Genomic DNA, 72,089 nt, shown 5'->3' on the forward strand with positions numbered 1-72,089 from the left:
ACCAAGAGACCTCCCACCTGCTCTCAGACACAACATTGCTGTTACTGTGGAAACCAGACCCCTGGGGTGCCACATTCCCCCCTAGTGAAATTTAGTACTCCGGGACTAAACATATTTTTAAACATAACAAGGTATAAACAATAATAGTACAATAAGAAAAACATATAAAAATGGTCACGGCGTGTCCGCAACCGGGTGCAGTTTTTGAAGAAAAGCAAGGTGTCCATTTCACCAAAACAGGAAGACGTAACCAGGTAGGGGTCTGTCCTGCCCCGAGTCCTTAACAGTCTTTAGTCCATTCCTAGGTTACGCTCCAACCATGTACAAGGATTCCCGGTAAATCCACCAAGGACTCCTATAAATAACTAGAAACACATAATTATACACAAGCAACAAGAAAAACAGGTAACCACAAATAAAACAGTTTATACACTTCAAATCCTCCAACGTGCGGGTAACTGGCCTCTAGTGGCCCTAGTGGACCTACGGAGCTGACTGTCTAGCCCTGAACTACAGGGTGTAGGAGCTGTCAAGGGTAAACTGGGCAGCTGTCTACCGGCTCTTTGGCTCACTAGGGGTACGGCAGGCTCACTATAAGCAGAGGGTTGATCCTCCTGTTCTGCTTGTGTGGAGTCTTCTGCCTCCTGGACCGGCTGCTCTTCCAGCTCTACCTGTTGCTCCGTAGGCACTTGGGATGCTGGTTGGAGGAACGTGAGGACGGGTACCACAACTGCACCATTGACTTGAGTCCAGGACCGAGGGAAGTCTCCGAGCACAGTACTAACCATATCTTCCCTTTCCTCTACGGGTCGATGGTCTTCTTGTTCCTCTTCAGGGTTCCGTAGCTGTTCAGGACACTTCTTCAGGTGATCCCGGGATACAATGGCTATGGTCTCCCCTCCGTCTTTACTGATGGTACAGACTTTCGGGTTCTCGTGGCTTGAGGGCAGTACGGTGTACGGGTCCTTCTCCCACTGGTCGTCCAACTTGTGGAGCCGTCTTTTCCTCTTCAAGACCTGCTCTCCGGGTACCAGGGGAACAGCAGGAGCATACTGGTTGTAAGTTTTCTCTTGTCTTTCCCTAGCCTGACAGAGACTTCGCTCCACGCTCTCCTGTACTTTCCGGTACTGCCGCTGCCTCTCTGTGTCCCAGTCTGTTTCTGGTGAAGTGTCCTCGGGTGTCAGGACTCCCATTTCCAGGTCAACAGGTAACTTACCAGGTCTCGCCCTCATTAGGTAAGCCGGGGTACAGTTGGTGGAACCTACCGGGATGTGGTTGTATAGGTCCACTAGATCGGGCAGCTTCTCAGGCCACAGACTGCGTTCTTCCAGGGGCAACGTTTTCAGGAGATCCATTACCACCTGGTTCATTTTCTCACAAAGTCCATTAGTTTGCGGATGATAGGGTGTCGTCCTTATCTTCCGGCAGCCATACAGATTGCAGAATTCCTGGAAGACCTCCGCTTCAAAGGCAGGTCCCTGGTCCGTCAGCACTTGGTCCGGGTACCCGTGTGGACGGCAGAAGTGCTGCTGGAAGGCTCTAGCTGCTGTTTGAGCCGTTAAGTCCTTAACGGGGACGACAACCAAGAACCGGGAGTAATGATCCACCATGGTTAACGCGTAGACGTAGCCACTTCTGCTTGGGGTCAGTTTTACATGATCCAAGGCTACCAGTTCCAACGGCTGCCGGGTGATGATGGACTGCAGGGGAGTCTTCTGGCTGGCACGGTCCTTCCTTCTTAGGTTGCACGGGCCACAGTCTCTGCACCACCTCTCGATGGTTCCCCTCATGCCTACCCAGTGGAACCGCCCACGCAGCAGGAACTCCAGCTTCTTCCATCCGAAGTGTCCAGCCCCGTCGTGGTATGCCTCCATCACCATGGCTGCGTCTCTCCGTGGCACCACTACTTGCCAGATTAGTTCATGCGTCCGGGAGTTAACCATTCTGTGGCACAACTTCCCCTTGTAAAGGAACAGTCGACTCTTCTCAGCCCACAGTTGCTTGGCTTCCTCCGGAGCGTCTGGGTCAAGGCGAGCCTCTGGCCGAGTCAGCATCTCCTTTACCAGCCGGACGGCAGGGTCACTGTCTTGCGTTTCCTCCCAGTTGTAGTGAGGCAAGGGGTTAAACGTAGCGGCTTGCTTACTCCTTACCCGATGGGAATACTGGATAGTCCCATGACGGTGGAACGCGGGGAGTTCGACTTCTTCCAGTCCCTCTGGATCTTCTCCTACGTCCGGTAGGTTTGGCATCCTGGACAGGGCGTCCGCGTTGGTATTGGAGCGTCCTGCCCGTAGTTGGACAGACGGGCCATCCATCTCTGCTCTAGGGCACCGAGTCTTGTCGTGTCCAGGTGTGTCAACGGGTTGTTATCCGTGTACACGGTGAACCGGGAAAAAGCGAGGTAGTGCTTAAAGCGTTCGGTGACTGCCCACACCACTGCCAGGAACTCTAGCTTAAATGAGCTGTAATTCTCAGGGTTTCTTTCGGTGGATCGCAGTTTTCGGCTAGCGTAAGCGATTACTCGTTCTTTCCCCTGCTGGATCTGGGACAGTACGGCTCCTAGCCCGATGTTACTTGCGTCGGTGTAGAGGATAAAGGGCTGGCTGTAATCAGGGTACGCCAGGATTTCATCCCCCGTGAGGGCCATCTTCAGCTGGCGGAAGGACTCTTCTTCTAACTTCTCCCATTTGAAGGGCGGCTTCTGGTTCTTGGCCTTCCGGGACTGGCCTATCAGGAGGTCCTGCATAGGAGCTGCCTTTTTGGTGAAACCGGGGATGAATCTGCGGTAATAGCCTACCAACCCGAGGAACTGCCGCACTTCCTTTACACTGGAGGGACTTGGCCATTCCTTAATTGCGGTGATCTTATCAGGGTCGGGAGCCACTCCGTCAGCGCTCACCACGTGTCCCAGGTACTGCACCTTTGGTTTCAAGAGGTGACACTTGGAGGGTTTTACCTTTAAGCCGTAGCTTGCCAGAGCTTCGAACACTTCCGCCAGGTGTTTCAGGTGGTCCTCATAAGTCTTGGAATATACGATGACATCGTCCAGGTACAACAGGACCGTCTCGAAGTTTCTGTGGCCCAGACAGCACTCCATTAATCGTTGGAAGGTTCCCGGTGCGTTGCAGAGTCCGAACGGCATGCAGGTAAACTCGCTAAGTCCCATCGGGGTGGTGAATGCGGTCTTCTCCCGGTCCGCCTCTGCTACAGGAACCTGCCAGTACCCGCTATTGAGATCCAAGGTAGAGAAGAAGTTAGCAGATCTTAAAGCAGCCAAAGACTCCTCTATCCTTGGTAAGGGGTACGCATCCTTGTGTGTGATACGGTTAATTTTCTGGTAATCTACACACATCCTCATGGTGTTGTCTTTCTTTTTGACTAAGACTAGTGGAGCTGCCCAGGGGCTACAGCTATCCCTGATCACCCCAGCCTCCTTCATGTCTCTAAGCATCCCCTTGGCGTGTTGGTAGTGTGCAGGGGGTACGGGTCGATACCTCTCTTTTATGGGAAGATGGTCTCCCGTGGGGATGTGGTGTTCTACCCCCTTGACTCGCCCGAAGTCTAACGGGTGTTTACTAAACACTCTCTCGTACTCTTGAACCACCCGATAGACTCCCTGTTTCTGGTGTGAGGGAGTGGAGTCAGTACCCAAATGTAGTTGCTGACACCAGTCCTCCATTGTTTCTTTAGAGCCGTTACCTTCCTCCGGGGAAGATGGAGGCAAGGGTTCTACGGACTGTATGGAATTTTGATTGATGGTATACAATTTGGCTAGCGTGGCATACCGAGGCAGGTACACTTCCCTCTTCCCGATATTTATTATGCGAACGGGCACCCTCCCATGGCGTACATTGACCACCCCCCGTGCTGTCAAAATGGTGGGCCTACTGTCTGAGTAAACTGGTTCTACCATTGCCTGGTAATCTCTACCTCTCAGACCAATAGCTGCCCGGCACCAAATCATCATTTCACTTTTTGGGGGCATGGCAATAGGGAAAGGGTCACACATTCTTACGCTACCAATCTCACCACCGGAGAGTTCTATCTGTTGCCGTCGCATCAGTGCCCGGATCTCTTTCTGGAGCACTCGCTGCTGGCCGGAGCTGGCGTTCTTGGCAACCTGTTGTAAAAGGAAAATCACCTCTGCAAGACAATTTTCAATTACATTAGTTCCTAGAGTTATCTTTGGGTGACTCTCGTGTTTGTCAATGTCTACAATGATCAGTCCCTGTGCTGCCAGTTCGACTCTACCGATTTTAATGGTCACCTCTTTAAATCCAATCTGTGGCACGGGCTGACCATTGCTGGCGATGATACTCAAGTCGTCGTCAGGGTAGCGGGTGATATCCGAGTCATTCCAGTACTGCTTGAAGAGCACGTACGGGATAGTGGTAACCTGTGACCCGGTGTCCAGTAGGGCACTCATGGGGATGCCATCCAGTACCACGGGCAAGACTGGACGTCCTCCCACATATTTGTCGCGCCAGTTCGATGGGCCTGATGATCTTTTTCCTGGGGTTTGGCCCTCTACCCCAGGTTGTGCCAGTTTAAAGGACAGTACCTTGCCATATGTCCGGGTTGATTGCAGCGGCGGCAGATGGGTTGTCCGTCCTCGTTGTATCGGTCGCTGGGTCTTCCTCTGGCCGGTGGGGTCCTCCTTGGTCGACGCCACGGGATGTCCTCCGGTCCGGATGCCAGCTGGATCTTCCCTGGAGTGGAAACCTGTAAAGACTGCACAGTTCGGGTTAGCGCTGCAACGCTTTTAGCTAGCTCTTGGACCTGATGGTGCAGGTCTGGAGCCGGGTCATTGTTCAAAGCCTGCGCGTCAGCTCCCACAGGCCCTGCCGACAAGGGTGCCGCCTCCTGGTGGTAAGTGGTAGTGGGGCGTCTGTGGGTCACAACGCCACCTGGTGCCGGTTCTCGGAGCACCCGGATGGCTCTGTCCTTGAACTGTGCAAATCCCAGATGAGGGTCCTGTAAGGCCATTGCCCGCAACTGGGTTCGGTGGGCATTGCAATATAAACCCTCTATAAATTGTTCAGTCAACAGCCTGTCCTCGTCTCCCACGCCGTCAGGGTCGGTCTGCTTAATGGCTCTCAGGGCCTCTTGTAGGTTCAGGGCATAGTCCCTTATACTCTCATGTGCCCGCTGTTTGCACCCGTAGAATCTAAGCTTGATCTCGGCTGAGGTGCGGGTATCAAAGGTGTCCCTCAGCCGGGTTAGTATCTCTGCGACAGTCCTCCTCCCAGGTGGCCAGGACTTTACCTCCCTTTGGGCTGCCCCGGTTAATTGGACCACCAGGATGCTCACTTTTTGCTCCACTGTGAGGGGATACACCTGGAAGAGGCTATCCAGCTTTTCTCTAAAGTCATGCAGGGTATGTGACTCCCCTGAGTACTGGGGTAGCCAGGCTGCCCCCGGGATATAGGGCATGGTGAAAGGCATGACCGCAACAGCGGTGGCGCTGGCGGGGGTTGAAGCGGTGAAGCTCTCCTCCGTATCCGACATCCTTCTCCCCCCTAGTGGACCGTGGCCTACCTTGCGATGATCCTCTTCCGTAGGCCGCGGCTCCGCAGTGGATCGTCAGGGTTGAGGACCTTCCGTCGCGCTCCGGTGACGTCGGCGTCTGCTTGGCTCCTTCCATGACCTTACGCAACGTCCGGACGTGTGGCCGGGCTTCAGTTCTCGCGCGCTTTCGGAGTCCACGCCCCTCTTCTTCCCGCGCGGCGTCCTCAAGATGGCGTCCAATGGCGGGAAAACTCCACGGCTGGCGGGAAGAAGGCCGAAGATGGCGCCGAATGGCGGGAAAACTCCACCGATGGCGGGAAGGAAGCGGAAGATGGCGCCGGATGGCGGGAATCTTCACCACAGGTAAGTTTGAACAGTCTTTTTCAGGCACGCAGTACCCGGTGGTTGCGGGCACGAGATCCTGCCGACTACGCCAAAAGTTGACGCACCCCTGGGCCTGTGTCGCGCAGCGTTGCGCACGCGGGAGCTTACCCGGAGCCGGATCTGTTGATGGTTGTAGTCTCGTGGCGGTGACCCGGTCCGTGCCCAGGGAGTCAGACTAAGTGGCGCTGTATTAGCGGTAGATTTTGGACGACTACGCCACCCGTTGAATGCAGCGAAGGAGCTGCCGCTGCAGGGCAGACCGCTGAGGCCGGTGGTAGGATTGTGCAGCGTGATAGTATCACCCCCAACGGGAGGGGTATGGCCTCAGGGCAGCCGACGTGGATGATGGGGGTAGCAGGAATCACTCAGAGACGATGCGGTGTAATTCAGGGTCTTTACTGGTGATAAAGATAGACCCTCCCGGAGTACTGGCTAGCGATCGGGGCCTGGTCAGTCCTTGAGCAGATGGGATCTCCCCTGGCCAGGCGGAGTTGTAGGCCTCCCAAACTGACTGTACTCTTCTGGCTACCTTGCTAGAGGCGGGTATAAGTAGCCCACGTCCCTGAGTGTACCGTGTGGTGCTCACCCGTATGGCCGGTGACTCGGGGCCTTCTAGTGGCGTCCGCTCCACGACGGCGGTGCTGGTCCCACGCGTGTGACCGTGCCTTCGGGTTTCTTGGCCAGAGGACCTGAAATCCCCTGCCGGGCGGTTTCTGCTGCTGGGTAAAGATTAGTCCCCACAGCCTCGGACTCCGGGTCCGGTGATAGCTTCTCAGTCAGGGCGAGCTCTGCAGCTGCCAGCCCCTGACTCCTTATAGCACTGCTCCCACAGAGCTCCTGATGTTCTTTTCCTATATCTGCTTCTCTTCTCTGTCTCTACTTCTTCTCTACTCACTAACCCTGCCTCAGCCCTAGGTTTATATAGGGGAAGTCCTTCCCCTCCCAGGACTGGGCAGGAGGTGTGGCATGTATAGGATTCCTGACCAAGAGACCTCCCACCTGCTCTCAGACACAACATTGCTGTTACTGTGGAAACCAGACCCCTGGGGTGCCACATATGCATGGCATGGTGATGGAGGAGGTGGGGGGAGATATGGCATGGTAATGGGGGAGGTGGGGAGAGATATGACATGGTGGGGGAAGATATGGCATGGCAATGGGGGTGGTGGGGGGAGATATGACATGGTGGGGGAAGATATGGCATGGCAATGGGGGAGGTGGGGGGAGATATGACATGGTGGGGGATATATGGCATGGCAATGGGGGAGGTGGGGGGAGATATGCATGGCATGGTGATGGAGGAGGTAGGGGGAGATATGCATGGCATTAGTGATTGAGGAAGTGGGGGAGATATGGCAATGATGATGGAGCAGGTGGGGGGAGATATGGCAATGATGACGGAGCAGGTGGGGGTAGATATGGCAATGATGACGGAGCAGGTGGGGGGAGATATGGCAATGATGGAGGTGGTGGGGGGAGATATGGCAATGATGATGGAGGTGGTGGAGGGAGATATGGCAATGATGGAGGAGATATGACAATAATGGAGGAGGTGGGGGAGATATGACAATGATGGAGAGGGTGGGGGAGATATGACATTGTTGGAGAAGGTGGGGGAGAGCAATGATGGGGATGGGAGGGAGCAATGATGGAGGAGGTGGGGGGAGAGCAATTAAGGGGGTGGGGGAGAGCAATTATGGAGGTGGGGGAGAGAAATGATGGGGAATTATTTGGACGCTATATGCTGTTAATATCTGGTCTGGTCATGGTGTTGTGGTATTTCTCCCTTGTATGTGGTATTATTCAGTCACTATGTGGTGGTAATATGTGGTCTGGTCATAGCGTGGTGGTATTTCTCCCTTGTATGTAGTATTATTCAGTTACTATGGGGTGGTAATATCTGGTTTGTTCAAGGTGTGGTGGTATTTCTCCTTTGTATGTAGTATTATTCGGTCACTATGTGGTGGTAATATGTGGTCTGGTCATGGTGTGGTGGTATTTCTCCCTTGTATGTGGTATTATTTGGTCACTATGTGGTGTCAATATGTGGTCTTGTCATGGTGTGATGGTATTTCTCCCTTGTATGTAGTATTATTCGGTCACTATGTGGTTGTAAGATGTAGTCCAGTCATGGTGTGGCAGTATTTCTCCCTTGCATGTGGTACTATTTGTGTTGGTACAGTGGATTGTGTTGTGTATGGCGGTCATTTGTTCTCACTGATATTAATTAGGAGAACATTCTTTATTTCCATTAGTGATTAAATACTTGGAACAAGATGCACATACAGGGGCTCTCAGGGGAAAACAAGTAATCACATCTCCACAAGAAAAGTCATAAATTATTGATTAGTGGGGGTTTGACTGCTTGGGACCTGCACCGATTGGTAGAATGTGGAGCTTTTATCCCCATTAGACTGGAGCTCATGTGCGACTTGACCACTGATCCAATCATTCCCTCAATGGCTGTTCTTGTTTTTTTTCTGGAAACCCCAAAGAGAATTAATGGAGACGCGGTCAGACGTCCCACCTGTGGCCACAACATTTTAAAATGGGGATGTGTCCTGACAGGGATAAAACTTCCCCATTCTTCTGATCGGTGTGATTTGCAATGTTCGGACCCAAATGATCAGTAAGTGATCACCTATACTGGGGAGCACATGGATCGGTGATAACTTGTTTTAACCAAAGAACCCCTTTACTGGAAACTACCGTAATTGTACATCCCAGCTATAGCATGTGCACAGCATATGTGCAGGAGCCGCCTGTGATTTACAGCAGACGTTCCACAATAACGGGGATATCGGCTATCAGGTATTTGCATATAGCAGTAGTGTGGGCCCCGAGGATCAATTCCTCCTGTGGACCCCAGACACCCCAGTCCGACACTGGTGCAGGCTCTAGTGTAGGCTCAGGAGGGGGCGGGGCTGAAGTCACAGGACAGGGCAGAAGGAACACAGCAGGGAGAGACAGGAGGTTGTTATCTCCCAGCACAGCATAACAGGTCTGATATAGGAGGTGATAGAGTGCGTGTATATCATTGTGTATGAATATGAGTTCCCAGAGATGCTTAGCACTTGTTGGCCCTTTTGCCTTCACTCTGCGGTCCAGCTCACCCCAAACCATCTCAATTGGGTTCAGGTCTGGTGACTGTGGAGGCAAGGTCATCTGGCGTAGCACCCCATCACTCTCCTTCTTGGTCAAATAGCCCTTACACAGCCTGGAGGTGTGTTTGGGGTCATTGTCCTGTTGAAAAATAAATGATGGTCCAACTAAACGCAAACCAGATGGAATAGCATGCCGCTGCAAGATGCTGTGGTAGCCATGCTGGTTCAGTATGCCTTCAATTTTGAATAAATCCCCAACAGTGTCACCAGCAAAGCACCCCCCACACCATCACACCTCCTCCATGCTTCACGGTGGGAACCAGGCATGTAGAGTCCATCCGTTCACCTTTTCTGCGTCGCACAAAGACACGGTGGTTGGAACCAAAGATCTTAAATTTGGACTCATCAGACCAAAGCACAGATTTCCACTGGTCTAATGTCTATTCCTTGTGTTGTTTAGCCCAAACAAGTCTCTTCTGCTTGTTGCCTGTCCTTAGCAGTGGTTTCCTAGCAGCTTTTTTACCATGAAGGCCTGCTGCACAAAGTCTCCTCTTAACAGTTGTACAGATGTGTCTGCTTTCTAGAACTCTGTGTGGCATTGACCTGGTCTCTAATCTGAGCTGCTGTTAACCTGCAATTTCTGAGGCTGGTGACTCGGATAAACTTATCCCCACAAGCAGATGTAACTCTTGGTCTTCCTTTCCTGGGGCGGTCCTCATGTGAGCCAGTTTCTTTGTAGCGTTTGATGGTTTTTGCAACTGCACTTGGGGACACTTTCAAAGTTTTCCCAATTTTTCGGACTGACTGACCTTCATTTCTTAAAGTAATGATGGCCACTCGTTTTTCTTTACTTAGCTGCTTTTTTCTTTCCATAATACAAATTCTAACAGTCTGTTCAGTAGGACTATCAGTTGTGTATCCACCTGATTTCTGCACAACACAACTGATGGTCCAAACCCCATTTATAAGGCAAGAAATCCCACTTATTAAACCTGACAGGGCACACCTGTGAAGTGAAAACCATTTCCGGTGACTACCTCTTGAAGCTCATCAAGAGAATGCCAAGAGTGTGCAAAGCAGTCATCAAAGCAAAGGGTGGCTACTTTGAAGAACCTAGAATATAAGACCTATTTTCAGTTGTTTCACACTTTTTTTGTTAAGTATATAATTCCACATGTGTTAATTCATAGTTTTATTGCCTTCAGTGTGAATGTACAATTTTCATAGTCAGGAAAATACAGAAAAATCTTTAAATGAGAAGGTGTGTCCAAACTTTTGGTCTGGACTGTATATATATATATACAGGGTGGTCCAAAAGTAGGTGGACAGAAAATAATAACATTTATTTTGATTTATATATAAAATTATATTTACTAACACAAGCATAACATTGACAATTAAATTTTATTCTGAACAATAATACAAAAGCTCAAACTTTTTTCCATTACAATTTGCACAGCTTTGAAGTCTGCCTCTTACGCTTCGCTTCGACAAACTTTTTTGCACAAGTCTCTTTGGGTATTAATTTCTTGAAATGCATCTCTTATGTAATTTTTCAAATCACTGACACTTTTTGGTTTTCGACTATAGACTTTGTCCTTCAGTACTCCCCAAAAGAAAAAATCCATTGGGCTCAAGTCTGGTGAACGTGCCGGCCAATCAAGTGGGCCTCTTCGGCCAATCCATTTATTAGGAAATGTTTCATCAAGATACTCGCGGACTACTCTTGAATAATGTGGAGGGGCCCCATCTTGTTGCAACTAAAGGTCATTTGAATTAGGCTGTTGCTGTAACTGGGGACAACTTGATTCATTAGAATTTTGAGATACTTATCTCCTGTGACTGTTCCATCAAAAAATATTGGTCCTAAAACACCAAAACTTGAAATACCACCCCAAACATTGACACCAGGCTCATTTAGTTGTTGCTCTAATGTTAAATGCATGTTCTCATTACACCAGTAAATACAATTATGTCTGTTAATATGGCCGGATAATGCTTCATCACTCCACATAATGTTATCTAAAATTACTGGATTTTGTTTGATAAATCTCCCCCTTCATAACCTTATTACACTTTCTGTCCACCTACTTTTGGACCACCCTGTATATAAAATGGTATAAACGAAATCACCAAATTGGCCCGGAAAAAAACAAGCCCTAATGTGGCTCATTCAGCAAAAAAAAGAAAAAAAATTACAGCTCTCTAATGTGTAGAAATAGCAAAGCATAAAAAAACTATAAATCTGGAATCGCTGTAATTGCACTGACCCGAAGAATAAAGTAGCCTTATCACTTATACTGCATATATAGGGATCTGTAGGGGCCATCATAGAGTACTGTATATATGAGGCTGAGGGGGACATTATATAGGATATAGGGAGTTGTAGGGGCCATCATACCAGTTCTAGGGAGCTGTGGGGGGCTTCATACTGGATATAGGGAGCTGTGGGGACCATCATACAGTGCATAGGGAGCTGTGGGGACCATCATACAGTGCACAGGGAGCTGTGGGACTATCATACAGTATACAGGGGGGTGTGGGGGCACTCAGGACATTATTTCTTTTAAATGGTTGCATTATTAGTTTAACTTTGATTGTGGCTTTGAGGGGCATTATTACTTTTGGGGAGGAGCATTATTACTTAATGGGGATACTCAAGAGTATTTGGTTGGGAATAGATGAGGGCGGTGCTGGAAATGAGAGGTCAGATGGTCTTTGTACTGTGTGTTTTTTATGTAGAGGCAATGGTCATATTATGATATTATGTACTCGCTGTGTAGTGGTGATGGTAGAGGACATTGTGTAGCAGTATTATTTTTGCTTTGTATAGTAGTAATTTTGATAATATTGGTCTTTGCATTGTGTATTTTAGGTTAGCAACATTGTTATACTGTAATTATATATGTATAGGTCCTCTTTTAAGTGGCGTGGAGGTTGTATGGGGAAACACATACTTTGAGGCTTGGGCCCCTGATCTTTTAGGACCCTAGCAATGCCCCTGCCTCCAGCACTGTGTGACTTACTGGGCTGCTTGCTGTAGTTTTGGTAATCTCCTGCTGATGAAACAATGATTTTATCACTTGAGGACTAGTAAACCTGCTGTTATGTAGTCTTCCAAATTTATGAGCTATATAATGATGGCTGGACCATACATGATAAACATTTTTTACTTATCGTGTCTCCCCTATTTCCTTATGGATTGTAAAATGGCGAGCAGTCCCTTATTCCCCTGTAACTGTTGAACTTTTTGTTACCTTTTAATATTTTTATTGTTTGGCCATGGCCCCGCTGCCAATCAGCGATGTGGGTGTGGTGATATACAGGTCAGCATTCAGAGAACAGGTAGATCTTCAGCAGAGAAAACTGTGATTTTATCAAAATTACAGAAAGCAGCCCAGTAAGTGACACATCACTGGAATTAGGGTCTCTGCCCCTACATCATGCTGCTCTCAGATGAGGTATCAAAAACATTGTGGCAGATTAACTTTAATCAATTATGAATTGTTTTACACATACATACAACAGGGACTTATATACAGTGGGTACGGAAAGTATTCAGACCCCTTTAAATGTTTCACTCTTTGTTTCATTGCAGCCATTTGGTAAATTCTAAAAAGTTAATTTTTTTCTCATTAAAGTACACTCTGCACCCCATCTTGACTGAAAAAAACAGAAATGTTAAATTTTTTGCAAATTTATTATAAAAGAAAAACTGAAATATCAGATGGTCATAAGTGTTACGGATCCGGGTGGTGGAACCTCTGTGCTGGTGTAACACAGGTACTTTAGATGCAGAGACACATAAACACAGAGCAGCCAGTACAGGGTTAATAAACAAGGGGGATTTACTGTAACAGGGTCAATCTCCACGCAGGGAGTAACAGGGGAAATATGGGGAAATATGGGGACAACAAGGGGAGTAGCAGGTAACAGACTATAAACGACAATCCACAGTTTGACTAGATGTAGCAGAGTCGACACGGTTGTAATCGGCAGTTTTACACTTAGCTGACTCTTGTTCCCAACAAGGCAGATGCCGGCTGATGCCGGCTGATGCCGGTGTTTTCTTCTGACTTCCCCCACCTAAACAATGCTCCATCTTCTGGCAGCAGCGGGCGGTCTCCGGTTTGACCTGCTGAGCCCCTAGTCCATAACACTGCACCTCACCTGCTCAGCTCCACGGACCATGCGTCTCTTCTCCCTCTAGTCGGGCTTGACTCCCACTATCAACTCCCTGCTTTCCCGAGCAAAACTCCTTTTTCTCCCTCTTCCTAGACACGCCTCCAGCTCCCCGGCACCTGACCCCTGAGCTCTGGCTCTGGACACGCCCCCAGCTTCCCGGTCACCTGACTCCTGTGCTCGCAGTCTGTCTTCCCCCTGCAACCAGAGGCACGGCCCTGGCAGTTCCGGATCCCTTGTTCTGAAAGTACTTACACACCGGTCTTCCCCCTTTCACTGGGATGCAAGGAGGGACCAGAGGGGCGTAACTAAGTGCCTACTCGGAGTGACCCTGGTCGCATGGTGGCTTAGTCGACTCCGTGAACCAAGGAGGGACCGGGCAGGTGGTCCAGGTGCCACTCTGGGACTGACCTTGTGTGAGAGCAGGCGACTCCCACTGCTCAGATGGCTCAAGCTGACAGGTGCAGCGGGAGAGCACGGCACGTAGCCCGATGGGTCATCCAGGTTGGCAAGCAGGCAGGCACGGCAGGTATCCAGACGGGTGATCGGGGTAGGTAAGCAGGCGGACACGGCAGGTGGCCTGACAGGTGATCCGGGTAGACAGGCTTGCGGGCACGGCTGACAAACAGGCTGGCAGGCACGGCTGATAGATAGGCTGGCGGGCACGGCTGATAGACAGGCTGGCGGGCACGGCTGATAGACAGGCTGGCGGGCACGGCTAACAGACAGGCTGGCAGGCGCTGGAACCTGAGGGCCAAGGAGAATGTTAGCACACAAACAACAACCTTGCACAGGCACCTCCATTTTGGAGGAGATACTTTATATAGGAGTGGTCCTGCAGCCATTGGCCGGGGACTCTTTAGGACGGCGCGTGTGGCCCCTTTAAGAGGGAGGGAGCGCGCGCGTGCCCTAAGCACAGTGCCCGAGAAGCTGCGCATGGTGCGCGCAACAGCAACAGCTGCAGCAGGGGAGCTGGAGGACGCCAGACCGGGACCGCGGTGGTGAGGGGAACTGCGTCTCTGCCCAGCAAGAGGCAGAGACGCCGACGCTACAGTACCCCCCTTTACGCCCCCTCTTCTTTAGGCCCACAAGAAATTTTTCAAGAAGACGAGGGGCATGAATGTTCTCCCTGGGCTCCCAAGATCTCTCCTCAGGACCAAACCCTTTCCAATCCACAAGAAAGAAAGTCTTTCCTCTTACCCTCTTGATGGCCAAAATGTTCTCTACCTCAAAGACGTCCTCAGCGGAGAATGGAGCTGGAGCGGTACCTGGATCGTCAGAGAAAGAATTAAGGACAACAGGTTTGAGGAGAGACACGTGAAAGGAGTTGGGAATCCGTAAGGAGGCCGGGAGTTTCAGCTTGTAAGCCACTTGAATTATTTGGTTCAGAATCTCGAACGGACCGATGAACCGCGGACCCAACTTATATGATGGTATCTTGAGACGGACATATTTGGAGGAAAGCCAGACCTTGTCTCCCGGCCGGAATTGAGGCGGATCCAGATGTCTCTTATCAGCATGCGTCTTCATCCGCTCGGAGGACTGAAGAAGTGCAGATCTAGTGTCCTCCCAAATCACAGAAAATTCACTGACGAGAGACTCCATGGCAGGATTGTCCACTGAAGCGGAGACAGGAAACAGAATCCGGGGGTGTTGACCATAGACCACAAAAAAACGGAGGACTCACTCACATGGTTGTTATAGGAAAACTCAGCCCAGGGCAGGAGCTCAACCCAATCGCTATGGTGAGCGTTGACAAAGTGCTGAAGAAAGCTGGAAAGGATCTGATTGATACGTTCCACTTGGCCATTGGACTGAGGATGATAGGCAGAAGAGAAATCCAAAAAGACATCCAGCAGCTTGCACGTGGCTCTCCAAAAGTGAGAAGTGAACTGAACTCCTCGGTCTGAGACAATGTGGAGGGGTAAGCCGTGGAGACGGAAGATTTGACGGATAAAGTCCTTAGCCAGCACAGGTGCAGACGGAAGACTAGGCAGAGGAATGAAGTGAGCCATCTTGGAGAAACGGTCGGCGACCACCCAAATGACAGTACAACCGGCCGATACTGGAAGATCCGTGATGAAATCTATTGCAATATGTTGCCATGGAGCGGAAGGCACGGGAAGAAGAAGGAGACAACCGGCTGGAAGGTACCTAGGTATCTTGTTACGGGCACAAGAGGAACAAGCCGCGACAAAATCCGCAACATCCTTGCGCAGGGTGGGCCACCAATAGTGCCGGGCAGTGAGCAGTAGTGTCTTCCTCTGGCCGGCATGGCTAGCCAGTTTGGACGAATGGCCCCAGAGTAAGACCCTCTTCCGATCCTGAGCCGCTACAAAGGTCTTACCAGGAGGTAGATGAGACAGGTCAAACGGAGCAATAGTCATTTTTCTGGAGGGATCAATGATGCGTAGAGGCTCCTCCTCCAGGTCGGAAGACAGAAAAGAGCGGGACAGAGCGTCGGCTTTAATGTTCTTGTCTGTCGGGCGGAGATTGAAGCAGAATCGAGCAAAGAACAAAGACCATCTGGCCTGACCCGGGTTTAGTCTCTGGGCGGTCTGCAAATACGCAAGGTTTTTATGGTCAGTGTAGATGACCACCGGGTGCAGAGCCCCCTCAATAAAGTAGCACCACTCCTCCAGCGCTAATTTGATGGCCAGCAGTTCTCGATCTCCTATGGAGTAATTACGCTCAGCCGGAGAGAAGAGTTTGGAGAAGAAGCCGCAGGTCACCATTTGCCCGGACGAGGATTTCTGGGTAAGCAGTGCTCCGGCTCCGGAGGAAGAGTCATCAACCTCCAGGAAGAACTGTTTATTGCCATCAGGACAGTGTAGCACAGGAGCGAAGGAGAAGGCTTGTTTAAGAGAGATAAAGGCATTCTCTGCCTCGGGAGATCACTCTCTGGGATTTGCTATCTGGGAGGAGAAATGAGGAATGAAGAGGTGGTAATAGTTAGCGAATCCCAGAAACCGCTGAATAGCCTTCAACCCCTCAGGTCGGGGCAACTTTAAGACGGCAGACACCTTCTCGGGATTCATCCGCAGTCCGGTCTCCGAGATGATATACCCCAGAAATGGCAGGGAGGTCTGCTCAAAGAGGCATTTCTCGTACTTAGCATACAGGCAATTCTTCCGGAGCCTCAGCAGTACCTGACGAACATCCCTCTGGTGAGAGGGCAGATCAGGGGAGAACACCAAGATATCGTCCAGGTACACCACCACGCAGGAATACAGGAGATCTCGAAAGATATCGTTTACCAACTCTTGGAAGACGGCTGGAGCATTACAGAGACCGAAGGGCATCACGCGGTACTCGTAGTGACCATTCTGGGTGTTGAATGCCATCTTCCACTCGTCTCCCTGACGGATCCGGACCAGATTGTACGCCCCACGCAGGTCGAGCTTAGCGAAGACCTTTGCGCCCTTTAGGTGGTCAAATAGTTCCGAGATGAGAGGCAGGGGGTACTTATTCTTGATGGTAATCTGGTTTAGGCCCCTATAGTCAATACAAGGACGAAGAGAGCCGTCCTTCTTCTTGACGAAGAAGAATCCAGCTCCAACCGGAGAGGTAGATTTCTGGATAAATCCCCTAGAAAGATTTTCTTCAATATATTCAGACATGGCACGGGTCTCGGCCAGCGACAAGGGGTAGATTCGCCTGCGAGGAGGTGAAGCACAAGGTATTAGGTCGATGGGGCAATCATGCGGCCTGTAAGGTGGTAGTGTCTCTCTGCCTCTTTTTTATCAAAAACGTCCGCATAGGACCAGTAGAGTGCTGGCAGGCCAGGTAGGTTAGCCGGAGTAGACGGGGGTCGAGCAGGACAAACTGGAACAAGACAGGTCTTATGGCATTCCTGCCCCCAACGGAGCACCTCTCTCAAGCTCCAATTCAGGACGGGCTCATGTCTCTGTAACCAAGGCAGGCCAAGCAAGATGGGATGAGAGAGACCGGTTGGTACGTAAAAGGAGATCTTCTCCGAGTGCAGCATTCCCACCTGAAGAGTTACCGGCTCAGTGACCAACAAGATGGTTTCAGGGAGAAGCTTTCCATCCAAGAGGAAACTGCTAAAGGGTCTGCCAGACGTATGGTAGGAATCTGAAAACCCTCCACAACAGCCTGTTGGATGAGATTCCCAGCGGCTCCGCAATCCAGATGGGCAGTCTCGAAGAAGCGCATCTCACCACTGGTAACGGAAACGGACAGAGTCAAGGGCAGAGAGGAAGAACTCTTGCCTAGAATGACCTCTCTGAGCGGTCCTAGACACTGGAGTTTCAGGCATCAGCGGATCTGATGCTCAATATTGCCACAATAAAAGCAACTCCCCTCGGCACGACGGGTCTCCTGGCGAGACTTGACCATCTTGACTTGGTCAATTTGCATCGGCTCTGGAGAAGACACCCAGGGGAGTGCTGGCTGCGAGACTGGACTTTGGAGGACGGGAGAGAGGCGCGGAGGTTTCCTCTCACGGCTCATCTCCTTAGTGCGTTCCAGGAAACAGATGTCAATCAGGGTAACTAATGACACCAGGTCATCCAGGGACGGAGGTATGTCACGACCGGCTATCTCATCCTTGATCAGTCCGGAAAGGCCCTCCCAAAAGGTGGACACCAGGGCCTCATTGTTCCAGGCCAGTTCAGATGCGAGGGTTCGGAAACGTACGGCATACTGGCCCACAGTGAGACTCCCTTGGCAGAGTTGGAGAAGTGAGGAGGCAGTAGAAGATTTTCGTTCAAGCTCATCGAACACCTTCCGGAAGGCCGAAAGAAAAGCCTGAAGATCAGACACCAGAGGATCCCCTCTCTCTCACAGAGGGTTAAGCCACGCCAACACCTTTCCGGTGAGGGGAGACATGATGAACGCCACCTTGGCCCGGTCGGAGGTGAACTGGTGTGCCAGGAGTTCAAAGTGCAGCATGCACTGATTTATGAAGCCCTGACATAGGATGGGGTCACCACCAAAACGAGGAGGCGCAGAGAGCCGGGGTCCAAAGCCGGGTGTCACAGCGCCACTGGGTTGAGGTGCCGCCGGAGCGGGTGCCGCTAGGTTAGAGGCGGACACAGTCAGGGTGGACAGTGCGTCCAGGCAGGAGTTGACTGTCCACAGATAGGACAGGATAGTATCCTGTTGGGATCTCTGGCGAGAGACCTCTTGGTACAGGTCAAAGAGCGAAGGAGCCTGGGAGCCACAGGGTTCCATGGCCTGTGCAAACTGTTACGGATCTGGGTGGTGGAACCTCTGTGCTGGGATGCAAGGAGGGACCAGAGGGGCGTAACTAAGTGCCTACTCAGACCGACCCTGGTCGCACGGCGGCTTAGTCGACTCCATGAACCAAGGAGGGACCGGGCAGGTGGACCAGGTGCCACTCTGGGACCGACCTTGTGTGAGAGTAGGCGACTCCCACAGGTCAGATGGCTGAAGCTGACAGGTACAGCGGGTGAGCACGGCAGGTAGCCTGACGGGTGATCCGGGTTGGCAAGCAGGAGGGAAAGGCAGGTAGCCAGATGGATTATCCGGATAGGCAAGCTGGCGGACACGGCAGGTGGCCTGACAGGTGACCCGGGTAGACAGGCAGGCGGGCACAGCTGACAGACAGGCTGGCGGGCACGGCTGACAGACAGGCTGGCAGGCATGGCTGACAGGCTGGCGGGCACGGCTGATAGATAGGCTGGTGGGCACGGCTGATAGACAGGCTGGTGGGCATGGCTAACTGACAGGCTGGCAGGCACTGGAACCTGAGGGCTGAGGAGAGTGTTAGCACACAAACAACAACCTTGCACAGGCACCTCCATTTTGGAGGAGGTGCTTTATATAGGAGTGGTCCTCCGGCCATTGGCCAGGGACTCTTTAGGACGGCGCGCGCGGACCCTTTAAGAGGGAGCATGCGCATGCCCTAAGCGCAGTGCCCGGGAAGCTGAGCGCGGTGCGCGCAACAGCAGCAGCAGGAACAGGGGAGCTGGAGGACGCCGGACCGGGACCGCGGCGGTGAGGGGAACGGCGTTTCTGCCCGGACACTACAATAAGTATTCAGGCCCTTTGCTCAGACACTCATATTTAAGTCACATGTTGTCCATTTCCTTGTGATCCTCCTTGAGATGGTTCTACTCCTTCATTGGAGTCCAGCTGTGTTTAATTAAACTGATAGGACTTGATTTGGAAAGGCACCCACCTGTCTATATAAGACCTCACAGCTCATGTCAGACCAAATGAGAATCATGAGCTCAAAGGAACTGCCCAAGGAGCTCAGAGACAGAATTATGGCAAGGCACAGATCTGGCCAAGGTTACAAAAGAATTTCTACATTACTAGGTTAGGTTCCTAAGAGCACAGTGGCCTCCATAATCCTTAAATGGAAGAAGTTTGGGACCACTAGAAGTCTTCCTAGACCTGGCCATCCAGCCAAACTAAGCAATCGTGGGAGAAGAGCCTTGGTGAGAGAGGTAAAGAAGAACCCCAAGATCACTGGCTGTGCTCCAAAGATGCAGTAGGGAGATGGGAGAAAGTTCCACAAAGTCAACTATCACTGCAGCCCTGCACCAGTCGGGCCTTTATGACAGAGTGGCCCGACGGAAGCCTCTCCTCAGTGCAAGACAAATGAAAGCCCACATAGAGTTTGCTCAAAAACACATGAAGGACTCACAGACTATGAGAAATAAGATTCTCTGGTCTGATGAGACGAAGATAGAACTTTTTGGTGATAATTCTAAGCGGTATGTGTGGAGAAAACCAGGCACTGCTCATCACCTGCCCAATACAATCGCAACAGTGAAACATGGTGGTGGCAGCATCATGCTATGGGGGTGTTTTTCAGCTGCAGGGACAGGACGACTGGTTGCAATTGAAGTAAACATGAATGCAGCCAATTAGAGAGATATCCTGGATGAAAACCTCTACCTCTTCCAGAGTGCTCTGGACCTCAGACTTGGCCAAAGGTTCACCTTCCAACAAGACAATGACCCTAAGCACACAGCTAAAATAACAAAGGAGTGGTTTCAGAACAACTCTGTGACCATTCTGAACCCATTCTGAACCCAATTGAGCATCTCTGGAGAGACCTGAAAATGGCTGTCCACCAATGTTCACCATCCAACCTGACAGAACTGGAGAAGATCTGCAAGGAAGAATGGCAGAGGATCCCCAAATCCAGGTATGAAAAACTTGTTGCATCATTCCCAAACAGACTCATGGCTGTACTAGCTCAAAATGGTGCTTCTACTCAATACTGAGCAAAGGGTCTGAATACTTATGACCATGTGATATGTCAGTTTTTCTTTTTTAATAAATTTGCAAAAATTTCTACATTTGTTTTTTTTCAGTCAAGATGGGGTGCAGAGTGTACTTTAATGCGAAAAAATTGAACTTTTTAGAATTTACCAAATGGCTTCAATGAAACAAAGAGTGAAAAATGTAAAGGCGTCTGAATACTTTCCGTACCCACTGTAAGTGTCCTGTACCAAATACAATGGATCAAGAGTTGGTAAAAATGTCACATTGCTGACAATGAAACTAAATTGACACATTGCAACAAGGGCTTCTAAAAAGAGCTACAGCTATCAATCACAAATGCGCATATAGGAGATTCTGCAGATGCTTCCAGAGGATAAGCATGCTTCTGAACTAGTATTAGCAATCTTATTAAAAACTCTTAATTCAGCCCTTTTGCAGGCCAAAGTGCCAGCTTATTGAGATCAATAACTGCATTTCCCATAAGAATGTGATATACCGTAGTATTAGTGGTAATGGTGGAGGAAAGCAGAAGTGAAATCCATCTTCTCTCCTAGTCTGTGGCTTCAGCCTCTCCCTCCAGCTCTCTCCCCTGTGTCTACCACCTTTCCACTCAGCTCCGCTCCTCCCTTTCCACTCCAGCTCTCTCCTCCCTCCCATTCAAGCTGTGTGCAGGAGCTGTCACTGGCACTGTGGTGCTGAACAGACGTGCTCGCTGTAACATGTCTCTAGCTCGGCTCTCTATACACTGAGGATCCTATGGCAGATATCGATCCCCGTCCAACGACATGAACGAGTCCAGCGGCTCCGTGATCAGTGCTGGGGAGAACAGGAGACCTCATCCAAGATACCAGCTGCCCCATGAGCCCGATCCAAGCTTTAGGAGGCCTCTATGTCACCCCCGGGATAGTGGACTTGCTGGCGGAAGAAGGCGCCAATCCCCACGGGCAACTGAGAGCCCCCCAATAATGAGAAGACTTCCTCAACAGGAGGGAGGATGGAGGAACACGCAGCCCGGTAGCCCACATTATCAACAGTACCATGCTAATCACCATCGCTATCCTTCCGTTTACCCCCAGTACCAGTCCCGCAAGTACCACTCTAGCAGTCCACCTCCTGACCACCACAGTCACATCCAGCACCACCCAAATTATCAAAGTCATCATCAGCACACCCCCACTCATCAACCGCATGTCAGTCAGATCCAAAGCACCCATCATTTGTATCAGCACATGTCTCCATATAACCACAGGCACTCTCCAAGTCCCAAGCAGCAATCCCCTAGTCCTAAGCACCATAACCAAATCCCCAGGCATCATCAACCAAGTCCCAGGGACTATCCACCCAGTCCAAGGGAGCATACACCCAGCCCCAAACAGATCTCTCCTATTCCAAGAGATCAGCAAGACGGTAGCCAAGAACAGAGAGCAAAGAAGAAGGACTATGGAAAAGGATCTGAAGGCACCTCCGCTCAACCCTCCAAAGCCAATGACCTTCCTCCAGCTAAGAGTAGCGACAGTGACCCAGAGCCGGACACAGAGCCCCTGTTTGTGGAGTTGCATCCCATCCTTAGCTCTGTGTTTGGTCAGGTGAGAATCCTCTATATATTTATTCTTCTATTATTGCCAGATAATATTTATAAAGTTCCCTTGTCCTCAATACCTTCACGTCACAACACAATGGACAATGTGACCTTTTTCACTTCTTGTTTAATAAGTGTAGTTCAGGTCTCAACATGAGTAATCTTTGAGTTCTTAGCAAGTCTGGAACCACAACCACATGGGAAAATCTGTCTAAGCATAGGCTGGCAGTGGTTAGATCCATAGATCCTGGAGATATTAGAATATCCCTGTTATGGTTTTTATTGTGTATGTGTATAATATGCATATATATATGGTAAGACATACAAACCAAGACACAACAGAAACAAGTTTATTTGCATTTTTTTACATTGCTTATTACATTTACATTAATTTAACAATATTTCGTCTCGTAAGTGCTCGAAATGTCTTCCACCAATGTTGCCGCATTCCTATACCTACTTTTGGGCCACCCTGTATATTGGCCATAATCTTATGAATATTAATTGACTAAACTGTGATATGGTGACATTGTCTTAATTGATGTTATCTTGTAAGACATAGGACAACTCAACTGCACTGATAGAGCTGCATTATTTGACCCTTTTATATGGTACATAGCAGTTGAGCCTAAATCCGTAAGTCTATATATATCCAATAAATTAATTAATTGATCTAATTCTAATAATGCATTGTTAATTCATGTATAATTCTACTAAGATAGGTAACACTGGTGTCATATATATTAATGTATTCACCCCCCAAATAATGTTTGGACTAGCCGTTTCAGTTGCCCGCTGGCTGTCGGAGCAGGCGGGGGTCTGTTGTTGGCTGAGGGTGTACAGTCACCATTCGAAGATCACTGCTCTGCATCAATAACTTTTCAAGGCGTAATTGCAGATGGCATAATATTGTATCTGCCCATTAGTGAATGACACCACAATATATTTATATGAAGATTGCAGCTCCCAGCCATTTCATAAACTATGAAAACTTTCTTCATGGTATGGATTGTAGCAATGTCATATATGCAAAATGGAAGTTTACTTTGGCCATTATATCAATATTTTCTAAATATTATCCAGAAGAGAGGCCTAATCCTGCCCACAACTTCCCATCATCCCAAGCTAGAATGTCCTTTTGGCAGAAAACTAACCTTGATGCACAACAGCAAGAATAAAAAGGTCAGAAGGACGTATCAAAGTCACAGATCGATTGGTTTGCAATGTGCTGGGGTTGTTATTGATCTGCACATTGTATTAAATCCTCAATAACATTTATCCTATAGTCAAACAATAGACGGATTTACTGTTACAATTACAGTGGTGAATATATCTTTGAGCTCAGCATTCGATTGAGCTTTCTCATACCGTATTTTACTGTGTTTTTGAGAATCCACTATGACTACACTTACAACTCATAGACATGTGCACACGTTGAGCATTTGCAGCAGAGTTGGCAGGAAAAAGCTGCGTAAAATACATGTGTTTTTGACGGGTTTTTGCATGCCTTTTTAATGCGTCTTTATTTGTATTTTTTTGCATTCATTTGAATGGGCAAAAAAGCTGAAACAATTGACATGTTGCAGATCTGAACCAACGCTTTGTTGATTCAAATCTGCAAAGAAAAAATAAGCATCATGTGCATGAGATTTCAGAGATCTCATTCACTTTGCTGGTGCGGTAGAATGCTGTTTTTTTATCCATGGCAAAAACAATGTGGCTATGAACAAGCCCTTACAGGGATTTTCACCCAGCTTTCACAGACTCCTGAATGGCAAACCTGCCTACTGTCTCAGCCATATAGAAGAGGGCATACGTATTAAACCTTTTACACTGTCTGTAGTCCATCCAAGGTTTACGTTAGAAGGACTTCCTGATGTATCCCTCCGATGTCAACGACATCCATCGTGTTTAGGCTCCCATATATTCTTTACTGATTGCCGCAGGGTGCGCTATATCCTATAGTAGAGAAAACGTATACAGACATACACCAATCCAATGGGACAATTTTTTATCCTCTGTCAGGTGACTGAATTTAATTATCGCATTCACTGGAACAAATAGACGCTGCAATTAGGCAAATATTCCGTACAGGAACCTTGGAAAGCTGAGTGACATCTCTAGTCAGAATTTTAATGGCATGGCAGCCATATTACTTGGTTTATAAATTAAATGATTCTTTACATTATGTGTCTAGTCCTCTGTCTGTACAAACATTTGTCTTTCCGCATCATCCCATGAATTACTACATACATTCTGTTACTAATTGTTAACTTATGAATAACATGGAGTACGTTTATGTCATCAAATCAATGGTATTCTTGTAAGCGATTTTAATTTAGCTTTTATCTTGGTTTCTGAAGATAAAAGGTCTGAGATGAGTGAATACCTACAATTTGTTATTAAACTCTGTGATGACATGATGTTTGGTGGCAGAAAATGATATAAACAGGTTGGATATATTTTCTTACTGAAGTTACAGGTTTATTGGTTTATTGAAAAGGATTATTTTGTAGATCTCTCAGTTATATTTGGGAGAATGTAAAAGAGTTGGGAGACAAGGACCAGGTGTCTCCATCTCAGGGTGGGAATTTGGACTATTTTAAACTAAGATTCCTATAAAAATATCTTTGTCAGATTTGTGTCTTAGCTGTTTATAAAGCTACCAAACTTCTACACATTGTTTAAGGGAACCTGTCATGTTCAGAAATGCTATTTACCTGCAGATATAGGGTTAATTCTTGCTGCTTACTAAAACAGTGGCTACAGGTAGAAAGTGAACTTTTATTCTCCCTGCAGCCGCTCGCTTTATACATCATGGTGGTGCAGGGAGGCGGTAACAGTCACTGCTCACGACACAGTGAGCGCAGCTGTAATCACTTCCCGAAACTTTAATAGACAGACTGTTCTGCACTACAGACTGCGGAGCAGGTTGTCAATCAAAGTGCCTGGGAGTGATTACAGCCGCGCTAACCATGAGAAGTGACTGTTATCACTCCCTGCACCACTCTAATTACTGGAAGCGAGCTGATGCAGGGAGAATATAACTTCATTTTCTTCCCATAGCTGCTGTTCCAGTGTATTGTGTATAACTGACAGATCTACAAAGTAAGCAGTTTCAACCAAGCCTGCTGCCTTTAGCTATAGACATGTTACCTGAACAAATATTTCATAGGATGTAAGTTTAAAGGGAATTTGTGAGCAGTATTTCATCCCCTAAAACTATTTATATGTACATGTAGACCTTTCAAAAACAAGTCCAGTAATACCTTTACATTGCTGAACTGCCTCTTTCACAGTGTGTTCTCAATAATATCATTATTTTTATAAATTTATGGAGTAAAAGTTCATTACACATTAGAGTACATTTATTATTGCATTTGCGTCAAAATTTTGAAGCAAATTCCATTATTTCGTTGTTTTAAAAGCCCAAGTTGGATTTATCAATGTTTCATGCTCTTTATTGCTATATTTTTTTATCCCGTCATCAAAACGTAAAAATAACAAGAAAGGGGGTGCAGGTAATCTTGTGTTACAACATATTTATGATTGCATTTCTACATAAAAGTAGCAAAAAAATTCTAGAACTTAAAAAAAGTAATCGAATTTATGTTGCAATATATGCACAAAAATCACAATTTGAGTAAAATCCTACATTGACATGCAAGATTGCACACATTGGTCGCCTGCTCTTTTCTAACATTGGTAAGTGTACCAATTAACATGCATAATATATTGCAATTTAAACAAATTTTTCATTGACTTGCGACATTTGACATATTGGTCTCAGACTGTCATCTAACTTTGGGAAGTGTTCTTCCATGCATTAGTTAAAGGTAATGTCCAGTCACAAGATATTAATGACCACTGATGTCATCCCTATCAGATCGGTGGACACCCGACACCCCCACCAATCTGCTTTTATTTGTTGTGGCAGCAACCAGATGAAAATACATTGAACCTTCACTCAACTCCATTCAATATGTAGCAGCCGCTGCTGGGTACTACAGAACAGCTCCTATTCTCTTCATCGCCAAAGATTATAACGTCAGATTAGTGGGGGTGCCAGGGGTCAGACCCTTACTTTTTTTTTAACATTGATCATATATCAATATGTTGTTACCAGACAGCTCCTTTAAACAAAGCAAGTCAACATCTACAGTTTTAGGCCATGTGCACACATTGAGTATTTGGTGAGTTTTTTAACTTAGTATTTGTAAATCAGGTGAGGAACAATCAGAGGAAAAGTATAATGGAAACACGTCACCACTTCTGCATTTTTCACCCACTCCAGTATTTGATCAGTATTTTACATCAGGATTTGTAAGCTAAAACCAGAACATGTGAACGTGGCCTTAGAGAGATCTCACACTGGGAATCTCATTCAAAACAAACTTTTCTCTGGTTTTTGCAACACTGGAAGAGTTTTAGGGGCTTCTCTGCAGATACCTGACCTTCTATTATAGGGATAACTACTCATTCATATCTAGACAATGAACAGTTTTTTCTGTGCTCTTTATGTCCACTGATTCAGAGATTCTGGTTGCTGCCATATGTTTGTTGTTGTCTTTGGTCCGGGTGGGACGCCCCGCCGAGCTCAGCACAAGTTTCTTCAATGGTGCATATGAATCTACTATTGGACTGAGTATGTTTGTTGTTGTGTTCTTACATGGCTCACTTATTGTTCTTTCTTGTTTATGTAAAATTCAATATAAAAAATATATAGATTATGTAAGAAATTAAGGTGGTTGTCCAGAACTAAGACTCCTTAGGATAGATGATCAATATAAAATCCGTGGGGGTCCAATAACCAACACTGCCACTAATCTGCTGTTACCAGATCCAGTAGCCATCAGACGTACCCAGTGTATGGAGCTGGAACACCACAGATATATACACTGTGTAGAAGCCATTCTCAGGTTTGTAGACCAGACCATTAGAGGGTTACTCGTCAGGATCAGATCAGTGGAGGTCACTCCACCCCCACCAATCAGCTGTTCTCAGTGCTAGTGTGGGCTGGATGTGAGCTGTTGTGGAGCTGAACAGCACAGCTTCATTAACTGCCCCTATCTGCATGAATAGGAGTAGATCTGCAGTACCCGGCAGCGGCTACTACACAGTTGATGGAGCTGTGCTGTTCAGCTTCACAATAGCTAACATTTGGCTCTTGCCAGTACTAAAAACAGCTGATCAGTCAGGGTGCCCGGAATCGGACCAGCACCGATATGATATTGATCATGTATGCCAAGGAAAAGTCATTAATATATAAGTAGTGGAGCATCACTTTAATTGTAATCTACAATAAATTAATTACAAATAAATAGTCTATAGATAGTGAATTCTCAGTCTTAATGAGTAATTGTTGTTTTTATTTCATAAATCAATAGTACACATGAAAATAAGCAACTTTGTAATATATTTTATCAACGAAATTAGCAATTTTTCTCCTACAGAAATGATCTTTCACTCTTAATTAATGGGAAAAATCTGTAATTTTTGTATTCAGTAAAGAATGATTTTCCCATTACTGAGATAGATGATAGTTGGTGCTTTTAAAATTCTATGGAGAGGGGAAGAGGGAGGAGCTAGAGGTAGACACAGACATGCTACTAGAAGTTCTCCAAAAACCCTAGTTACAATTCTCCTTGGAACTTTATAAGCACCAACTGTCATCTTCTAGCTCCGTAATGGGAAAATCTGTGTTTACTGAAGACAGGTATTACCTGTGAATTGAGAATTGTGAGACTGAAAGTCCAGGGAGAGAAAGAAGCGAATTTCTGTAATAAGATATATTATGTTTCTTATTTTCACGTGTACTATTGATTTAAGAAAAAAAAATAACGGTTACTCTTTAAGTCTTAGAAAGTGTTTCCAATTTGGTGAGTATATTTTAAAAGTGAATTTCAGAAAATTGTCTTCTCACTTGAAAGATGAAGGAATAAGTAATAGCACAGATGTGCTCTTCTCCAACACTAGAAAGGGAGAAAAATGCCTGCTATTCCTCAAGAAAGGAAGAAGTATGGTTTCTAACATTGCTCTGTGCTCATGTCTTTTTTTTGGATCTTGTAATGAACAAATTTTGGGGATAAAGGGGCAGATTCATTAGGCAGAAATTTGGCATAAAACTGTTTGAAATGTTGTCCAATTATTTCCACAATGTATAGTTTTGGTAATCTCCCAACAGATCCTTGTTTCTCACATCATTATTTCATATGTAGGACTAAGATCTGCACTCATAGCCCAGATAAAGTAAAATGACATGTTTGACTATGCTTAAAGGGAATGTGTATGTAATACATTTAATACAAAAAGCTGATTTAAAGAATAGGTCATTTTCTGATAACGGATTGCCCCTAAGTTTGCAGTCAGACGGCCATATAAATCGGACTGAGTTCGGAACGCAGGGCACGGACTGGCCGGCGGCTCTCCTGACCCGAGTGTGACAGCTGCATAGAAACATATGATGCTGCTACGCTCGGGTCGGAAGAGCCGCTGGTCAGTCCGTGCCCTGCGTTCCGAACTCAGTCCGATTTATACGGCCGTCTGATTACAACCTTAGTGGATTAACGAAAGAAAGGTTGAGTCGCGTGCCTGCAACCACCCGAAAATCCTGTAATATTGTTCTCCTCATTTACCATTGTGCGTCCGATCAATAAGTGCGCTTATGATGTAAGATCCACTGCCTCTCTGCCTTTAAGGAGTCATTTTGCAGACACATTTTGTTTTACCGTATTTTTTATTTTTTTCAATAACAACATATTGACAAGTAATTGACAGTAGCATAATTCTAAATACAAAGGGAAAATCAGGGATGACTGGAACACGGGAAAAGGGGAAAGACCAAAGGGAGGGGCGGGAAAGGGAAACAACAAGGTTAGGATAACAGGGGGTAGAAGAGATTGATTCGTCAAATAATAATATAATCAGTAAAGGACTAATAAAGCAATCTAACAAAACACAAAACAATTTCAACGCACATTATCATGTTAGCAATAAAACAAACAAAATGAATGAACAGTCTGTAAGACATATTAAAAACTACCAGTATTATAGGCAGGACGGGGAAATTTATTTGACCAGATATCCCATTTCTTAGAAAATTTGAAAAGGTTATCGTTGATAGAGGCAAATCTAAATTCGTAACAGACACATTTTGAAGACTTATGTGTTTAGCCTATACAAGGTTAAAAGCTTGAAATTTCCATTGTCATCATTCGGTAGTAATCTAAGCCTTGCACAGAGCACATCTCTGAAGACCCTGCTATTCCCAGCCGTCACTATGCAATAACTCTGTACTCTGGCTGTAATAAAGTACTGCATTTATTGAACAGTTCTAAGCCCAGAAGTCAGTGTAATAATGTTTGCAGCGTGCATAAAACAGATGTGTTCAAAGCCTTCCAATAGTGGCAGCCGAGATGACAGAGACCAGAACCGTCCTATCCCGCACTTGGAATTCGAGATGATTCTGTTCCCGAGATTCTAGTTGCTTATTCTGTTACACTCCACCTGGCAGACGCGGGTCTCATCATGGCGTTAATTTATTCTGTGCCCTGTAGAGAGATTACAGGTGACTTTGGTTTGAATGTGTAGGAGCTGTCGAGCAATGTCTAAGTGATATATCAAATGTACTTTGATGTCTCATCTCCAGAGAAATCCTAAGTGTCCTCATTTTTTTTAGTGTACATTCAGTCTCGGCACATTTTCATCTGTCGGCTCAGGAGGGCTTTATAGTGTCACCCCTAAGACTGATCTGAAGTATGTGACGTGTCCTAGGTATGCCCTCTGCTGTCGTATTATGGAATAGCACAGGAGCCATTTTCAAATCTGCGTAGTATTGTAGTGCAATCTCTGTATTTTATGCTAGGGTCTAAAATAAATTATTCTTTAAAACATACAGAATGCATATATGCACTTGTCATCAGATCTTGTCTTTTTCGTCTTTACTGCGCTCAATAAAGAACTAAATTCAGGACAAAAGAATAAGTGAAGGACATAAGGCCGTACAATAGTCTGTATGATCAGGGAGATCTCAGTTAAATGGATGATCTATCCCGGGAGAGTAACTATAGTGTGTGCAGGGGTTGCCGTCACGCTTTGGCTCTATAGTCTAGGGGGCCCTGTGGTCCATATGAGATCAATACAATTTGACCTGTGAGATTGGCGGCCGGTTGGAGATTTTGCATTGGGCCAACAAGCTTCAAGCTACTCCACTGCTCTTCCCATGACCAATTTGATTCTCTAACAGCGACAGCGTCATACTAAGACATTAGAAAATAAGTATATTCTAATGCACATGAAATGCAGAAATAATAAGATAAACGCTGGTTTACCTCTGCCTTTAAAATGTGTTTGTTTTTTACTTAAAGGGGTTGTCGTGTTTTAAACTACAAGTCTGCAGTCACTCTATATCACTGCAGACTTGTGAATCCTCACAACAAGCGCACTGTGAGGATTCTCCAGTACTGGCGCTGGGAACGACGGTCATGTGACCGTAAGTATGCAATATGCATGCTCCGGCCACATTCCGACTAGACTGTTTCTGACCTCGCTTAATACACTTGCATTGAGCAAGGCCACACCCATCTAGTCTGAATGTGGCCGGGAATATGTAAATCGCATATTTGTGGTCACATGACCGCTGTTTCCGGTGTCAGCAAAAGAGAATCCACACAGAGAGTAGTGCACATAATGTGGATTCACAAGTCTGCAGTCAGATAGAGTGACTGCAGACTTGTAGTTTACGACTGGACAATCCCTTTAAATTAAACTTATACTAAGTTACTGAGAGTCATCTACTCGCCTTCATTTTAACCCATGACTGACCAACTGTGATGTTACAGTAGAGCCACACATTTCAGAAAGTGGCTCAGAACTCACGTGTGGCTCTTAGATCCACAGATACGACAACCCCCAGTCGTTGGCAGCGGCAGATACTGGTTTGCACTGTTGGCAATAGTGAAGTCATTGCATTAGTTGGGCTGGCTTCTAGAGTAAAAAAACATATAATTGCAGCTAAGACCGCAGTTTGGTGGAGAAATTTTGAACTTGATGGACCTTGGTCTGTTTTCAACCTATATAACTATGACTAGGGTAAAATCCATATCAACCAGTCATATCTTTAATAGCTTTTCCCTTTTAACATTCACAGTGGCACAACATCGTCTATAGATTTTGCAAGTGGCTCCTGAGTTAGGAGTGCTAGGAGTGTGGATCTCTTTAGAAATTAACTCTTTATATTTAAAGGGTTTGTTTCTTCTAAAATTATATTGCACTGTAAGATTGTATCGGTTTAAAGTAACAAAAAGAGTTGTTGCTCACCTTCCCGCTGTCCAGCACTGCTGCTCTGGTCTTTGTTGATCAGCTGTGGCAGTGATGTCAAGTCTACAGCATTCACAACCACTGTAGCCATTCACTGTGCTTGGTGGCCTGTGTCATCTACTATGACAAAGCCTCTGCCAGTGATTTGCTGCAACGGTTATGAGTGCTGTAGATATGATGTCAACACTGAAGCTGGTCAGCAAACACCAGAGCAGTGGCAGACAAACAGCGCTGGACCTAGGGAGGGTGAGTAACAGCTCCCTTTGTTATTTTAGACCTCTTCAATACAATAATACAATAAAATATGAAAAGAGAAAATCCCTTTAAGGTCTTAAGTTCTTCCATTTACATGTGCCATGACTAATGGAATACGCAAACATACGTGTGGCATAACCAAACTGCACCTGCTAGTCAATAAATCGCTCATAGCAGGTTTTTCTAGCACCGTCCATTAGAAGATTCTAATTTACAGAATAAAATATATGGAAAAATCCAGCCCTAAGTGCCTGGCTCAGTGCTAATGATGATGGAGGGAACGTAATGATTGGTGTAAAATATAAAACCAAACCAATTTTTTTTTAATGATTTTAAGATTACAATTACTATGATAATAATGTCAATTAGCCAACTGCTAGTTGAGGGCTTGACCTCATACACACGCTGTACAATAATGGCCTGGGACTTCAAGGAGATCATTGTGATTGCTACAAAACATAACTTCGACTTATGACATAGAATCAAAATAATTAAGAAGTCAGGGTTAGCAGTCAGCACTCCTGCCACATCCCTGCACATTTTGCAAACATATTTCGTCCTTCAATACTATTGATATGCCATGCGTCTGACTTAAATAATAATTGGCAACTCAATGCCGTCTGTCTTCATCTTTCGTCATCGTCACTAGTAACCCGTGGAAGGTGACAGTGGTGTTCTGGGGTAATGTGTAGAGTGATTATCTGTAAACCTATTTCTTTTCTGTGAATGTCATTATAGAATCGCAGTACCTCCACACTTGTGTCAGTACAATGCAATCATCTTCATTCTATGACATGTGTTCAGATGAAGTAAATTAAATTAATAGATGTTTTACCATCCATTACTAATTGCTTGGATTTTCCATTTTCATGTATTACGCATATATGGGTTGTGCAGGTCCTGGTAAGCGAGCACTGTCATTCATATGCAGTTTGAGATGCTGTTTCTCAGCTTGATCTCTAGGGTTAACACTTTTCAACCATGGATGATCCTCCAGATATAATTTTCCTATAGAATTATGTAGGATCCAGTAGGCAATCTTCTCTGCTGTGGCATTTTCTCTGGTTCTGTGATGTCTGGGTTTGCCGTCATTGTGTTGTGGCAGGTCCTGTGATACATACTAGATGCAGATATGATGCGTTATCCTTGCAATGAGCGGTACATGCTCAGTTTGTGTCTCTTACGAAACGCACAATAGTACATTGTCCTTTCTTTGACAGCTCATGTCGCTCTACATTGTGCCTGCTGGAGATCATGCATCTCTGAACAGGCAACCACAGTAAAATATAAGGAATCCAAGAGAGTTAACCTTTTCATGGTTGGATGAGGATATTGACGCCTTTTGGAAGCAGTGTAGCTAACATTAAAAAGGCAAAGGTTTCCCAATAGATCCCAAAATTGGAAAATTCCTGGCTGCTGTTTACATCCAACGTCAGTGTCATGAATCCTGTGTCTGCCTCCAGCTGATCTGTCCCACATCATGTCATTGAAAAGCTGTAAGGCTCATGGGGGAAGGGGGACTAGCTCCAAATTAGCTGGATTCTCTGAGCTCATCAGGGAATAGTTTCTGCTGCAGTTTATCTGCTGTAATCAGAGGCTCTATCAGAGAAACAATCTGCGGCTCAAAGGGTCTAATCTGTGGGACTCTGCTGACTGCCCCCAAGGCTCAGAGGCGCTCACTGTGCGGGATGCCTCGCTGGCTGCTGCCCTCGCAATCTTTCTCCCCTCGGGAAAGCTCGTCCTTTGCTTCGTACTGTATGTTATGGGGAATTGTGTGAAGTCTCCTCTTCGTAACCTCTCGCAGAAGGTATGTCTCCCAATAGAGTAACACCTGCAGCAAACGATAAGATTGGGTTTACGGGTTGAACAAAAACACAAAAGGGAATGTAGGAATGTCCCTAAAGAGAGCAAGCATTGATGCTCAGTTGTTCTGCTTCCACTACTTATTTTTTTACCCTTTAAGCTGAGCCATAAAGCCCCCATCGCTCTCTTTATGAGTCTGTAAATATGACTCACGTTTAGTTCCCTTTTATTTATAAACCGAAGACAGTATCCTATATTGGTAATGTGTCCTTCAAAGCTAGTTTTATGTTCCCAAAGGACACAGAGAGACAAGCGAAGCAAATATGTCTTATAAAGGCGTGGGAATGGAAGGACCGAAAGGACCAGACTAAAACAGTTCCTTATATAGAGAGGAGATACATGGGAGGGAGGGAAAAGAGGTGGCAAGGAAAGCAGAGACTGGGAATTGTTCATACACTGAGCCATAACCTCCAGAAAAACTGTCAAAGAATAGTAAGGAGAAGTGGCAATGTTAAAAGCTAGTAATAGGGATTGCATGATATAGAAGACCACCACAAAGCCTGTGGAAGAAGAGAAGGATTTTGGGAGGATTACTTTAAAAATATACAAAATTTAGAAGGTTACATTTTTGAGACCCCTATATTTACAAGTAAAGAACAGGTAGAACCTAGGTTTTGGTGTTGACCCATTAGTTTGCTGGTAACACTCTGTATGTTGTAAGATGCACCAGGAGGAAAGAAGCGGCCTCAAACCGGCGCAGACAGGGGAAGAGGGTGCTCAGGGACCTCTTATGCTTTTGGCTCAGAACTGCGCAGTGATGCACAACCTGTTGGGCCCAGCCTGTATTTTTCTCCGGAAGGGATTCGCTGAGAATCGGCAGCCTGTAAGTGAGTTCTGACCCTTCCATCTTCCCATTATTGTGTGACTGGATCACCTTCCCACTGGAATGCTATCATAAATCATGTAACCCTTCACCCATTGATCATCATGTCCCTGACAGAGAAGTTGGCGGAAATGATTAAGTGCTGTAATCTGCATCTATTCTGTGGACGTATGCTTGATAGTGGACAGAAGAGACCATTATTGTGCAAGAGCTTGGTACATGTGCAAAGTTGAACAGGTCAGACCCACATGTCAAATGATGTTACTTCTTCTATCTATATTCTGAATTATTATGCTTGTCATAATTCTTGCCAATGAACCGTATACCAGTCAATGGCACTAGAATTTCTGAATTTGATTTCATTTGTTACCAACTAAGTATTATTTATCACATTTATGTAGGTCTTCCTTCAGGAAATACCTTATAAAATAACGCACAAAGTGTTCTACGGAATGATAATGTCATTATTAACATGAATCAGTAAAATACTGGTCATTAGCAATACCCTGGAACATCCAATCTCATCTGTGCAATCTTAAACTGATGTATATTAATTAAAACAACTTTTATCTTTGAACAATATATCCTATTGTCTATTTTGCAGAACACATTTTATCCTCTACAACACTAGACTTTTCAAAATGTTAATACCCTGAAACCAAGCAAATCTTCTTACTGCTCTGATATCTTTTTTGTTGACTTTGTAAAATAACATCCGGTGACATATAAAATCCTGATAGAGGAAACTCAGCTCATCAATGATAGCAGTTCAAGAGATAATGTATTCAACATTTGATCAGGATAAGGTTCAAATCTTCAAAGAAATGCTTACTAATTGGTGATGAAGGGGGAAAACACAATATTATGACTACTAGCAGCATGGACAGACCCAGACGGCTGAGCATTCAAGGACCTTCCCTTTAACCCACTGGCTTCTGTGTAATTATTGTCCAGATTATTGTAGTTCAACCATTTAATCCTTTTCATTCACTGACTTCACTGCTCCCTTCTTTAGATCTAATCTTTGATTCAATATGTTCTCTTTTAGGACAGAGAACTACGTCCAGAAGAAATAGAAGGTAAGCAAAATGCAACGTTTCGAATGTAAAATCAAGAAAAAGTCAGGAGGAAAATGTGAGGCTTTCTGTGACTGAGATGCATGCAAGTATATATAAATAGTATGATGGATAATAGGACACGAATTGATGTGAGAGATGAGCTGGCGTATATTGTAATTTAGTGTAATAAGTGCAGGATGAATAATAATGCTTAATACTGCGATTTCAGTATAGGGTTTCTGGTTGTAGTGAGTGTGGAAAAAAGCTGTGTCCAGATGTTAGCTGTAATCTTTGCATCACACATCCATAAATCACATTTTTAACATGAAATGTGAAAAATGCATCAAAAATACAGGTATTTAAAGTGAACCTGACAGCTGATACATGCTGCCCACTCCATGGGCAGCATGCATTAGACACTGTCTGCAGAATTCCAGCCATATATGTTGCTGTGGCTTGTCAGAGAAAAACATTGTCTAGAAGCCACCAGGGACCTTCTTGTCAAACTAGTTTCCTGGCCAGCTACCCTTAAGGCTATGTTCACACACGTTGTGTTTTTTTCTGCTGCAAATATGTTGCTAACTTATCTTTGTCAGGAAAACAGCCTAAGGCTGTGTTCACACACGTTGTGTTTTGCTGCGTATTTTGCAGCAGATTTTTATGCAAATTTTCAGCTGAGTCTCGTAGTACCAGCAAAGTCTATGAGAAACCAGAATTCTCTGTTCACACATGTTGCTTTTTGTTTGCTGCGTATTTTCTGCCTTGCTTGCGTATTTGGAAAATTGAGCATGTCACTTCTTTCAGTGTTTCTGCAGCGGAAAACGCACTTGCGTTTTTGCTGCGTATTTTTCACCCATAGGAAGTAATGGGTGGTCAAAAATACGCAGCAAAAAACGCAACAAATACGCAGCAAATACGTGCGTTTTTTACGCAGCTGTTTTCCTGCCAGAGAAAAGTTAGCAGCAGATTTGCAACAGAAAAAAACACAACATGTGTGAACATAGCCTAAGGCCTCCTTCACGCGTCCTGGTGATTCCTGTACAGGAAAAAACAGTACTGGTTAGATCCGTGATCTGTGTCCGTGTGACATCCATATGTATGTATGTGACATCCATGTGTCCGTGTGACACATGTGTGTGCCGTCTGTATGTTCGTGTGACACGTACTGGTGCCTGGGAAAAGCAGTACAGTACGTGCTGATCCTAGGCGCCAGCTGCTGAAGGCAGCTCTCATCATTGTCCCCTGATTGCGCTGATCTCAGCGCGAGCAGGAGACAATGCTAGGAGTTTTATTCAGCACCCCCTATGTACATGCTGTGTAAAATGAAGAATGAAATAAAATAAATGGCGTGGGCTCCCGCCAATTATTCTTTACCAGCAGAGGGAAAGCTGCCCACTGGGGGATTATATTACTAGCCAGGGAAGGGGCCATTAGCCAAAACTGTTCCCTGGCTATTAATAACAGCTCACAGCTGTTTGATTAGTGTTTACTGTCTAGTTTACAGGGAGACCCCAGAAAAAAATTGACGTAGGGTCCTCTTATAAATACTACCCAGCAAAGGCTAAACAGACAGCTGTAGGCTGATATTAATAGCCAGGGAATGGGCCATGGATCCTGCCCCCCTCCGAGGCTAATAACATCAGCCTTCAGTGGCCCAAGAAATGGCGTATCAATAAGATGCGCCAAATCTGGCACTTAGCCTCCGCTCTTCAAACTTGCCCTGGTGCGGTGGCAAGTGGGGTAATAGGGTTGGGGTTCATGTCAGCATTGTATTGGCAGCTAACATGAAGCCCAGGGGTTACTAATGGAGATGCATCTATAAGACAACCCCATAGTAAAAGTTTGTAAATAAACACACAGCCTGTAAAAATGCTTTATTTGAAATAAAAGTCCACACCTTGTTTAACACATTTAATTAAAAATAAAAAACAGTTATACTCACCTAACACCTAATCATCTGAAGCCATTGTCCCCTGTAAAAAAAACTAAAATAAAAAACAACAATATCCCTCACCTGTCCGAAGTGGAATCCATAGTGTCCCACGCCATAATCCATCTGTGCGACATGCATGAATGGAGGCATGAGGCGACCGCTCATGCTGAAGAGCAGGAGAGAATGACTCGCTGCAGCAAGAGCGGGCCCATGAACTGCGGTGACCTCAGTGATTTCACCACAGTTCACCATGAGAAATTGGTGAACTGCGGTGAACTCAGTGAGCTCAGCGCAACACCGTAAGAAGTTTTGTGGATTTAGGCGTGGGACACTGGATTCGTTCCACTTCAGACAGGTGACGGATATTGTTGTTTTTTATTTTATTTCATTCTTCATTTTACACAGCGGGTGCTGAATGCAACTTTCAGCATTGTCTCCTGCTCGCGCTGATCTCAGCAAAAGCAGCCGACAATGATGAGAGCTGCCTTCAGCCGGCGCCGGTGAACAGTGCGAACTGTACCGCTGATTCCCAGGTGCCAGTACATGTCACGCTGATGACACACGGATTTTGTGAGTGCCGCGCAAAAATCTGACATTTCTGCGGGTTTTTCACACGGAAACATGGTCCGTGTGAAATTTTTCAGCGAAAACAAATAAGAAATGCTTGCAAAAGACACCCAGGTGTCTTCCGGGTATTTGTTTAGCCTTCCCATTGACTTCTATTTTATGGTATGCAAATTCTTCCTAGTAGAAAAATCCTGAAGAATGGTCAGATCACTTTGAAACGCTTGACAATTTTTACAGTTTGAGGCCTTTAAAAGATGCTTCAAAGCCTGAACATATGAACAGCAAGTAGTTTTTCTATAGATAAAAAAGCACAATTCTTTTGAATGTATTGAGAGCATTTTTTCCAACATTTTAAGGAGTGGAGAAGCGCAAAAAAACACTGGAAAAGAAAAACCTCTGATCATTTTCAATTTCTGTTACATAATATGAAAACGCTTTTATAAAGGCGGATTCAGACATCCGTATAAATCGATATGAAATCGGACCACAATCATGGACTGGCCGCAGGTCTCCCAACCTCATTTATTTCTATGAAGCTGTCATGCTCGGATCGGGAGACCTGGCGGCCAGTCGGCGCATTGTGGTCCGATCTTGGACCGATTCTTACGGATGTCTGAATGTGTCCTAGCAGTTGAAACAGCATGGTGAATTCTAGGCTACGTTCCTACATTGAGTATTTGGTTAATTTTTGATGTTACAGATTTTTGCAGCATTTCTGCACCTATTAGCAAAATTAAGTTTTTTTTACCTGCGAAATTTCCACATCTAATGCAATCTTATGGGGTTAATCCGCATATAAAACTCAGTTTACTCGCAAGAGAAATTGACATGTTGCGGATTTGAAACACGCACCGCAGGTCAGTTTATGCTGAGCAAAATAAAAGCACAGTGGGCATGAGATTCCTATAAATCCCTGTCACTTTGCTGGAACTGTAAGATGCTGTGTTTCGTTTTTTGCTCAGAGAAAATACACAGCATCAAAAACTCATTATGGGAACACAGCCTAAAACTTAACTCTAACAACCATTTCCAGTGTATCATTGTGTAGCAATAGTGGAAGGCTTGTTATTGGACTTGTAGGTATTGTGCCATTATATTTAGTGTATTACAGAGCAATAAATTGATTATTTATGATGCTTCTCTAATTCTGGCTCATGTAGAGGAGATCAAAGCATAAAGCAGGTATAATTTCGTTTGAACTAATGGCAGGAGTCGACAAATGCACCTTAATGTGATGCTGCGACCTCCCATCCCTGCCAGCGCTGTGAGAGTAGATGCTAATAAATAATACCCAATTTTGTAGGTGTTCAGAATGCTATGTTAAAATATTGGATATCCTACATGAGACTGTAGCAATATGACGTGTGAAGGTAAAGTGGTAATGTGTTAAAATGTTAGATGAATACAAAGAATAAAATGACAACTGGCTTACTTGGATGAACGTAACCCTATAAACACTGATACTGATGTTAAATTGTAGGAATACCAGATTGACAATATAAAGGAAATACAGTTTGTGCAATATATAAAATATATGGATGTAAAAAATTGCAAATGTACGGTATATGTTGTATATTACCGTTTCTTCAATTATTTTTTTGCAAATAAAAACATTTTTGGGTTAATTTACTCATGGCCTAATATTAATCCATAAGCTAAATATGATCAGAAAAAGTAATACTATAAGGAAATATTAATCATTTATATTACATTATTACAGCAAACATTTTATATCATATTGTAACAATGTTCTGCATTTAAGTTCCTTCTTTTTTAACTAGGACTGATATAAAAAGCTGCACAATTTTTGGAGGACATTCAGTGGGTATTGGCTCAAGCTGTAAGATGTGAATATCATAAGGTGGTATAGCTGCAAAGTTTTAATACTCACAAAGTATAGTAAGGCAGTTGCTGTCAAAGTCTAAAAAAGAATTTCAGACATGCTAAACAAAGCAATTTAGGGTCCTGAGTGTGCTTAGCTCTATATCTCAAGCAAGCAGGATCTAGGACCTGGAGTACTGGAACAGGCACTACAGTCATGCTGCATGAAAGTACACCTTTAGAAAACTTTTTATTTGTTATGGAGACATGTAGAAGTCTGCCAACCATGCTCGATTATTCCTACTAAACTTGTCATACTCCACCCATTTGTGTCTCAAGCATTCTTCCTTTGTCACTTATGTTGCATCTTAACAGCCGGCCCTAATGCTGAGCTGCTGTCAGTCAGTGCCAGGAGCGCGGTTACAGCCACCTCTCTGTATACACAGAGCAGTGACTGAACCCACGCCGAAGCCCTCTCCATAACTGAAACCCAAATGTTGCTGGGAGGAATAAAGTTAATTTCCTCCTGGCAGCGGGGCTCTAAGTGCAGTCGCTGGGTAGGTTCATAACGCTATTAACCTGCAGACTAACCCCATATTTGCAGGTTAATAGCAATTTTTATGTGACTGGTTCCATTTGAAGTGTATCAGCACTATCTGAAAACTTTTGACATGTCTGAAGTATTAACTAGTAGGGATCCAGCTGCTGAAACCCCTACCAATTGCTAAAAAGATAGGGTGGATGCGCCCATTAAAAGATTGCTTTCTCTAGTACTGAAGACACTTTCATAGATCTCTTATTTTTTTGTTACACACCTGTTCCAGGTATCCCGGTCTCCACTGCCTTCTCCTGGGTCCACTGCCTTCTGTTGTGCTCCGCGTCGGGTTTTGCAAGTTGCCCAGCGTGGAACTATGACATCATCTCCCTAGACCTATTTAAGGCCGATTAGGACACACATCTGTGTCTTTGGATTGAGATTCAAGGCTCTAGTTTTGTGTACCTCACATCCAGTGCACACCGTCCTCAACCTGCTTCTATCCCTTTTGACTTCACTGCATCCGTCCTGCTGCTCCCAAGAGGAAATTTGACAAGAGATGTCTTCGAAGTTGGTGCGAACGGTGGAAAAAGCACCACGTCAAACATCCAAAAACCTGAAGGCCAACCTGGAACAGTCTGGGGTTATGGTTTTAACAAGTATCATACGCCACACACTAAACCAAGCAGAGCTTTACGGACAAAGGCCAAGGAAGAAACCATTGCTGAAGAAAAGACACAAAAAGAAATGACTGATCTTTGCCAAAGAGTACCTTGACAAACCACAATCCTTCTGGTAAAATGTTTTGTGGACAGATGAAACAAAAATAGAGCTTTTTGGTAATGCAAAGCAAGTTTGTTTACAGACGGTGCAATGAAGCTTATAAGGAAAACAACATTTTACCAACAGTTAAGCATGGTGGAGGATCCATAATTCTGTGGAATTGCTTTGCTGCGTTTGGTACTGGAGACCTTGACTGTATCACAGAAATCATGAAATCAGAGAATTATCAAGAGATTTTAGAGCAAAAGGTCCTACCCAGTGTAAGAAAACTTGGTTTGAGTCTATGATCATGGGTCCTCGAGCAAGACAATGACCCAAAGCACACATCCAAAACTACACAGGAATGGTTGAAAAAGAAAAAATAGACTGTTTTAAAATGGCCAGCAATGAGTCCTGACCTCTATCCCATTGAAAGTCTTTGGGGTGAGCTGAAATCTGCCATTGGGAAAAAGACTCCTGCAAACATTCAAGAGCTTGAACAAACTGCAAAGGAAGAGTGGGAGAAAATTCCATCTGAGAAGTTTAAGAAGCTTATAGATGGCTACAAGATACGTTTGGAGGCTGTCATCAATTCCAAAGGGTTTGCAACCAAGTATTAATTAGGCGTGCCTTTAGTGCTGTACATGCTGTTTATTCTGCTTCTTCTTTGAAATTGTTACATAGAAGTTGAAAAACAATGTTTTATTGTTGTATTACTTTGGACCACTAATTAAAAAATCCTTAGGATATAACATTGGTACATTTCCATTTATTTTTGAAGATATTGTACAGTCAATGAAAAAAATGAAGGGGTGACAATAATGGTGAGCAGCACTGTATCTATAGGACATATTCTACTATTTAGAAACAAGAATAGAGCAACTGACAGAAGTAATGAAAAAAGGTCATGTAGGTTTTGTAAATACTACTTTTCTTTGTATGTCCCAGAATATGTCTTTAATCTCAGCCGGGGATAAGTAGGTTTAAGTGGATAAACAAAAAAAATTAAAATTAATTCTTCATAGGCCCAGTCTGTGCCTTGACCTAAATCCAGCTGGACATTTAGGGATAAACTGGGCTATTATGCTGCATGTTGCGTCTACACAAGCAAATGGAACAGTAATCAACGATCTGATCTTATTAATGTCCCATTATTGTCCTCAAATGAGAAGTGCAGATTGATAGCAGACCAATTAAAAGGCTGTTTCAATTTTATATTTAATTTATCTTCATTTTATTGCTATTTTGTGCATATTACCTAAAAATCACAGGAAATACTAATATAAACATCCATTGCAACATAAAACAGTTCGATTATAACTGAGCTGATATTCAGTAAAAATGTTAAAACTGGCCATGGAATAATTTCATCCAAAATAGTGTGTTTTCAATCCACTAAATTTACAGATACGATCATATTCTAAAATGTTTGTAAGCTTTCTAATATGGTAAGAACAATTGTGAGCAGCAACCTTACAGATATTTACTGCTGAATTTTTTGTCTGTATTTCAAGGCTGTATTATCGATAAATTTTGCTCACCTTTAAGATTTCTGGCTAGAAAACTTCTTTTCAAATATCTTATCTTTGGAAATGTAACATTAATTTATTTTCTACAGAACTAAGAGAAGCCTTTAAAGAGTTTGATAAAGACAAAGATGGATACATCAGCTGTAAGGATCTTGGGGATTGTATGAGAACTATGGGATACATGCCAACAGAGATGGAACTAATAGAACTGTCTCAGCAAATCAATATGAATCGTGAGTTATGTTTATCATACTACATATTGTATTGCAGGAGAAAGTCTTCCATGTGACATTCAATATCTCATTTGTAATATTTTAGACATTTATTCTAGATATTTTCCATTGGTCACCACTCTATGTTCTTTATAGGTGATAATTATATTTCATTTTTTTATCATTTTCAATGGATTCGATAGATATGGTAAAGTTAGAGATTTTAAGGTCAATGTTCAGAAAATGAAAATATTAAACCAAACTATTTCCCCTCTGCTAGCAAAACTCTTAAATGAAATACCTTGGGATCTACTTTCCATCTGACCCAAACCATGACTTTTTCTAAAACTTTTAGTCAATGATCACTGTGCTGGAAGATAACTTAGAAAAACAGAATCATACAACTTTGTTCCTGTTTGTGTAGAATTAAGGACCTGACACACAGACTAACATCGACTGAATCCGCCGAAATTGACGAAAGTCTTATGTGTATAGGGGCCCCCCAAGAGATGATAGTTGGGGAAGATAAGTATACAGCATGTCCGATTTTGGACTGTTGATTCCTTTTCTAGCAATTTCTAACTGTTCCCCTGAACCTACGTATATTATACCTCTTTCAGGTAAATTCACAAAATAGCAGCTAAGTTTGTTTGTAGGGGAACAAGGTCAACTATAAAGATCTACTGCAACTATATCTAGCTTTAAAGGGGCTGTCCACTAATAGGACAACCCCTTCTTAAACTAAATGTTTGGCCCCGATAAAATAAAAAAACTATACTCCCCTCCTGTACTGGCGCCGTTCCAGCGGTGTCGGCTCTCCCGGGGCTTTGATGCGGTGAAATGACACGTGATGCCCGGCCCAATCAGCTGGTGTCACTGTCCCCACCTTCGGACAAACTGAACATGAAGAGGAAGTCTGGGATCAGCTGCAGCCCTGGCTTACTCTTCATGTTCCGTTTGTCCAAAGGCGGAGACAGTGATGTCAGCTGGGCATCAGGCATTATATGTCATTCCACCACATCACAGCCCCCGAAGCGCGAGTGCTGACGCTGCTGGAATGGAGCCGGCACGGGAGGTGAGTATAGTATTTTTTAATTTTATCAGGGCCGGACATTTTGTTTAAGAAGGGGCTGTCCTAGTAGTGGACAACCCCTTTAAATAGAGAAAGAAAATAGGGTTGATGGACTATTTGCAGTTCTCTGCTGGAAATTTTCCATCATTGCTCCTTAAAGTTGTGGGTAGAGATTAAGCACATCCAGGACACAATTCAGGTGCATTGCATATTTTGGTTGACTCCATGAACAGACACACAAGTTCTTATCCTGTTTTCATTTCCTAGTACATTACAAACCGGCAGTCTATCACTGGTGGTCAGTCTAGTAAGCAAGGAGCACTGTGCTTCCAAGTGTTTCCATTAGAACCTATAAGAGCTGATCTGAAGCTGGCTGGATCCGACCAGGTGCAGTGCAACTATGTTCTTTTGCAGAGGTTAAGCTGCCTCATATAGCAGCATCGGGCTAGCAGTGCGACGATGCTGCTGATCCTGTCACTCAACCAAGTGCACGCTTCCTCCTCACATTCCCGTAAGCAGGGAGCCGGTAGGCTGGAGAGTGGTGCGGTCCTCACAAGATGATGGGACAACCACTTGAAATTCATTAATGCATATGGAGGACATCAGAGCCAACGATGACAACACCTACTATACTTACTATCCAGCTTGTTTTAACTGGAATCAGTTTAAGACATCTTGCACCCTAGCTTCATGGCTATTAAATAGTAGCTAGTTTCATTTTGTCAGAATCTGCAATTTTATTTTTTACCTTTTCATTAGTCTCCTCCTCACTATCCCCAAATTACATGGATTCTATATTTTGTTCTGTGCTTTTTCTGCTTTATGAGAAATGAAAACTATCAAATGCTAAAACGGTAAATGTGTATAATAATCACACCATGGTCAAATTTCCACATTTTTCTCCCTTAGTTGGAGGTCATGTGGATTTTGATGATTTTGTGGAGTTGATGGGACCTAAACTACTTGCAGAGACAGCCGATATGATTGGAGTGAAAGAGCTTCGAGATGCTTTCAAGGAGGTAAAAAATTCTCTGACCTTAAACCCACCTGTTCCATCCTGTCCATTTTCTGAAATTTCTCACAACATTTAGTCATTTTCAGGAATTTTTAGCACTTCTGATTGTTTGAAAAAAATAGTCATCCAGCTAATGAGGATCTTTTCAACCTACATTCAGTTTGACACCAATGGAGATGGGGAAATCAGTACAAGTGAACTAAGGGAGGCTATGAAAAAGCTCCTGGGACAACAGGTTGGTCACAGGGATATAGAAGATATCATCCGGGACGTTGATCTAAATGGAGACGGACAGGTGGACTTTGAAGGTTAGTACTATTGTTATAATGATGTGAACTATGTAAATGTGGTACAGTTCTTAGGCTCTTGACAATGAGAACCTTAATCAATATAAAAATGACGGAGAATTTGGGATTGCTTATGGTTATATATGTTGTAAAATACTGTGTAAAACGTGGCTGTGTGATGGGTATAACACTTTTTCAGATGATTATTCAAAAGAAATATTTTAAACTCTGCAGTCATCTTTTCTTTTTCTTTTGTACAGAGTTTGTTCGCATGATGTCTCGCTGACTTTTGTTGATGTGATGACCATGCTTCCATCTTAATGCGCTGAATTGGCAAACCTGTGCCTAAACTAACCCACATGTCCTGGACTTGAAAGGGCAGTGCCCACATCGGCGTCAAGTCAACATCTTGGAGATGATGTCACCATGCCTCCTTCCAGTATTCTTATTGTGGGATATGTGATACAACAGGACAGGCCATTCTTCCACCTAACCCTGCTGCTTTGACTTTTTGTGTGCCATCCCAAACTATAAATGTGATATCCTACATAAGGGGAACACTGAGATGCTTCTTTCTGACTGTTGAGCAACAAGAAGAAGTCTCCAGACCAATGGGAAAGGCAAACTTATGTGTGCATGAGCCTGCACCCTTCATGTGACTTTACTCCTTGAGGAATTGTGCAATAATAGAATAGATTCTGCTTCCTGGACTTTCCAAGATTTAAAAACCTAGTAAATAATAATCCTTCTGGGTTTACAGTGAATGAAAATGTGTTGTGTAGAATATAGGTATGTACACAGAGACTGCAGAGTCCTAGCACTCTCCTAGCGAGACATCTGATGCAGTCTACCATCTAGGATAATACAAAGAAACAATCCAATATTTCAGAAATAAATGCCAGAATTATTGCAGCCTAAAAGCTACTTGGTGTCATTCCCAAGTTCATTCTATACCCATACTACATCTTGTTTCTGCTGTTCCTCTAACCTCATTTTAGTTTACACTGAGACAACATTGCATGTGAAAAAAAATCACTGGAAATGGAATGGTATGCCCTATCTGAAATACATAAAGAGTAACTGTAGTTTACATTTTTTTTATTTCAGAAATCAATGATAACCATGGAAAAAATAAACTTTATAATATAGCTTATTAGAGAAATTTGCTTCTTACTCCTCTGGGACTGAGCATTAATTCTCAATTCACAGGTAAAAATCTACCTTCAGTGAATACAATTTTTCCCATTACTGCGATAGGAGATGACAGTTGGTGCACATAAAGTTCTATGAAGAACTGTAACTGTGGTTTCAGGAGAAGTTTTAGCAGAATGTCTGCTTCTAGATCCTGCCTCCTCCTCCTCCCCCTCCACTCTCCTTAAAATGTGACCAATTGTCATCTCCTTTCTCATTAATGGGAAAATCATTCTTCACTGAATGGAGATTTTACATATTTTACCTATGAATTGACAGAGTAAGATCAGTCCAGGAGGTGAACAAAGCTAATTTATCTGATAAGATATAGTACAAATGTTATTATTTTCATGTGAACTATTGATTTATGAAAAAAAATGCATTGAAAATATTGTAAATGGTTAAATCCAGTCCATAATTCTAAACATTTTTGTAGTTATACTTTCGAAGAAAAGTGTTTATATCACCAGATATTTCAAAAATAACTTTATAGCACCCCCTACCGTTTCTAATAAATAGCTTTTACTGTATCCATCGGTGCCAAGGTGGACACACATGCTCAGGCTTGCTCAGCTCCACTGGGTATGTAGAAGGATTTCTTTCTGTGGTAAGGCAACTGCTTCTGCAGCCTCAGCTTCTTCTCTGCTGGTCAAAGGAGGTGGTGAGCAAGCGTGATTGCAGTAACGCTGTCTTGCTATCTTATTCCTTGCTCGGTATCTCAGAGAAGATGCTGCAGCTTCCGAAGTAGCCGGCTCACCATCCCAGGTCTCCGTCTACATACCCAGTGGAGCAGAGAAAAGCCAGACTGAGCATGTGTGTCCACCTTGGCAAATTTACAGAGATGGACACAATAAAAGCAATTCAAAAGAAACACGATTCTAATAATATTGGTGGAATACCTGGTGAAATGCTGTAAGTTTAAGTGTAAATAAAAAAATGTATATAATTTTGGGTTGAATTTAACTATTAACAACATTCTTCTTACAAAAACATTTCACTGAGAGCTATAGAGGAGCGTGAAGACAACTTGAAAACTTAAAATCATCAAATGTATTATGTATCAAAAACTTAAAGGGAATCTGTCAGCAAGATTTCACCTCTCAAACTTTTTATATGTGCATGTAGCTCTTTCAAATGCAAGTCCAGCAATAACTTTACAGTTCCTCAGTTATTAAGAAATTAGCATTTGAACTGATATGCAAGTGAGGCTGAAGAATTATTTGTAGATCTGAAGCCTCTGTCACTTCAGCTCTATTCCAGGCCTGGCACTGCCTCCTACTCTTGACTGACTGCTCCTTTGGTTGAAGTCACACAGCATAAATGCTGTCAGTCAAGCAGAAGGAGGCGGTGCTGGGTGGGGAATAGAGCTGGAGTGACAGAGGCTTCAGATCTACAGCCTCATTTACATATCAATTCAGAAGCTGATTTCTCAGTAACAGAGGAATGGACTGGCCATTTAAGGCTATGTTCACATGTCCAGTAGTGATCCATTAAAACGGATCCAGCAACAATCCGTTGGCAAAAAAGTTGTGCAGACACAACTTTTTAGTCCTTTTTTTTAAATAACTGATCTCTGATGGATCCTTTTTTTTAACATCGAAGTCTATGGAAAACGGATCCGTTAATCAATCATCCGTTTTTCTTTCATTTGTAATGAATCCGTTTTTTGCTTACTGGATACTGAAAGCAAAAAACGGATCCATAACAAATGAAAGAAACATGGATGGCTAATAAACGGATCCGTTTTCCATAGACTTCAATGTTAAAAAAAACGGATCCAGCAGAGATCAGTTATTTAAAAATGGACTAAAAAGTTCTGTCTGCATTGGCATTGCTGTGCAGAGAGCCGGTCTCTGCGCGGCAATACATTTCAATTGAATGTGCGTCCGAGGATGCACATTCAACTGAAATAAAGCTCTGCCGTCGGCGGGCTCCTGGAACGGGCCATAATCGTCAAGGGGTCTACAGTGCCTGCGGCCACATGAGACCCCTGTTTGAGACCCCTGTCATATGGAGTGACACCAGAGGTAGATAGAAACAGAAGAGGGCCCCTGTGCAAGAACAGTATATGGGCCCTTTATAGTCCTATAGATCATTACAATGCACCCTTTTATGTGCTGCTTTGGAGGTGAAAGTGGACCCCCTTACCTTTTGGGCCCCTGTGTGTTGCACTAGTGGCATGTCCACTCCCAAGTCACACTAGCCTTGGCTGTTTCATTCTAAGACAGTTGATTTTTTCTTGTTTTAAGCAGGAATATTAGATTTAGGGTTTTAATTTATGCCAACAAAATTGACAGTCTTCAATTTTTCCAGCTGCCTTCAAGCTCTTCTATAAATCTTAGTGAAATACAATATTACATGCGGCTTCCCTACTTTGTTAATTTTCAAGCCGAAACATAAAGAATTATAGCAATGAGGCATTGAGATGGCAATGTGCTGCAATTCAGGACCGTTATCTCTCACTCATTTCTGAGTCAATGAAAACGGATAATATTTTGCCTATAGCCTTGATTTATGAGTGTGACACTTCAGAATTTTCTGTATTTACTTTGAATTTTTTTTTTCTAGATTTTCAACATTTTCCATGACATATTCCTACACACTCATCCTCATGTCATCTCTACCACAGTGATAGTAGTAACGTAAATTATATGGCAAGTTCATCAGAAAAAGGTGTTCCTGTAGCTTTGCAAAACAGACCAGTACCTTGAAAATCCATTTCCACAATCACAAGATCTTTAATATTATTGTCCCTCCAGCTTTATCCATGGAAAGCAAATCAATGTCACTTGCTTTGATGGCCTGTAACATCATAGAGATATCTTGTCTGATGGAATGAGACAGTGTAAGAACGTTACCTTCAGGCCTGAACTGGCTATTCACTTTACCAGCATTTCCACCATGACCCCCACAGGGTTAGGACCCTCCAGCATATGAAAGTCAGAGGAATCTTGGGAAAACTCATCCTCGTGTTTGAACCACAGTCTCCTAACATCTATATTAGAGAATGAAGTGCATGTTAGATATTAAATATTACTTCTGGGTCATAGTGAACATCTAGAACTAGTTCTCCTGTTGGCTCCCTTCCTGCACTATCTATCATCATATTATACTGGTATGTTACATAATATGTGTATTTACTTATGTATTGATTATTATTCATTTACTTTTAATTGCGTTTTTTAAGGTCTGATTTAAACAGAGACCAACAGTGCCAACTACATCTATATAAGAACATCATTACTATAGTATGTGTATTCTGTGTATGATTATTTTACTTTGCACTCACCTAAAGACTACAAATCACATTTTTGAATGCGAACACACACATAATGTAGCACAAGCTATATCCCAAAAGATATTTCAGTTCCTTTTTCAGTTGTCTTTAAGTATTAAAGTCATTAAAGGGGTTATCCAATCTTAAAGGGAATCTGTCAACAGGTTTTTGTTATCTCATCTGAGAGCAGTGTGATATAGGCAAAGAGAGGCTGTATCACTTAGTTTGCTGTGTGCAGCAGTTGTGACAAAATCAGAGTTTTTAGATGCAGGGTGAAGCAGAGCTGAGAAAGCTAACCCTGCCCACACCAGGCTCTCTATGTACATGGTCTATTGACAGTGAGCTGCTTATCACAGCAGGGGGCGGAGTCAGATTAGGAGGCACTCGCCAGCTGGTCACAGCAATTATAATGTCTTAATGATAAAACCTTTATTGTAAGTAAACAACAGCACACAGCCTGATAAGTGACACATCGTTGAATTCCGTGTTTTAACCCCTACCTCATGCTGTCCTCAGATTTCATAGCAAAAACCTGCTGACCGATAAGCTTTAATCTACAAGTCTGCAATTACTCTATGTGACTGCAGACTTGTGAATCTTCACATTGTGCGGATTCTTAGGCGCTGGCACAAGGAGAGGGAGGTCATGTGACTGCAAGTATGTGATATGCATACTCCTTGCTACATTCTGACTAGATGGGAGTGGTCTCGATCAATGCAAGTGTATAGAGCGAGGCCAGAAACAGTCTACTTGATATATGGCCAGGAGTATGCATATCACATACTTGTGGTCACATGACTGCCGCTCCTGGCGCCGTCACCAGAGAATCCTCACAGCATGCAGTGCGTGCAACGTGAAGATTTACAAGTCTGCAGTCACATACAGTGATTGCAGACTTGTAGCTTAAGACTGGACAAGTCTTTTAAATCTACAACCCCAGATGGCTTTATATTGTTGTTCTGGTGTTTAAAAAATACAATTACCCTTTGTGTATTTTTTACTTTTTATTTAACTGTCTAAATGACCCATAAAATTCTTTGGTAAAATAAATGATGACTAACGTTGTTATTTATGTAGCACATTGCATCTGCGTGTTCTACAGTAGAAGTACAGAATTCAACTCACAATTTCAACAGTTTTTTTGTAATTAATGCGTTACTCTCGTCTCTGTCTTTGATGTCCAAGATGAAAATAACTACTTCTAGATTCCAGCCACCAAAGGTGGGTTAGAAAAACAGCCAAGCACAGATGCGCTAAGCTGAATGCTTAGAGCCCATAGAAATGAATGGGAGTTACGGAAATAGTGCAGCCCAGGAAGATATGCTCTTTCTGCAACTCAGGAGTTGTGTCGATAACTTGCTTTGCTATACTGTTTCTATAACTCCAAGTTATTTCAATGGGAGTTAAGCAGAGTAAAACAATTGCGCTCCACTGGTTTCTTACCCCTGCCACTAGATGCTAAGACTTACATAGAAGCAGTTATTGCCATCTCGAACATAAAAGGAAGAAATGGGAATAACCTTTTAATTTTTCAAAGTAAGAAAGGAAGTTTGTAAAACAGTCACTATGGGCATATGTTAAAATATCTTACTAAATTGCGAAAGGAGTATAGTATGGGTGAGGGGTTTGGGTGCTCACTCCCTTCATCCATTCTCAGAAATTAAGTGGATAGTACGAGGTTATTGCATCTCCTTGCTGTCAGTGAATATGTCAGTTAATACTCTCTGTATTGATGATTTGCCATGGTCCAGGGATGTCAGGATTTTTTTGCAGCAAAATGCGCAGGTTACATAATTCAGTGAGTAGGTAGAAGAAATGTAGGGAGGCAGAAAATTGCACTTACAGTACAGACCAAAAGTTTGGACACACCTTCTCATTTAAAGATTATTCTGTATTTTCATGACTCTGAAAATTGTACATTCACACTGAAGGCATCAAAACTATGAATTAACACATGTGGAATTATATACTTAACAAAAAAGTGTGAAACAACTGAAAATATGTCTTATATTCTAGGTTCTTCAAAGTAGCCACCTTTTGCTTTGATGACTGCTTTGCACACTCTTGGCATTCTCTTGATGAACTTCAAGAGGTAGTCACCGGAAATGGTCTTCCAACAATCTTGAAGGAGTTTCCAGAGATGCTTAGCACTTGTTGGCCCTTTTGCCTTCACTCTGCGGTCCAGCTCACCCCAAACCATCTCGATTGGGTTCAGGTCTGGTGACTGTGGAGGCCAGGTCATCTGGCGTAGCACCCCATCACTCTCCGTCTTGGTCAAATAGCCCTTACACAGCCTGGAGGTGTGTTTGGGGTCATTGTCCTGTTGAAAAATAAATGATGGTCCAACTAAACGCAAACCGGATGGAATAGCATGCCGCTGCAAGATGCTGTTGTAGCCATGCTGGTTCAGTATGCCTTCAATTTTGAATAAATCCCCAATAGTATCACCAGCAAAGCACCCCCACACCATCACACCTCCTCCTCCATGTTTCACGGTGGGAACCAGGCATGTAGAGTCCATCCGTTCACCTTTTCTGCGTTGCACAAAGACACGGTGGTTGGAACCAAAGATCTCAAATTTGGACTCATCAGACCAAAGCACAGATTTCCACTGGTCTAATGTCCATTCCTTGTGTTCTTTAGCCCAAACAAGTCTCTTCTGCTTGTTGCCTGTCTTAGCAGTGGTTTCCTAGCAGCTATTTTACTATGAAAGCCTGCGGAACAAAGTCTCCTCTTAACAGTTGTTGAAGAGATGTGTCTGCTTCTAGAACTCTGTGTGGCATTGACCTGGTCTCTAATCTGAGCTGCTGTTAACCTGCGATTTCTGAGGCTGGTGACTCGGATAAACTTATCCTCAGAAGCAGAGGTGACTCTTGGTCTTCCTTTCCTGGGGCGGTCCTCATGTGAGCCAGTTTCTTTGTAGCGCTTGATGGTTTTTGCAACTGCACTTAGGGACACTTTCAAAGTTTGCCCAATTTTTCGGACTGACTGACCTTCATTTCTTAAAGTAATGATGGCCACTCGTTTTTCTTTACTTAGCTGCTTTTTTCTTGCCATAATACAAATTCTAACAGTCTATTTAGTAGGATTAGCAGCTGTGTATCCACCAGACTTTTGCACAACACAACTGATGGTCCCAACCCCATTTATAAGGCAAGAAATCCCACTTATTAAACCTGACAGGGCACACCTGTGAAGTGAAAACCATTTCCGGTGACTACCTCTTGAAGCTCATCAAGAGAATGCCAAGAGTGTGCAAAGCAGTCATCAAAGCAAAAGGTGGCTACTTTGAAGAACCTAGAATATAAGACATATTTTCAGTTGTTTCACACTTTTTTGTTAAGTATATAATTCCACATGTGTTAATTCATAGTTTTGATGCCTTCAGTGTGAATGTACAATTTTCAGAGTCATGAAAATACAGAAAAATCTTTAAATGAGGTGTGTCCAAACTTTTGGTCTGTACTGTATGCACAAGATGTGCAAAGAGTCATCGGTAACATTGCTCTTACATATCACATCACTCACACCCATGGGGGCTTGCTTACATGACTGGGAGGGAGGATTGGTCTAGGGCAAGGGTCTCCAACCACCGGTCCGTGGACCAGAACCGGGCCATAGGGCTTTTTTACCGGTCCACGGCGCCGCCACAGACCATCACTAAACACTGACAGTGTGCTCTATGGTGGGTCAGAGCACACTACAGAGGCGGACATACGGCCGGTGCAGCAGGTGCACCTGCACCGGGGCCCAGTGGTGCAGGGGGGCCCTTGCCGGGTGGCTAATACTGAGTGCAATCTGCTTCTCAGAGCCCGTGGCTCAGGGGGGCCCATGGCCAGATTGCCCTCTCATGTGCGGCGGGCAGGGAGTGATCTCTGCAGATCCATTGCAGACAGGACAAAATGGCAGACAAAATGGCAGGGGAGCAGAGCTGCAGGGATCCGTCCTCTGCTTCCTGCTCACTCAGCGCTTTCTCTCTGACCCAGGCACTCACAGCTTGATGACGTCAGCACACTGCGCGCCTGTGTCAGTGAGAAAGTTACAGGGGACGAAGATGCTGCGGGGGAACGGGCAGAGAAGTAATACTCGGGGGAGAGCAATGATAGGTGTAGTGTGGAAGAGCAATGATGGAGGTGATGGGGAGAGCAATGATGGAGGTGGAGGGGGGAGAGAAATGATGGAGGTGGTGGGGAAGAGCAATGATGGAGGTTGTGGGAGAGCAATGATGCAGGTGGTGGGGGAGAGCAATGATGTGGGTGGTGGGGGGAGAACAATGATGGGTGTGGTGGGGGAGAGCAATAATGCGGGTTATGGGGGGAGAGCAATGATGGTGGTGGTGTGGGAGAGCAATGATGGGGGTAGTGGGGGAAAGCAGTGATGGGGTGATGTGGTGGGGAAGAGCAATGATGGAAGTGGTGGGGGAGAGCAATGATGATGATAGTGGGGGAGAGCAATGATGGGGGTAAGGTGCATTGGACAATTTATAATGAATTGAAAGGTGGGAGAAGATGCTGTCAGGGACTTGTGGTAGATGACCTGTGGTGACATCAAGGTCACATGACTGTGATGTCCCCACAGGTCCTGAAGCAGGATGAAGTGAATGCAGCTGAACAGCAGCTGTCAGGATACAACTGCCCCGTTCTGCTGCAGGGCATGATGGGGTGGGGAAGCGGGCTGGCCTCAGTGATGTGGGGCTTGGTGGGGCGGCGATCTGGCCACAGTGTTGTGGCTCCTGGCATAGCTCCCGGCGGGGACCTGGTCTACACTGTATGATAAGTATGCACCAAACTCCTACTCCCTCTATAACCCCGCCTCCATATGACTAAAGCCCCACCCCTTCCCCACCCTGCCTTGGTGGGCCATGGAAAAATGGTCTTGCTTGAAGCCGGTCCCTGGTGCAAAAAAGGTTGGGGACCAGTGGTCTAGGGAATCCAATGCCCCCACGACTAGTCACCAACTGATTTGCATAGTGTGAGTGCAGGTTTAAAGTTGCTTGTAGGCTGGTGCAACACGGCGACGTGTAACACAAAAGCAATTTTCAGAAAAGTCGTGTGACAAATACATCTGTGAAACGGGTATGTGACTTTCTGTCATTCTAATATTTTATCTGTGATTTTGCTGTAAATACAACTTACAAGTTACAGACAAGTTGCATGCAGGTCGCATGTTGCGTGTGACTTTCATTGAAGTCTATAGCAAGAGTGTTGCTTGCAACTTGGGACAAAAGGCAGAAAATCCATTTGGAAATAATTGCGACAATGTGTTGCAGTTACAGAATATTGCAGGTCGCAACACAATACCAAGCAAACCAGTACATTCCATGTTGCAACGTGTCTCTGCAATCTCACTGTCACGCAACACGTCTTACATTTATTTACCAATCGCTAAGACCTAAAAAGGAGCTTATTAGAATGAAGGAAGAGGTTGAAAAACAGACATGGGTGCAGTTTAGGGGGGCCACAGCAGCTGATAGGTTCCTTTTAATAGTTTATTCTTATCAATTAAAGAAAAGAAAATTGAATGAACAAAAGAGAAATCCAAATCAAACCAATATTTAGTGTGACCATTTTTACACTTGTGCACAGGTTTTGAAGGAATTCAGCAGATAGATTGTTCCAAACATCTTGAAGAACTGACCGTACATTTTCTGTGGATATAGGCTTACACAAATCCTTTTGACTCTTCATGTAATCCCAGACCGACTCGATGTTGGTGAAATCAGTGCTCTGTTGGGGCCATATCATCACTTCCAGGACTCCTTGTTTTTCTTTTCGCTGAAAATAGTTCTTAATGACTGTATGTTTGAGGTCGTTGGCTTGCTGCAGATGAAGTTTGGAGACATTCAATTGGCTCCCAGATGAGTATGTCTTAATTTCTCATTATTTAGGACACTAGACTAAATCCCCAACTCCATTTGCTTCAAAGCAGCCCCAAACTTGCAAGGAACCTTCACCATGCTCAACTGTTGCCTGTAGAAACTCATTACTGTATCGCTCTTCAGCCCTTTGATGAATATACTGTCTTTTATAACAGTCAGTTTATTTTGACCCATGAAATTTTGTCTCATCAGTCCAGAGCACCGGCTGCCATTTTTCTACACTCTAGTGTCTATGTTTTCATGCATAGTTGAGTCACGTGGCCTTATTTCCATGTTGAAACTATAGTATTTAGCCCCAATTCTTCCAAGAAGACCACTTTTGGCCAGATTTCTGCAAACAGTAGATGGGTATAGTTGGGTCCCATCAGTTGCTACCAGTTCTGAGCTGATGGCACTGCTGGACACCTTCCAATTTCAAAGGGAAGTAAGCATGATTCTTTTATCTGCTGCACTAAGCTTTTTTGGCTGCTCCACATCGCTCCATATTTATTCTGTAGCAGGACACCAAACTCAAGCATACAGCAAATGTCATTAAGAACTTTCTTCAGTGTAAAGAAGAACAAGGAGCCCTAAAAATGATGATATTGCCCCCACAGTGCTCTGATCTCAACATCCAGTCTGTCTGGGATTACATGCATTTGAGAGGATTTGCACAAGCCTCCATCAACTGAAGATTTGGGGTTAGTTCTCCAAGTTGTCTGAAACAACCTCCCTTCCGAGTTCCTTAAAAAACAAGTGTGCCTAGAAGAATTGATGCTTTGATGCTGTTTTGAAGGCAAAGATCTATTTGGATCACACTAAATAGTGATTAACAGGAGAAAATAGTAGCAAAAGCCTCAACTTGTATACCGGAAAGCCCGGATCCTGCTCCGTTGACCTCAGGTGAATGAACAAAAATTGAAGAAAGGATCCGTGTAGTGTGGAATCAATAAAAAATTAAATTTTATTCCATTTTGTTAAAAACCAGGTAGGGAAATCCATACATTAAAAGAAAGTAATCACTTCACTCTGAAAATGGAATAAAATGTAATTTTTTATTGATTCCACGCTACATGGATCCTTTCTTCATTTTTTGTTAAACAGTGATTTAATTTAGATTTATCTTTTGCTCATTCACTTTGCATTTTGTTAATGAATAAAAAACTTCTACTAACACTTTCTAAAGCATTCTTACTTTGCAGCATTTTTTCCCACACTTGTATAAAACTTTTGCACAGTACTGTATATATTTAAAGCCTCTCCTGCTGCACTTTCGTATGGCAGATTCCACCTCTCCCATACCTCCCGCCCCACCGGCAAGCATGGTGGAGGAATAGGTTTCCTCCTCTCAGAAAACTGCTCCTTCACCCATATCCTACTGCCGCCCTCAATTACTCTCCCCTCTTTTGAAGTGCACTGCGTGCGTATCTACTCCCCCTCCAACCTCCAACTGGCTGTCATCTACCGCCCCCCAGGATCAACCACCACTTTCTTTGACCACTTCACCACTTGGTCACTTCATTTCCTCTCCGTTGACATCCCCACTATCCTCATGGGCGACTTTAACATCCCCATTGACACTTCCCTCTCAGCTGCCTCTAAGCTTCTATCCCTCACTTCCTCCTTTGGTCTTACTCAGTAGTCTTCCACACCCACCCACAAAGACGGCCGCACACTGGACCTCATCTTCACCCGCCTCTGTTCCCTATCTAACCTCTCTAACTCACCTCTCCCTCTTTCTGACCACAACCTACTCACATTCTCTTCTCTCTCCTCCCCGGGGCAACAATCCCCACTCCACAAACTTGCATACCCTCGCAGAAATCTCAAACACCTTGACCTACACTCACTCTCTGAATCCCTCCTCCCTCTTACAGACATTAGTTCCTTACATGATGCAGATGTTGCTGCCACTTTATACAACACCACAACCGCTGCAGCTCTCGATTCGGTCGCCCCCCTCACACATACCAAGGCTCGCACAATCAACAGACACCCCTGGCACACCAGCCTAACTAAAGAACTATGACAGACCTCCAGGGTTGCTGAGCGTAGATGGAAAAGGTCCCACTCCCATGAGCACTTCATCGCATTCAAACAGTCCCTCACTACCTTCAAGTCCACACTCACTGCAGCAAAACAAACATACTTCACATCTCTCATATCCTCCCTGTCTCACAACCCCAAACAACTATTCAACACCTTCAATTCTCTCCTCCGTCCCCCAGTGCCTCCTCCCTCTCCTCTTATTTCAGCCGAAGAATTTGCCTCATTCTTCAAGCAGAAGATTGACACCATCAGACAAAGCTTTTGCCTAAAGCCCCCACAGCCCCTCCCCATACCTACTCAACCCTCTTCCTCCAAAACCACCATCTCCACCATTTCTGAAGATCAAATTTCCTCCTTACTCTCCAAATCACACCTCACCACCTGTAAACTTGACCCAATCCCATCCCACCTCATCCCAAACCTTACCACTATCTTCATCCCAGCCCTAGCCCACCTCTTCAACCTGTCACTAACAACTGGTGTCTTCCCCTCATACTTCAAACATGCCTCAATCACACCCATCCTCAAAAAGCCCTCCCTTGACCCATCCTCTGTGTCTAGCTATCGCCCCATATCACTTCTCCCCTATGCCTCAAAACTAGTAAAACAACATGTCCATTCTGAACTGTCCTCCCACCTCTCCTCCTGCTCCCTCTTTGACTGCCTACAATCTGGTTTCCGACCGCACCATTCTACTGAAACCACACTGACTAAAGTCACCAACAACCTACTAACCGCCAAATGTAAGCGACACTACTCTGTCCTCCTCCTCCTAGACCTGTCATCTGCCTTCGACACAGTGGACCATTCCCTCTTACTACAGACTTCCTCATCTATTGGCATCACAGACTTGGCCCTATCCTGGATCTCCTCATACCTAACAGACCGGACATTCAGTGTCTCCCACTCACACAACACCTCCTCATCTCGCCCCCTATCTGTCGGTGTCCCCCAAGGTTCAGTTCTAGGACCCCTGCTCTTCTCCATCTACACCTTCGGCCTGGGACAGCTCATAGAGTCTCACGGCTTTCATTATCACCTCTATGCTGATGACACACAGATCTACCTCTCTGGACCCGATATCACCTCCTTACTAACCAAAATCCCACAATGTCTGTCTGCTATTTCATCCTTCTTCTCTGCCAGATTTCTAAAACTTAACATGGACAAAACAGAATTCATCATCTTTCCGCCATCTCATTCAACCCCCCCAACTGACCTATCTATCAACTTCAATAGCTGTCCACTCTCCCCAGTCCCTCAAGCTCGCTGCCTTGGGGTAACCCTGGACTCTGAACTCTCCTTCAAACCACATATCCAAGCCCTTTCCACTTCCTGCCGACTCCAACTCAAAAATATCTCCCGGATCCGCACATTCCTCAACCATGAATCTGCAAAAACACTAGTGCACGCCCTCATCATCTCCCGCCTTGACTACTGCAACCTCCTGCTCTGTGACCTCCCCTCTAACACTCTCGCACCCCTCCAATCTATCCTAAACTCTGCTGCTCGACTAATCAACCTGTCCCCCCGCTATTCCCCGGCCTCTCCTCTCTGTCAATCTCTTCACTGGCTCCCCATTGCTCAGAGACTCCAGTTCAAAACCCTAACCATGACATACAAAGCCATTCACAACCTGTTTCCTCCATATATCTCTGACCTAGTCTCCCGTTACATACCCGCACGCAACCTCTGATCCTCACAAGATCTCCTTCTCTACTCCCCTCTTATCTCCTCCTCCCACAATCGCATACAAGATTTCTCCCGTGCTTCCCCCCTACTCTGGAACTCTCTACCCCAACGTATCAGACTCTCGCCTACCGTGGAAGCCTTCAAAAGGAACCTGAAGACCCACCTCTTCCGACAAGCCTACAACCTGCAGTAACCACCGCTCCACCTTATCGCTGCACGACCAGCTATACCCTCACCTACTGTATCCTCACCCATCCCTTGTAGATTGTGAGCCCTCACGGGCAGGGTCCTCGCTCCTCCTGTACCAGTCGCCAGGGTCGGACTGGGGTGTCTGGGGCTCACAGGGAGAACTGACTCTAGGGGCCCACCTACAGCTATATGCAAATATCTGTTATCCGCTATCCCTGTTATAGTGGAGCATTGACTGGCGGCTCCTGCACATCCACTGTGCGACACTAACTGGGATGTACAATTACGGTAGTTTGCATTAAAGGGCTTCTTTGGTTAAAACAAGTTATCACCGATCCATGGGCTCTACAGGATAGGTGATAATTTATTGATCGTTTGGGTCCGAACATTGGAAAACGCACCTATCGGAAGAATGGGGAAGTTTTATCCCTGACAGGACACTTATTCCCATTTTAAAATGCAGCGACAGCTGGGACGTCTGACCGCAGCTCCATTCATTCTCTTGGGGGCTTCCAAAAAAGAGCAGTGCTCACAGCCACTGAAGGAATGAATGGATCAGTGGTCGCATCTCACATGCCGCTCCAGTCAAATGGGGAGAAAAGCTCCACATTCTGCCAATTGTGTCCCAGCAGTCAGGCTCCCACCAATCAATATTATCACTGATCCTGTGGAGAGGTGATTACTTGTTTTCACCGGAGAACCCCTGTAAGTGCATCTCTGCTGCTCTGGTCCAAGTATTTAATCTCTAAAGCCACGGCCCCACTATCAGTATTTGGTCAGTATCCGGTCAGTATTTTTTTTTCAGGAGTGGGAGCCAAAACCAGGTGAGGAACAATCAGAGAAAGGTAGACTAGAAACAAGTCATCAATTCTGCATTTATCAACCACTACTTGATTTGGCAGCGACTCCTGAGAAAAAATACTAACCAAATACTAATGGTGGGGCTGTGGCCTAATGGAAAAAAATCTTTTCCTAGTTAATATCAGCAAGAACAAAATGACCGCCATACACAACACAGTTCACTATATCAACACCAATAATACCACATACAAAAGGGACAAATATCGCCACACCATGACTAGATCACATATTACCACCACATAGTGACCGAATAATACCACATACAAGGAACAAATATGGCCACACCATGACCAGACCACATATTACCACCCCAAAGTGACCAAATACTACAATACTGATCATGAATACAAACCACAATACTAACAACCCTGTTATTACCACCAGCGACATTATACACAGGAGCTCTGTATATAGTGTCAGTGTACAGGTAACACAGTGATCACCAGTGACATTATACACAGGAGCTCTGTATGTAGTGCCATTGTACAGGTAATACAGGGATCACCAGTGATATTATACACAGGAGCTCTGTATATTGTGTCAGTGTACAGGTAACACAGCGATCACCAGTGACATTATAAACAGCAGCTCTGTATATAGTGTACAGGTAATACAGTGGTCACCAGTGACATTATACACAGAAGCTCTGCATATAGTGTATACTGTAACATACCTGGCGGCGTCCTTGCATAGTGGTCCATCTCCCACTGTGCAAGAGCGCGCACTTGATCTCCTGCCCAGAATGTCTCTCTGGCTTCCCTCCTTGCTGTCTGTTTGTCTGTTTTGGCTGCATAGGGCGACGCCCGCTGAACTTCCTGTTTCTTGTACCTGCTGCGGACACGCCCCTGTTGCACCTTCAGCCTATTGCTGTCCATCTTTGGGTATTTATACCACCTTCTTCCTCAAGATGGCGCCTGAGCATTGTTTCTTGTCAGTTGGCTTTTTGTCTCTGACATGCCAGGTCCTATCCTGTTTTCCTGCCTGTTTTCCAGTTCTGTGTCTGAACTGTGGTCTGTTCTTGTGAACACGCTTCTTGCCTGTTCTTTCGCCTTCTAGGGGCCGTTTTCCTAGATCTGCCTGTCTGTGCCTTGCGGTATCTGTTCCCGTCTGAACAGAGTCCTGTTTGTGTCCCTGCCTTGCGGTATATATTCCCGTCTGAACAGAGTCCTGTTTGTGTCCCTGCCTTGCGGTATCTGTTCCCGTCTGAACAGAGTCCTGTTTGTGTTCCTGCCTTGCGGTATCTGTTTCCGTCTGAACAGAGTCCTGTTTGTGTTCCTGCCTTGCTGTCTCTGTTCCCGTTCCTCTGTTCCCTGTTGTCTGTGCCTCGTTTCTACTTTAACCTTGTCTCCCTTTTCCCTCTATGTCTGTTTTCTGCGTCTTTCTGCAGAGTCTGAACCCGCTCCTAAATTCCTTCTCGTCGTCTCTGTACCTCTGTTGTGAATTTAGTGTACGCTCGCTACTTCTATGTAAGTACTGTGCGTGCTTCTGGTTCTGCCTTTCCTTCTCCGTCTGTTCTTTGTGAACAGAGTCCTATCCCCTTGCCTTGTTTACCGCTTAGCTTGCCGCTCTTGCGGTTTCTGCTCTGCTCCTGCCTTGTTTACCGCTCTGCGGTGTCCGCTCTGCTCCTGCTTAGCTTGCCGCTCTTGCGGTTTCTGCTCTGCTCCTGCCTTGTTTACCGCTCTGCGGTGTCCGCTCTGCTCCTGCTTAGCTTGCCGCTCTTGCGGTTTCTGCTCTGCTCCTGCCTTGTTTACCGCTCTGCGGTGTCCGCTCTGCTCCTGCTTAGCTTGCCGCTCTTGCGGTTTCTGCTCTGCTCCTGCCTTGTTTACCGCTCTGCGGTGTCCGCTCTGCTCCTGCTTAGCTTGCCGCTCTTGCGGTTTCTACTCTGCTCCTGCCTTGTTTACCGCTCTGCGGTGTCCGCTCTGCTCCTGCTTAGCTTGCCGCTCTTGCGGTTTCTACTCTGCTCCTGCCTTGTTTACCGCTCTGCGGTGTCCGCTCTGCTCCTGCTTAGCTTGCCGCTCTTGCAGTTTCTGCTCTGCTCCTGCCTTGTTTACCGCTCTGCGGTGTCCGCTCTGCTCCTGCTTAGCTTGCCGCTCTTGCGGTTTTCACTCTGCTCTTGCCTTGCTTGCCGCTCCTGCGGTTTCGGCTCTGCTCTTATCTTGCTTACTGCTTCTGCGGTTTCCACCCTGCCCTGCTTCTGCCCGCTGCTCCGGCAGTCCTGTCCTGCCCTGCTTGTGCTCGCTGCTCCTGCAGCCCCGTCCTGCTCTATTCTTGCCCACCGCTTCGGGCGTTCCCTCTCTGCTGTGGTTGTCTACCGCATCTGCGGTTCTGTGACCCAGTCTGTACTGGGTCTTAACCTCTCTGTGCTCCAGCCCGTCCTTTCGGCCAGTACCTCCCTGCCTGCATACTCGCCTGTATCCACCCACCTGCATACCTGCCGTGTTTGCTTACATCCACCAGTCTGTGCCAGCCTAACCTGCCTGTTCCAGTAATCCCAGTGTGGGTCAACCCCCGTGTCCTGAGTTTGACCTGGAGTAGCACCTGGTCCCTCTGCCCGGTTTCTCCCTGGTGCACTGGCGTCGTATGCCGTCGTGCCACCTTGGTCGGATCGGCCAGATACTTAGTCACGCCCCTCCAGGCACTCTCCGGTCCATGGTCCAGTGGAACCACAACACCCGCACACGCCAGTCAGTCCGGGCGTGTGCATAACAGCATGCTCAGGCCATGGTTCCCGTTGAGCCCCACGGCCTTCGCTCTCTGAGAAGTTTTCCAGCGAATACATGCATTAAAATAAATAAATAAATTTTTTTTTCCCTTTAGCTGAGTTCCAGGCGAATTACGCACCCGTCCAGATGGATCTATCTGCTCTCGTTCCTGCGGATCCGCTACATTATTATGGGGATCCAAGACAAAGTCGTGCATTTGTGGAGCAATGCATGCTACACTTCAAGTTCTACCCTCTATGTTTTCCCACCGATCGGGTTAAGGTGGCATTCATTATGTCTTACCTGGCGGGTGATGCCTTGGAATGGATCAACCCCCTATATGAAACACAGGATCCGATCCTCCTGGACCTAATGGCCTTCCTGGTGGCCTTTCTAATGGTCTTCGATGATCCTAACCCGGAGGCTCCTGCTGAAGCTTCACTTCCCAATATCCCGGAGCAGCCACAATGGGTAATGTGTGTGGGTAGCGCAATAGTCCTCCAGCCCAATGAGACTACTGCCCACCCAGAATCCTCACAGGGTGACTACGCTTTCCGGAATACTTCTCCCAACCTCAAGAGGCAGTCCAGACGTGCTAGACGTAGAGGCAAGCCGTCACGCCAGGGTCTGTCCTCCCTGAGACCTCCTGACCCCAACCTTGAAGTCCCTACTGAAGCTTCATCTCCCTGTATCCCGGAGAAGCCCCAACGGGTAATGTGCGTGGGTAGTGCACCAGTTCTCCTGCCCGAAGAGACTTCTGCCCTTCCAGACTCCACACAGGAGAACTTCCTGCACCCGGCATCAGATGCTTCACCCACTTTAACCGGTGTGCATGTCCAAGGATGCTCCAAAGCTGTGGTTACCTCAGAGTCTGTGCACCCCTACTACCTGGCGGAGGACCCCCTGTTGCCTCCTGAATCCTCCGGGATACCACTCGATGACAAATGAAGAGAGACTTCTCTACACCCGGTACTCGATACTTTGTCCGCTTCGTCCTGTGAGCCTGACAATGGGTACCCCAAAGTGGTAGTTACCCCCGAGTCTCTACACCCCTCCGACCAGGCGGAGGACCTCCAGTTGTTTCCAGAACCCTTCGGGGTGCTACCTGGTAGCAAAAGGACAGAGACTCTCCTATACTCTGTATCTGATACCTCGCTCGCTTCGTCCACTGAGTCCAACCTAGTGTACTCCGAAGCAGTGGTTACTCCTGAGTCTCTACACCCCTCTGACCAGGCGGAGGACCTCCAGTTGTCTCCAGAACCCTTCGGGGTGCCACCTGGTGGTGAATGGACAGAGACTTTCCTATACTCGGTACCCGATACCTCGCCTGCTTCGTCCAGTGAGTCCGACCTAGTGTACTCTGAAGCAGATGTTTTCTCTGAGCCTCTGCACTCTTCTGACCCGGCGGAGGACCTCCAGTTGTTTCCTGAATCCTCCGGGGTACCACCAGATAACAAAGAGACAGTGACTTTTCCTCATTATGTACCTGATAACCCGTCTATTTCTTCCTGTGAGCTTGACAAGATGTACCTCGAAGCAGAGATTACCCCCAAGTCTCTGTCCCCCTCCAACCCGGTGAAGGACTTCCAGTTGTCTCCTGTACCCTCTGGGGTGCCACCTGAAAATATGTGGAGAGAGACTTCCTTGTGTGCTGTTCCTGGTGCTCCACCCGTTTCGTCTGTTGCTAAGGGTGGCTGGATGGGAGGTAGCATCCTAGCTACCCAGAGGAGACCAGTTTTTCCGGTGGACAGTGGAAGTGATCTCTTCGAAGTGAAGAATTGGCCCTCGAATTCCCTGCGGAAGATTCTGGCAGGCCTGAAGAAGAGGGAGCGTAAGGGGGGGGGTACTGTAACATACCTGGCGGCGTCCTTGCATAGTGGTCCATCTCCCACTGTGCAAGAGCGCGCACTTGATCTCCTGCCCAGAATGTCTCTCTGGCTTCCCTCCTTGCTGTCTGTTTGTCTGTTTTGGCTGCATAGGGCGACGCCCGCTGAACTTCCTGTTTCTTGTACCTGCTGCGGACACGCCCCTGTTGCACCTTCAGCCTATTGCTGTCCATCTTTGGGTATTTATACCACCTTCTTCCTCAAGATGGCGCCTGAGCATTGTTTCTTGTCAGTTGGCTTTTTGTCTCTGACATGCCAGGTCCTATCCTGTTTTCCTGCCTGTTTTCCAGTTCTGTGTCTGAACTGTGGTCTGTTCTTGTGAACACGCTTCTTGCCTGTTCTTTCGCCTTCTAGGGGCCGTTTTCCTAGATCTGCCTGTCTGTGCCTTGCGGTATCTGTTCCCGTCTGAACAGAGTCCTGTTTGTGTCCCTGCCTTGCGGTATCTGTTCCCGTCTGAACAGAGTCCTGTTTGTGTCCCTGCCTTGCGGTATCTGTTCCCGTCTGAACAGAGTCCTATTTGTGTTCCTGCCTTGCGGTATCTGTTCCCGTCTGAACAGAGTCCTGTTTGTGTTCCTGCCTTGCTGTCTCTGTTCCCGTTCCTCTGTTCCCTGTTGTCTGTGCCTCGTTTCTACTTTAACCTTGTCTCCCTTTTCCCTCTATGTCTGTTTTCTGCGTCTTTCTGCAGAGTCTGAACCCGCTCCTAAATTCCTTCTCGTCGTCTCTGTACCTCTGTTGTGAATTTAGTGTACGCTCGCTACTTCTATGTAAGTACTGTGCGTGCTTCTGGTTCTGCCTTTCCTTCTCCATCTGTTCTTTGTGAACAGAGTCCTATCCCCTTGCCTTGTTTACCGCTTAGCTTGCCGCTCTTGCGGTTTCTGCTCTGCTCCTGCCTTGTTTACCGCTCTGCGGTGTCCGCTCTGCTCCTGCTTAGCTTGCCGCTCTTGCGGTTTCTGCTCTGCTCCTGCCTTGTTTACCGCTCTGCGGTGTCCGCTCTGCTCCTGCTTAGCTTGCCGCTCTTGCGGTTTCTGCTCTGCTCCTGCCTTGTTTACCGCTCTGCGGTGTCCGCTCTGCTCCTGCTTAGCTTGCCGCTCTTGCGGTTTCTACTCTGCTCCTGCCTTGTTTACCGCTCTGCGGTGTCCGCTCTGCTCCTGCTTAGCTTGCCGCTCTTGCGGTTTCTACTCTGCTCCTGCCTTGTTTACCGCTCTGCGGTGTCCGCTCTGCTCCTGCTTAGCTTGCCGCTCTTGCGGTTTCTACTCTGCTCCTGCCTTGTTTACCGCTCTGCGGTGTCCGCTCTGCTCCTGCTTAGCTTGCCGCTCTTGCGGTTTCTGCTCTGCTCCTGCCTTGTTTACCGCTCTGCGGTGTCCGCTCTGCTCCTGCTTAGCTTGCCGCTCTTGCGGTTTTCACTCTGCTCTTGCCTTGCTTGCCGCTCCTGCGGTTTCTGCTCTGCTCTTATCTTGCTTACTGCTTCTGCGGTTTCCGCCCTGCCCTGCTTCTGCCCGCTGCTCCGGCAGTCCTGTCCTGCCCTGCTTGTGCTCGCTGCTCCTGCAGCCCCGTCCTGCTCTGTTCTTGCCCACCGCTTCGGGCGTTCCCTCTCTGCTGTGGTTGTCTACCGCATCTGCGGTTCTGTGACCCAGTCTGTACTGGGTCTTAACCTCTCTGTGCTCCAGCCCGTCCTTTCGGCCAGTACCTCCCTGCCTGCATACTCGCCTGTATCCACCCATCTGCATACCTGCCGTGCTTGCTTACATCCACCAGTCTGTGCCAGCCTAACCTGCCTGTTCCAGTAATCCCAGTGTGGGTCAACCCCCGTGTCCGGAGTTTGACCTGGAGTAGCACCTGGTCCCTCTGCCCGGTTTCTCCCTGGTGCACTGGCGTCGTATGCCGTCGTGCCACCTTGGTCGGATCGGCCAGATACTTAGTCACGCCCCTCCAGGCACTCTCCGGTCCATGGTCCAGTGGAACCACAACACCCGCACACGCCAGTCAGTCCGGGCGTGTGCATAACATATACGTAATACAGTGATCACCAGTGACATACACAGGAGCTCTGTATATACTATATACACACGTGGTCAGAATTGTTGGTACCCCTCGTTTAATGAAAGAAAAACCCACAATGGTCACAGAAATAACTTGAATCTGACAAAAGTAATAATAAATTAAAAATCTATGAAAATGAAGAAATGAAAGTCAGACATTGCTTTTATGCTTCCACAGAATTTAAAAAAAAATTAAACTCATGAAATAGGCCTGGAAAGAAATTATGGTACCCCTGAAAATAATGTGACAAAAGGGACATGTTAAATCAAGTTGTGTCCACTAATTAGCATCACAGGTGTCTACAATCTTGTAATCAGTCAGTGGGCCTGTATATAGGGCTACAGATACTCACTGTGAGGTTTGGTGACATGGTGTGTACCAAACTTAACATGGACCAGAGGAAGCAAAGGAAAGAGTTGTCTCAGGAGATTAGAAAGAAAATTATAGAAAAGCATGTTAAAGGTAAAGGTTATAAGACCATCTCCAAGCAGCTTTATGTTCCTTTGACTACAGTGTCACATATTATTCAGAAACTTAAGATCCATGGGACTGTAGCCAACCTCCCTGGAAGTGGCCACAGGAGGAAAATTGATGACAAATCAAAGAGACGGATAATATGAATGGTAACAGAAGAGTCCAGGAAAACTTCTAAAGAGATTAAAGGTGAACTTCAAGCTCAAGGAACATCAGTGTCAGATCGTACTATCCATCGTTGTTTGATCCAAAGTGGACTTCATGGGAGACGACCAAGGAGAACACCATTGTTGAAAAAAAAAATAATAAAAAAGCCAGACTGGAATTTGCCAAACTACATGTTGACAAGCCACAAAGCTTCTGAGAGAATGTACTATGGACAGATGAGACAAAAATGGAAGTTTTTGGCAAGGCACATCAGCTCTATGTTCCCAGACGGAAAAATGAAGCATATCAAGAAAAGAACACTGTCCCTACTGTGAAACATGGGGGAGGCTGTTATGTTCTGGAGCTGCTCTGCTGCATCTGGCACAAGGTGTCTTGAATCTGTGCAGGGTACAATGAAATCTCAAGACTATCAAGGGATTCTAGTGAGAAATGTGCTGCCCAGTGTCAGAAAGCTTGGTCTCAGTCGCAGGTCATGGGTCTTGCAACAGGATAATGACCCAAGAATGGCTAAGAGGAAAACATTGGACTATTCTGAAGTGGCCTTCTATGAGCCCTGACCTAAATCCTATTGAGCATCTTTGGAAAGAGCTGAAACATGCCGTCTGGAAAAGGCAACCTTCAAACACGAGACAACTGGAGCAGTTTGCTCATGAGGAGTTGGCCAAAATACCTGTTGAGAGGGGCAGAAGTCTCATTGACAGTTACAGGAATCGTTTGATTGCAGTGATTGCCTCAAAAGGTTGTACAACAAAATATTAAGTTAAGAAGAACCATCATTTCTGTCCAGGCCTATTTCATGAGGTTAATTTTTTTTAAATCCTGTGGGAGCAGGGTTGAAAAGCAATGTCTGACTTTCATTTGTTCATTTTCAAAAATTTGTAATTTATCAGATTCAAGTTATTTCTGTGACCATTGTGGGTTTTTCTTTCATGAAACGAGGGGTACCAACAATTTTGACCACGTGTGTAGTGTAAGTGTACATGTAATACACTGACTCACCAGTGACATCTCTAGGTGAAATCCTTCATCTTCGCTTTTCTTCTTCATCAGGCACAGACCGCCATCACTTCTTCCAGCCAGGAATCGTCTCTGCAGAAAATAACACACAGTTACCAATAACTGATCTCTTCTAGAGAATATTCCCACTTTTCCCCTTCTACACTATACCAGTTGAATAAAAAAAGCAACATAGTGCCATCCTGCACAGTAACAGGACTCTTTTGTCCCATCCCATGGAAAACAGTTTCCTAAAAAGTTAATTATATTACAGAAGTAATAATGTAATAATAATAATTGGAATCTAAAGTAATAATGTTCCCCACTGGCCACCATAAACTAATACAGTATGTTCCTCAATCTGGCCCCCAAACAGTAATTAAGTCCCTTGTCCAGCCAGGCACCCCCATATGTCCCTTCTGGCCCCCATATGTCCAGGGTGGCCTCTCCATATATTTATCCTAGCCCACAAGTATCGAGCCTGCCCTCCCCCCCATATATCCATCCTAGCCTCCCATGTGGCCAGCCTGCCCCCCCCCACATATCCATCCTTGCCTCCATGTTTCCAGCCTGCCCCCCCATATATCCATCCTGGACTCCATGTGTCCAGCCTCCCCCCCATATATCCATCCTGCCCTTCCCCCCTGCATATATCCATCCTGACACCCCCCCCATATATCCATCCTGGCCTCCATGTGTTCAACCTGCCCCCCCATATATCCATCCTGGCCTCCATGTGTTCAGCCTGCCCCCCCCCATAGATCCATCCTGGCCTCCATGTGTCCAGCCTGCCCCTTCACATATATCCATCCTGGCCTCCATGAGTCCAGCCTGCCCCCCCATATATCCATCCTGGCCTCCATGAGTCCAGCCTGCCCTCCCATATATCCATCTGGGCCTCCATGTGTCCAGCCTGCCCCCCCATATATCCATCCTGGCCTCCATGTGTCCGGCCAGCCCTCCCATATATCCGTCCTGGCCTCAATGTGTCCAGCATGCCCCCCCATATATCCATCCTGACCTCCATGTGTCCAGCCTGCCCCCCCCCATATATCCATCCTGGCCTCCATGTGTCCAGCCTGCCCCCCCATATATCCATCCTGGCCTCCATGTGTCCAGCCTGCCCCCCATATACCCATCCTGCCCACCCCCCTTTGCCTGGGTCCAGCCAGGGTCCCCCCTTGTGTGTCCAGCCAGGGCCCCCCCTTGTGTGTCCATCCAGGGCCCCCCCTTGTGTGTCCAGCCAGGGCTCCCCCTTGTGTGTCCAGCCAGGGCCCCCCCTTTGGTGTCCAGCCAAGGCCCCCCACTTGTGTGTCCAGCCAGGGTTCCCGCTTGCGTGTCCAGCCAGGGCCCCCCTTGTGTATCCAGCCAAGGCTCCCGCCTCGTGTATCCAGCCTGGGCTCCCGCCTCATGTCTCCATCTTGGCCCCCCCTCGTGTGTCCAGCTTGGCCCCCCTCGTGTGTCCAGCCAGGGTTCCCCCTCGTGTGTCCAGCCAGGGTTCCTGTGTGTCCAGCCAGGGTTCCACCTTGTGTGTCCAGTCGGCTCCCCCCTTGTGTGTCCAGCTGGGCCCCCCCTTGTGTGTCCAGCCAGGGTTCCCCCCTTGTGTGTCCAGCCAGGGCTCCCGCCTCATGTATCCAGCCAGGGCTACCCCCTCGTGTGTCCAGCTTGCCCCCCCTCGTGTGTCCAGCTTGGCCCCCCTCGTGTGTCCAGCCAGGGTTCCCCCTCATGCGTCCAGCCGGGGTTCCCCCTCGTGTGTCCAGCTTAGCCCCCCCTTGTGTGTCCAGCCAGGGTTCCCCCTTGTGTGTCCAGCCAGGGCCCCCCCTTGTGTGTCCAGTCGGCCCCCCTTTGTGTGTCCAGCCAGGGTTCCCCCTTGTGTGTCCAGCCAGGGTTCCCCCTTGTGTGTACAGCAAGGGCCCCCCCTTGTGTGTCCAGTCGGCTCCCCCTTGTGTGTCCAGCTGGGCCCCCCCTTGTGTATCCAGCCAGGGTTCCCCCTTGTGTGTCCAGCCAGGGTTCCCCTCTTGTGTGTCCATCCAGGGTTCCCCCCTTTTGTGTCCAGTTGGCTCCCCCTTGTGTGTCCAGCTGGGCCCCCCTTGTGCATCCAGCTGGGCCCCCCTTGTGTGTCCAGCCAGGACCCCCCCTTTTGTGTCCAGTCGGCTAACCCCTTGTGTGTCCAGCCAGGCTACCCCCTTGTGTGTCTGTCCAGCTGGGCCCCCCCTTGTGTGTCCAGCTGGGTTTCCCCTTGTGTGTCCAGCTGGTCCCCCCCTTGTGTGTCCAGCCAGGGGCCCAGACCATTACACACACACACACACCTCTTACCTTCCTGCGCTCCCGTGCGGTGTCCTCCTTCTCCTGAGTTGCGCGCCTCCTTCACAGCAGGCGCATGACGATGACGTCATACGCCGGCCGGCGAAGGGAGACGCGCAGCTTCAGCTGCTTCACTGGGACGTGCGCCGCGGTGGTTCAGGTAATGAACGCCGCGTGCGCGCGTCCCTGCATACACTGTGCCTGCGCTTTTAAAGGGCCCGTGCCCCTTAAAACCGCAGGATTTTTTTTTGCTCTCTTCTCCCCCCTCTCCTCTGCAGCAGGGGGCGGGGCCCACCGGGAAAATTCTCGGTATCCCGCCAGCCCAGACCGACCCTGCCAGTCGCTGTCACATTGTCTTCAAGATTATTGTAATTGTTCTTGTATTATACCCCTTTTTCACATGTAAAGCGCCATGGAATAAATGGCGCTATAATAATAAATAATAATAATAATAAATTTAAAACAGTATAGTACTAAGCAAAAGTGTATCGGTAAATCATAATTGTTCACTCATATTTTAAAAAAGGCTTCATATTTTCTAAAATCATATATATGACCATAAACTATAAGGTTGGATATGGGTTTTGTTTGTACAGAAGGTCAACATTTCCCTTTGACATCATTATCCAATTTGTCCGCTAATCTCAATGTGTTTATCTCTGAGCTGCTCTAGGAAAGCAGCCATGCACATAGAGATTACACTGTCTAACAACACAGCCTGCATGAGCAGTGGAGCATTGCCTGATACAAGCGCAGCTCATTCACTGCCATTCCTTAGTTTATGCAGGTCATCACACAGGTTACTGCAAGGACGCATACAGTCAAACTTCTGGAATGAATCCATCTATTGATATGGGAGGTTGTATTGTATTTCAATGTAAGAAATCCATGTTGATCTAATACAATCTGACCTAGCTCTGTGGAAGCAGATGACTTTAGCTTTAGCATAACTCCCTCATTCCAGATGGTCAGATAGAGATACTTATGGTTCAATAGATCAAATCAGTCCTTTCATGCATGCATATATTTTTCGATAGCTTTTCATTGATGCAAAAAATGCAAATCATTATGCCATGTTCATAAACTAAAGATTCTTCTTGCAGTCGAATTTGAAAAAAAATCTTCTAGTAGGGTCAGAAGTAGCTCTTCATTCTACAAAAAAAGAAATGTCATGCTTAAATTTTAGGTTTTGCAACATTGCCTTAAATTTTATATGGATTTGTTTGCAAAACTATATTCACTACCATTGCACTGCAAAAATGTGCTACAAATCAACCATGTGTGAATAATGTTGTAAGGAGCTGTAGTGTGAGTATGTCTTATGCACAAAACACCAATGAGCATAGAGCATGCTTGCAATGAAAAACACACA

At 45.7% G+C, this 72,089-nt stretch overlaps 1 protein-coding gene across 4 annotated transcripts; it reads left to right on the forward strand.

The window, feature by feature from the left end:
* The first annotated feature begins 21,026 nt into the window (after positions 1 to 21,026).
* CABP1 (calcium binding protein 1) lies at positions 21,027 to 47,836 on the forward strand. Of its 4 annotated transcripts, XM_073673527.1 has the most exons (7): positions 33,072 to 33,361; positions 34,079 to 34,240; positions 35,289 to 35,319; positions 42,535 to 42,678; positions 44,639 to 44,748; positions 44,905 to 45,052; positions 45,292 to 47,836. In XM_073673527.1, exons 1-7 carry the CDS (start codon positions 33,317 to 33,319, stop codon positions 45,315 to 45,317), a joined length of 666 nt encoding a protein of 221 aa, XP_073529628.1. In that variant the 5' UTR covers positions 33,072 to 33,316; the 3' UTR covers positions 45,318 to 47,836. The 4 variants fall into 4 exon arrangements, with proteins under 4 accessions (XP_073529625.1, XP_073529628.1, XP_073529633.1 ...); XM_073673524.1 differs by lacking the exons at positions 33,072 to 33,361; positions 34,079 to 34,240 and adding an exon at positions 21,027 to 21,988; XM_073673532.1 differs by lacking the exon at positions 34,079 to 34,240 and having other exon boundaries at positions 33,075 to 33,361.
* The last annotated feature ends 24,253 nt before the right edge of the window (positions 47,837 to 72,089 follow it).

The sequence above is a fragment of the Phyllobates terribilis genome, unplaced genomic scaffold (assembly GCF_046119375.1).
Source record: "Phyllobates terribilis strain yellow unplaced genomic scaffold, ASM4611937v1 Scaffold_1__5_contigs__length_1240528914, whole genome shotgun sequence".
In the NCBI taxonomy this organism is placed as follows: domain Eukaryota; kingdom Metazoa; phylum Chordata; class Amphibia; order Anura; family Dendrobatidae; genus Phyllobates; species Phyllobates terribilis.

Bases quoted from the DNA above. Each gene is read 5' to 3' on its own strand.
- CABP1 (XM_073673524.1), top strand. From the start codon at position 21,188: ATGAACGAGTCCAGCGGCTCCGTGATCAGTGCTGGGGAGAACAGGAGA. The intron at 21,989-35,288 runs GTGAGAATCCTC...GTTCTCTTTTAG, and splicing joins TTAGCTCTGTGTTTGGTCAG to GACAGAGAACTACGTCCAGA. The intron at 42,679-44,638 runs GTGAGTTATGTT...TTTCTCCCTTAG, and splicing joins TCAGCAAATCAATATGAATC to TTGGAGGTCATGTGGATTTT.